Below are 71,900 nucleotides of genomic sequence, written 5' to 3' on the forward strand. Positions count from 1 at the left end.
ACTGTGTGTAGCAGGGCTTCTCGGTTGCCTCGTAGTTGGATGCCTCAGCATTGTCAGATACAACTTTGGCTAGCTTGGTGTCGAATGGGTTCAATGCCACCTGGATGGTAGGCTCAGAGTCAGGCACAAGGAAGTTATCTGGGATGCTAGGCAGAGGCGGCTCACACTCTCTCAGGCTGACAGCACTCTTTCCAGGTCTCTTTTCCGACTCAGATTTGTCCTTAGTGGAGATGAACTCCTTTGACTTCTGCAACTCTTTTGCAGAATCGTCAGAAATGGGGGCACACTGTGGTGTGGATGATGCTTGTTTCAAACCAAACCGTGAAGAGATGCTCTCCCGAACTCTGGATGCCAGTGTCTGTGGTTCAGCGGTGGCTGGTTCCCTTTTCTTCAACCTGGCAGTGGCAATAGCATCAGATCGCCTTCTAGCCTCCTTGGAGATTCTCACAGCATCATAGAGAACCACTATTACGATGAAGCCATAGAAAACGAGCCCCAAAATCAGGTTCACCTTCACAAGTGGCTCGGAGTAAGAAGGATCAGTCAATATGTTGACTCTGGGTTTGATCTTCAGGGTGCTCTTCTGAGCTTTTGGAGCTGGAGCCTGAAGATTTTCTTTGAAGACGTTGTTGTCACCTTGCAATGCTTTTTGTTTGTAAGCCTGTAGATAAGGAATAAGTTTCTCCACAATCATCTGTGGGACTTTAGCTTTACCTGGGAAAGTATCATCTTTCATCCTCTGAAGTTGTTCCAGCATCTGGTCCACTTGCACCATTTTGGTCCATTTTGCAACATTGGGGATGTCCTGAACAGGGTGGTCCTTCACTGGCATCAAAGGCCTGTGCTCTGGAACAGAAATCAGGGGCTCTACAAGCTCTGAGGGCTCTTTAGAATTTTTTGAGGAATATCCTTTTGTCAACTGGCCCACGTTACCTGGAGAAGAATCGTCTTTCACCCGTAAACTCTCAAGTTGTTCCAGCAATGACTTAAAATTGGTCTCTTTTGTAGCATCAGGGTTGTTCTGAACAGAGTGGTCCTTCACTGGCATCAACGGCTTGTGCTCTGGAACAGAAATCAGGGGCTCTACAAAGTCCGGGGGGTCTTTGACATTTTTTGAGGAATATCCTTTTGTCAACTGGCCCACATTACCTGGAGAAGAATAGTCTTTCACCCGTAAACTATCAACTTGTTCTTTTGTAGCATCAGGGTTGTTCAGAATAGGGTGGTCCTTCACTGGCATCAAAGTCTTGTGCTCTGAAGACACCAACACATTTGCAGCAACAGGCGAAAGGAGACAGAAAATAACAACCAACAATAACATCTTCATGTTGCACAGCCCACCCTTCTGGGAGAGCTGTGCCATTTTGATTAAAGAAATCGTCTTTCAAAAGTAGGCAGTACAAATTACAAGTCAAACTACTAGTTGGCTAGCTGTGCTTTGTAAAAGTGAATTGGTTTACTGTTCACTGTCAAACATACACAAGATATGGACCCAACATGATGTAATAGAAGAATCTGATTATAACATCACGAGTTCCAGAATGTTGTAACCTGCTCCTCATTGTATTCATTAATTCAGATAATTCATTAATTTTTCTCTTTGGTTACATTTGGCAATTAGTTTGACGTGCAGTCCCTGTCCCTAAACTGCTTTCTCCTACGACTTTGGCAAATGCCCCCGTGACCTACAGCTCCTCATATACTACCAGGTCATGGTAGTATCTACACTGGTGCTGGTGCTTGCGATGACCCAGCTAATTATGAGCTTTCTGACCCAGGGAGTGAGACACTTTTTGGCCTTCCTCATGGCCCGCACTGCCCCCCTGGAAACCAAATGTTTAAAGACATGGCACTTTGGTGACTAAGAAAGTATGTTTTAAACCTCTCACTTTGGGCTGGATGCTTCAATGTCTAGTTCATACATGCATAATCTGAGGGAAGAATTACTTTTCAGAGAGAGAGAGAGAGAGAGAGAGAGAGAGAGAGAGAGAGATGACTTGTTGCACATACAGTGCCTTCAGAAAGTATTCACACCACTGACTTTTGCCACATTTTGGGCGGGTGTTAAGGAGCGCGGTTTGGTGGGTCACGTTTCGGAGGACACATTACTCGACCGTCGCCTCTCCCGAGCCCGTTGGGGAGTTGCAGCAATGAGACAAGATTGTAATTGGATCGCAATTGGATATCACGAAATTGGGGAGAAAAAGGGGGTAATTTTTTTTACAAATAAAATAAGAAATATGGCAAGACTTAAATGGTTGTCTAGCAATGATCAACAATCAATTTGACAGAGCATGAAGATTTTTTAAAATAATAATGTGCAAATATCATACAATCGAGGTGTGCAAAGCTCTTAGAGGCTTACCTAGAAAGACTCACATCTGTAATTGCTGCCAAAGGTGATTATATATAATAATATAATATAATATGCCATTTAGCAGACGCTTTTATCCAAAGCGACTTACAGTCGTGCGTGCATACATTTTTGTGTATGGGTGGTCCCGGGGATCGAACCCACTACCCTGGCGTTACAAGCGCAATGCTCTACCAGCTGAGCTACAGAAGACCACTATAACATGTATTGACTCAGGGGTGTGAATACTTATGCAAATTAGATATTTCTGTATGTTGTGTAGATGGGTGAGAAAAAATCTATTTAATCCATTTTGAATTCAGGCTGTAACACAACAAAATGTGGATTAAGTCAAGGGGTATGAATACATTCTGAAGGCACTGTATCTGCACATATGTGACGTAGTTGTCACACCCTGGTTCTGGGGACTCTATATGTTGAGCCAGGGTGTGTAGATTCTATGTGTTTTGTGTTCTATGTTAATTATCTAGTTGTTCTATTTCTATGTTGGCCAGAGTGGTTCTCAATCAGAGGCAACGAGTGTCAGCTGTTGCTGGTTGTCTCTGATTGGGAACCACATTTAGACAGGCTGTTTTCCCACAGTAGTTGTGGGATCTTGTTCCGTGTTGGTTGTGTTATATCTAGGACGTCACGTTATCGTTTGTTGTTTTGTTTATCGTGTTATCACTATTGATAATAAAGTATGTTTGCATTTCACACTGCACCTTGGTCCTCCTCCTTCGACGATCGTGACAGAAGATCCCACCATACCAGGACCAAGCAGCGTGTCCAGGAACACACGCAGGAGGTAACTCTAGTGGATGTCCTCCTCGGTTGGGGGCAGATTACGGAGGAGGAGGCCGTCCGGTATCGGAAGGCTATGAAGGGGGAGACCCAGGCAGGAGAGGAGCAACGGCGTCAACAGTGTTGTCGGCGGACGAACGAGAGGCAACCCCAAAATATTTTTAGGGGGGGGCACACGGCATGGGCGACGGGGCAGCAGGAGGCAGCTACAGGGCGTATTGGGAGGTTAGGTGAGGAGGCCACCAGGTTAAGGGGGCTATTGGTCCAGAGGGAGCAGGAGTTAGTGGTTCAGAGGGAGGAGCTACTGGAGGCGATAAGGGAGAAGGAGAAAGTAGAGGCACGGCGAGAGGAACTGTGTAGGCAGCTGAGGGAGCGGAGGGTTATGAAGAAACCCAGTCCCGCTCCTCACACCAAGCAAGTGGTGTGTGTCACCAGTCCGGTCCGGCCCGTTCCTGCTCCCCGCACTAAGTTGATGGTGCGCGTCGCCAGCCCGGCCCGGCCTGTTCCTGCCCCTCGCACCAAGCCTACGGTGCGCGTCGCCAGCCCGGCCCGGCCTGTTCCTGCTCCTCGCACCAAGCCTACGGTGCGCGTCGCCAGCCCGGCCCGGCCTGTTCCTGCCCCTCGCACCAAGCCTACGGTGCGCGTCGCCAGCCCGGCCCGGCCTGTTCCTGCCCCTCGCACCAAGCCTACGGTGCGCGTCGCCAGCCCGGCCCGGCCTGTTCCTGCTCCTCGCACCAAGCCTACGGTGCGCGTCGCCAGCCCGGCCCGGCCTGTTCCTGCCCCTCGCACCAAGCCTACGGTGCGCGTCGCCAGCCCGGCCCGGCCTGTTCCTGCCCCTCGCACCAAGCCTACGGTGCGCGTCGCCAGCCCGGCCCGGCCTGTTCCTGCTCCCCGCACCAAGCTAATGGTGCGCGTCTCCAGCCTGGTACGGCCTGTTCCTGCCCCTCGCACCAAGCCTACGGTGCGCGTCGCCAGCCCGGCCCGGCCTGTTCCTGCCCCTCGCACCAAGCCTACGGTGCGCGTCGCCAGCCCGGCCCGGCCTGTTCCTGCTCCCCACACCAAACTAATGGTGCGCGTCGCCAGCCCGGCCCGGCCTGTTCCTGCCCCTCGCACCAAGCCTACGGTGCGCGTCGCCAGCCCGGCCCAGCCTGTTCCTGCTCCCCGCACCAAGCTAATGGTGCGCGTCTCCAGCCTGGTACGGCCTGTTCCTGCCCCTCGCACCAAGCCTACGGTGCGCGTCGCCAGCCCGGCCCGGCCTGTTCCTGCCCCTCGCACCAAGCCTACGGTGCGCGTCGCCAGCCCGGCCCGGCCTGTTCCTGCCCCTCGCACCAAGCCTACGGTGCGCGTCGCCAGCCCGGCCCGGCCTGTTCCTGCTCCCCGCACCAAGCTAATGGTGCGCGTCTCCAGCCTGGTACGGCCTGTTCCTGCCCCTCGCACCAAGCCTACGGTGCGCGTCGCCAGCCCGGCCCGGCCTGTTCCTGCCCCTCGCACCAAGCCTACGGTGCGCGTCGCCAGCCCGGCCCGGCCTGTTCCTGCTCCCCACACCAAACTAATGGTGCGCGTCGCCAGCCCGGCCCGGCCTGTTCCTGCCCCTCGCACCAAGCCTACGGTGCGCGTCGCCAGCCCGGCCCGGCCTGTTCCTGCTCCCCGCACCAAGCTAATGGTGCGCGTCTCCAGCCTGGTACGGCCTGTTCCTGCCCCTCGCACCAAGCCTATGGTGCGCGTCGCCAGCCCGGCCCGGCCTGTTCCTGCCCCTCGCACCAAGCCTACGGTGCGCGTCGCCAGCCCGGCCTGTTCCTGCTCCCCGCACCAAGCTAATGGTGCGCGTCGCCAGCCCGGCCCGGCCTGTTCCTGCTCCCCGCACCAAGCTAATGGTGCGCGTCTCCAGCCTGGTACGGCCCGTTCCTGCCCCTCGCACTAAGACTACGGTGCGCGTCGCCAGCCCGGCCCGGCCTGTTCCTGCTCCTCGCACCAAGCCTACGGTGCGCGTCGCCAGCCCGGCCCGGCCTGTTCCTGCTCCCCGCACCAAGCTAATGGTGCGCGTCGCCAGCCCGACCCGGCCTGTTCCTGCCCCTCGCACCAAGCCCACGGTGCGCGTCGCCAGCCCGGCCCGTTCCTGCTCACCGCACCAAGCTAAGCTGGTCAGGTACCGGTCAGCTGCTCTACACCGGAGCCTAAGCAATCCGCTCCTACGATGTCCAGTCCAGCTCCAGCCAGCGGGGCCAGACCGGACCAGGGGCGCTACGGGGGGATTGTTGGAGGGTGGTGGTCAAGCCCGGAGCCGGAACCGCCTCCGAGGAGGAATGCCCACCCAGCCCTCCCCTGTTTTGTTTATTTTTAGGCGCGGTCGCAGTCCGCGCCTTTGGGGGGGGGGGTACTGTCACACCCTGGTTCTGGGGACTCTATATGTTGAGCCAGGGTGTGTAGATTCTATGTGTTTTGTGTTCTATGTTAATTATCTAGTTGTTCTATTTCTATGTTGGCCAGAGTGGTTCTCAATCAGAGGCAACGAGTGTCAGCTGTTGCTGGTTGTCTCTGATTGGGAACCACATTTAGACAGGCTGTTTTCCCACAGTAGTTGTGGGATCTTGTTCCGTGTTGGTTGTGTTATACCTAGGACGTCACGTTATCGTTTGTTGTTTTGTTTATCGTGTTATCACTATTGATAATAAAGTATGTTTGCATGTCACGCTGCACCTTGGTCCTCCTCCTTCGACGATCGTGACAGTCGTACGCAAATCTCGGGGAACACTTTTGGCTCGTGAGTGCTACTTTCAGAACTACTGGCAAAAAGTATAAAAAAGTACAGAAGAATCTCTTTAATGTTTAACTATTTTTTTTCTCTGAAAAATATATTATTTTATCAATTAAATAATGTTGCATATTGCATTTACAACACAACAGTACAACAACAAATCAAAATACCCCAAAAATAACTTGAAACATATGTTTTAAATGCAATATATTTTTATTACTATTCTAAAGACATTAAATTACAAACAGAAAATGGAAGTCTTCAAAGGTGGCAGTCTCCATGTGTTCTCATTTGGAGATTTAATATCTGCAGCTTTTATTCAATATCACTTGGTTTAAGAAGTAGTCCTCAGTCTTAATTGACGCAAACCTCAGTGAGCCCAGACTGTGTGTAGCAGGGCTTCTCGGTTGCCTCGTAGTTGGATGCCTCAGCATTTTCAGATACAACTTTCGCTAGCTTAGTTTCGAATGGGTTCAATGCCACCTGGATGGCAGGCTCAGAGTCAGGCACAAGGAAGTTATCTGGGATGCTAGGCAGAGGCGGCTCACACTCTCTCAGGCTGACAGCACTCTTTCCAGGTCTCTTTTCCGACTCAGATTTGTCCTTAGTGGAGATGAACTCCTTTGACTTCTGCAACTCTTTTGCAGAATCGTCAGAAATGGGGGCACACTGTGGTGTGGATGATGCTTGTTTCAAACCAAACCGTGAAGAGATGCTCTCCCGAACTCTGGATGCCAGTGTCTGTGGTTCAGCGGTGGCTGGTTCCCTCTTCTTCAACCTGGCAGTGGCAATAGCATCAGATCGCCTTCTAGCCTCCTTGGAGATTCTCACAGCATCATAGAGAACCACTATTACGATGAAGCCATAGAAAACGAGCCCCAAAATCAGGTTCACCTTCACAAGTGGCTCGGAGTAAGAAGGGTCAGTCAATATGTTGACTCTGGGTTTGATCTTCAGGGTGCTCTTCTGAGCTTTTGGAGCTGGAGCCTGAAGATTTTCTTTGAAGACGTTGTTGTCACCTTGCAATGCTTTTTGCTTGTAAGCCTGTAGATAAGGAATACGTTTCTCCACAATCATCTGTGGGACTTTAGCTTTACCTGGGAAAGTATCATCTTTCATCCTCTGAAGTTGTTCCAGCATCTGGTCCACTTGCACCATTTTGGTCCATTTTGCAACATTGGGGATGTCCTGAACAGGGTGGTCCTTCACTGGCATCAAAGGCTTGTGCTCTGGAACAGAAATCAGGGGCTCTACAAGCTCCGAGGGCTCTTTGACATTTTTTGAGGAATATCCTTTTGTCAACTGGCCCACGTTACCTGGAGAAGAATCGTCTTTCACCCGTAAACTCTCAAGTTGTTCCAGCAATTACTTAAAATTGGTCTCTTTTGTAGCATCATGGTTGTTCTGAACAGAGTGGTCTTTCACTGGCATCAACGGCTTGTGCTCTGGAACATAAATCAGGGGCAGGGACTCTACAAAGTCCGGGGGGTCTTTGACATTATTTGAGGAATATCCTTTTGTCGACTGGCCCACGTTACCTGGAGAAGAATCGTCTTTCACTCGTAAACTCTCAAGTTGTTCCAGCAATGACTTAAAATTGGTCTCTTTTGTAGCATCAGGGTTGTTCTGAACAGAGTGGTCCTTCACTGGCATCAACGGCTTGTGCTCTGGAACAGAAATCAGGGGCTCTTCAAAGTCCGGGGGGTCTTTGACATTTTTTGAGGAATATCCTTTTGTCAACTGGCCCACATTACCTGGAGAAGAATCGTCTTTCACCCGTAAACTATCAACTTGTTCTTTTGTAGCATCAGGGTTGTTCAGAATAGGGTGGTCCTTCACTGGCATCAAAGTCTTGTGCTCTGAAGACACCAACACATTTGCAGCAACAGGCGAAAGGAGACAGAAAATAACAGCCAACAATAACATCTTCATGTTGCACAGCCCACCCTTCTGGGAGAGCTGTGCCATTTTGATTAAAGAAATTGTCTTTCAAAAGTAGGCAGTACAAATTACAAGTCAAACTACTAGTTGGCTAGCTGTGCTTTGTAAAAGTGAATTGGGTTTACTGTTTACTGTCAAACATACACAAGATATGGACCCAACATGATGTAATAGAAGAATTTGATTATAACATCACGAGTTCCTGAATGATGTAACCTGCTCCTCATTGTATTCATTAATTCAGATAATTCATTAATTCATCTCTTTGGATACATTTGGCAATTAGTTTGACGTGCAGTCCCTGTCCCTAAACTGCTTTCTCCTACGACTTTGGCAAATGCCCCCGTGACCTACAGCTCCTCATATACTACCAGGTCATGGTAGTATCTACACTGGTGCTGGTGCTTGCGATGACCCAGCTAATTATGAGCTTTCTGACCCAGGGAGTGAGACACTTTTTGGCCTTCCTCATGGCCCGCACTGCCCCCCTGGAAACCAAATGTTTAAAGACATGGTACTTTGGTGACTAAGAAAGTATGTTTTAAACCTCTCACTTTGGGCTGGATGCTTCAATGTCTAGTTCATACATGCATAATCTGAGGGAAGAATCACTGTTCAGAGAGAGAGAGAGAGAGAGAGAGAGAGAGAGAGAGAGAGAGAGAGAGAGAGAGAGAGAGAGAGAGAGAGAGAGAGAGAGAGAGAGAGAGAGAGAGAGAGAGAGAGAGAGAGAGAGAGAGAGAGAGAGAGAGAGAGAGAGAGAGAGAGAGAGAGAGAGAGAGAGAGAGAGATGACTTGTTGCACATACAGTGCCTTCAGAAAGTATTCACACCACTGACTTTTGCCACATTTTTTTGTGTTAAACCCTGAATTTAAAATTGATTAAATTGAGATTTTGTGTCACTGGCCTACACACAATACCTCATAATGTCAAAGTGGAATGATGTTTTTCAAATTTTTTACAAATTAATAACAAATGAAAAGTTGAAATGTCTTGAGTCACTAAGTATTCAACCCCTTTGTTATGGCAAGCCTAAATAAGTTCAGGAGTAAACGTTTGCTTAACAAGCCACATAATAAGTTGTATGGACTCTGTGTGCAATAATAGTGTTTAACATGATTTTTGAATTACTACCTCATCCCTGTACCCAACACATACAATTATCAGTAAGGTCCCTCAGTCGAGCAGTGAATTTCAAACACAGATTCAACCACAAAGACCAGGGAGGTTTTCCAATGCCTCGCAATGAAGGGAACCTATTGGTAGATGGGTAAAAATTGAAAAAGCAGACATTGAATATCCTTTTGAGCGTGGTGAAGTTATCAATGACACTTTGGATGGTGTATCAATACACCCAGTCACTACAAAGATACAGGCGTCCTTCCTAACTCAGTTGCTGGAGAGGAAGGAAACCGCTCAGGGATTTTACCATGAGGCCAATGGTGACTTTAAAACAGTTACAGAGTTTAATGGCTGTGATGGAGGATGGATCAACAACATTGTAGTTACTCCACAATACTAACCTAATTGACAGATTGAAAAGAAGGAAGCCTGTACAGAATAAAAAATATTCCAAAACATACATCCTGTTTGCAACAAGGCACTAAAGTAATACTGCAAAAAATGTGGCAAAGCAATTCACTTTTTGTCCTGAATACAAAGCGTTATATTTGGGGGAAATCCAATACAACAAATTACTGAGTACCACTCTTCATATTTTCAAGCATAGTGGTGGCTGCATCATGTTATGTGTATGCTTGTAATCGTTAAGGACTGGGGAGTTTTGCAGGATAAAAAAGAAAGGGAATGGAGCTAAGCACAGGCAAGATCCTAGACAAAAACCTGGTTCAGTCTGCTTTCCACCAGACACTGGGAGATTAATTCACCTTTCAGCAGGACAATAACCTACAACACAAGGCCAAATCTACACTGGAGTTTCTTACCAAGAAGACAGTGAATGTTCCTGAGTGGCCGAGTTACAGTTTTGACTTAAATCTGCTTGAAAATCTATGGCAAGGAACAGTGTTTCCTCCGACACATTGAGGCGGCTGGCTTTCGGGTTAAGTGGGCGGGTGTTAAGGAGCACGGTTTGGTGGGTCACGTTTCGGAGGACACATTCCTCGACCGTCGCCTCTCCCGAGCCCGTTGGGGAGTTGCAGCAATGACACAAGATTGTAATTGGATCGCAATTGGATATCACGAAATTGGGGAGAAAAAGGGGGTAATTTTTTTTACAAATAAGAAATATGGCATGACTTAAATGGTTGTCTAGCAATGATCAACAATCAATTTGACAGAGCTTTTTTTAAATAATAATGTGCAAATATCGTACAATCGAGGTGTGCAAAGCTCTTAGAGGCTTACCTAGAAAGACTCACACCTGTAATTGCTGCCAAAGGTGATTATAACATGTATTGACTCAGGGGTGTGAATACTTATGCAAATTAGATATTTCTGTATGTTGTGTAGATGGGTGAGAAAAAATCTATTTAATCCATTTTGAATTCAGGCTGTAACACAACAAAATGTGGATTAAGTCAAGGGGTATGAATACATTCTGAAGGCACTGTATCTGCACATATGTGACGTAGTACGCAATTCTCGGGGAACACTTTTGGCTCGTGAGTGCTACTTTCAGAACTACTGGCAAAAAAGTATACAAAAGTACAGAAGAATCTCTTTAATGTTTAACTATTTTTTTTCTCTGAAAAATATATTATTTTATCAATTAAATAATGTTGCCTATTGCATTTACAACACAACAGTACAACAACAAATCAAAATACCCCCAAAATAACTTGAAACATATGTTTTAAATGCAATGTATTTTTATTACTATTCTGAAGACATTCAATTACAAACAGACAATGGAAGTCTTCAAAGGTGGCAGTCTCCATGTGATCTCATTTGGAGATTTAATATCTGCAGCTTTTATTCAATATCACTTGGTTTAAGAAGTAGTCCTCAGTCTTAATTGACGCAAACCTCAGTGAGCCAAGACTGTGTGTAGCAGGGCTTCTCGGTTGCCTCGTAGTTGGATGCCTCAGCGGTGGCTGGTTCCCTTTTCTTCAACCTGGCAGTGGCAATAGCATCAGATCGCCTTCTAGCCTCCTTGGAGATTCTCACAGCCTCATAGAGAACCACTAGTACGATGAAGCTATAGAAAACGGGCCCCAAAATCAGGTTTTGTTTTGTTGCATCAGGGTTGTTCTGAACAGAGTGGTCCTTCACTGGCATCAACGGCTTGTGCTCTGGAACATAATTCAGGGGCAGGGACTCTACAAAGTCCGGGGGGTCTTTGACATTTTTTGAGGAATATCCTTTTGTCAACTGGCCCACGTTACTTGGAGAATACTCGTCTTTCTCCCATAAACTCTCAAGTTCTTCCAGCAATGTCTTAAAATTGGTCTCTTCTGTAGCATCAGGGTTGTTCTGAACAGAGAGGTCCTTCACTGGCATCAACGGCTTGTGCTCTGTAACATAATTCAGGGGCAGGGACTCTACAAAGTCCGGGGGGTCTTTGACATTTTTTGAGGAATATCCTTTTATCAACTGGCCCACGTTACTTGGAGAATACTCGTCTTTCTCCCATAAACTCTCAAGTTCTTCCAGCAATGTCTTAAAATTGGTCTCTTCTGTAGCATCAGGGTTGTTCTGAACAGAGAGGTCCTTCACTGGCATCAACGGCTTGTGCTCTGTAACATAATTCAGGGGCAGGGACTCTACAAAGTCCGGGGGGTCTTTGACATTTTTTGAGGAATATCCTTTTGTCAACTGGCCCACGTTACCTGGAGAAGAATCGTCTTTCACCCGTAAACTCACAAGTTGTTCCAGCAATGACTTAAAATTGGTCTCTTTTGTAGCATCAGGGTTGTTCAGAATAGGGTGGTCCTTCACTGGCATCAAAGTCTTGTGCTCTGAAGACACCAACACATTTGCAGCAACAAACGATAGGAGACAGAAAATAACAGCCAACAATAACATCTTCATGATGCACAGCCCACCCTTCTGGGAGAGCTGTGCCATTTTGATTAAAGAAATCGTCTTTCAAAAGTAGGCAGTACAAATTACAAGTCAAACTACTAGTTGGCTAGCTGTGCTTTGTAAAAGTGAATTGGGTTTACTGTTCACTGTCAAACATACACAAGATATGGACCCAACATGATGTAATAGAAGAATCGATTATGACATCACAACTACCAGAATGTTGATCGTGGGACTGTCATGAAACATAATATTATATGGACCCAGTATGTTACAAGAGTTCTAGAATGTTGACAGTGGACAATCAACAACTCTGTAACCCGCTCTTCATTTTATTCATTAATTCATTATAATTTATTTATTTATTTATTTCTATGGATACATTTGGCAATATGTTTGATGCGCAGTCCCTGTCCCTTAACTGGGGCGGGTCTCACGTCCGACATGCTTTTTCAGACAACTTTGGCAAACGCCCCCGTGACCTACAGCTCCTCATATACTACCAGGTCATGGTAGTATCTACACTGGTGCTGGTGCTTGCGATGACCTAGCTCATTATGAGCTTTCTGACCCGGGGAGTGAGACACTTTTGGGCATTGCTCGTGGCCCGCACCGCCCCCCTCAGGGAGAGGTTCTGCAGGCTTCTCTACCGCCTCACCGGCCGAAAGAGGAGAGGGAAAATGATGTGGGCTCCACAACTGTTTAGCAAAAAAATTAAATAATAATAATTGAGTTAATAAAGCCGCATACAAACATGGTCTCTTTTTTGCTTTCTTGAGTAAGGCAGCTCCAAAATGCAGGTGTTTCAGCCTAGCTCAGTGCTTTCTGTGGTGGTGGGGCAGCCAACGGAAAATATGGAGCGTAGGGGTTGGTAATGTTTTCTAGTTGTGCCTTGATTGACTCAGTGTTCTGTCACTCATGGGGACACTACGTCACCGCAAACTCTACGGAGAGACCTCGAAAATTCAAGCCCCTTGGGTGCTGCCATAGAGTTACATTAGAAGTGCCCATCCAGGCCTCCCGAGGAGCGCAGTGGTTTAAGGCACTGCATCGCAGTGCTAGCTGTGCCACTAGAGATCCTGGTTTGAGTCCAGGCTCTGTCGCAGCCGGCCGCGACCGGGAGACCCATGGGGTGGCGCACAATTGGCCCAGCGTCGTCCAGGTTAGGGGAGGGTTTGGCCGGCAGGGGTATTCATGTCCCATCGCACACTAGCGACTCCTGTGGCGGGCCGGGCGCAGTGCATGCTGACACGGTCGCCAGGTGTATGGTGTTCCCTCCGACACATTGGTGCGACTGGCTTCCAGCTTCCTGAGGACGCACGGCTCTCGAACTTCGCCTCTCCCGAGTGCGTACGGGAGAGGCGAAGGGACAATTGGATACCACAAAAAAGGGGTAAAATAATAAAATAAAATAAAAAGAAGATAAATTGGACAGATAAAATCACGTTATATCTACCGTAGCTTTGATTGGACTGATCATGTCAACATCATACTTTCAAAATCTTAGCTAGCAGTCATCATCATGAATCTACTGGCAAATCCTTTTCGATCCTTGTAATATGAAGATCAATTATGAACAGAAATGATAGACAAAACATTATTGGACATAAACAGTACACAACAAGTTGGAAATCACAGTTATAGTCCAATGAATGTATTGTTTAGAGTTGTGTTGTGTAGTGGTTTTGCTGGCATGCAACAAATATTTTCTATTTATTTTTTCCCACCAAGATTAACATGCTAAAATCGCCACTGCATAAATAACCATACCGGTTTACATTCACATTAGCCAGGAGAAATCACAGATGCTTCCAATGCTTCACCAGGCCAATGCTTCACCAGGCCAGAGATCATTCAGGAGATGGACATGGACAGTCGACCCGCCTGAAGAACACCCTGATGCTGTTGCTGCTGTGAATACCACTCAGGCCAAAGTGAACAGCACCAAAGGCCAGTAAATAGAGAGCCGGCACCGCAAGTACAGGCACTGCTGAGGCCTGATAGTCAGTCAGGGGTGTGGATTGCTCTAAATGAGGACACATCGTTGAGCAACATGACATTATATATTATTGGGTAATCACAATTATGATTTTGCACTTGAGCAATACAAAATGTTTTACCTGTCATTGCAGTTTCCGTCGTTCTATTGAATTGAACGTTTAAAAATATCCAGATGATACAGTTTACAGCTGATAAGACGTCATGTTACAAGGCCCTACTCTGGGAAGTACTGGTAAATATAAAGGTAAATGGTGAACGACGATCAAGATACGGTGGCGCTCCACATAAGTGCTACTTACAGTACTACTACTACTAGCGTAGTAGGTGCATAAACGCTATTTGCAACACTGAGAGTACACAGTGCTTGTAAAAGCACTGTTTGTAAAATATAATGTGTTCTCAATGATTCACCTTTAAATAAATACCCTCCACTACATCCCTAGTCCTACAGTCATACAGTATAGAGGTAATTCACACTGAACACAGGAAAGAGGAACTTTGAAACAGGGACACTTCATTTCCAGTTGGACAACATCATGGAAGACATGGGGTCGCTCCCCACTCAATAATGGCTGGCTATTGTGAGGATAGACTTGTGCGGTCATAGCAAATATCTTGAATTATAAATGAGGGATAGAATTGGCTTAGGGGGTAGATTAATGGAGCCTTGCATGACCCTCTTTGGCGTGGTGTGTGTGTGTGTGTGTGTGTGTGTGTGTTCTAGCATTCTAGGAATGGGTTACTAAACAGTCTGAGGTCTATCAGTGAAAGTGAGTGAGTATGGAGGAGATGGATGCGTTTCCCATGGGGATGAGGCGGAGAAGCATCTAGGCCATTGATTTTCAATGTTCCCTGTGTTTTTAATGGGCACCACGACCAGGAGTAGATCAAGCCAACCAGACACACACACACACACCGACTACATAGCGCTTTTGAGTTTCATTTATCATTCTGTTGCTTTTAACTCTACCTACTCTCACTCACTTTTAGACTTGAGCATGAACCCAAGCTAGGTGTCCTTCTCTCTCATCTCATCTGGGCAGGCTTTCAAGAAGCCAACATCTGATAGAGGTCATAAAATCTCCTCATGAATTAATGAGAGCCTGTTGTGGCAATACCAGAGTGGGACTCCATTTCAATCTGAGAGAAATGCAACAGGGAGCATGGAGGTGGAGATCTACAGTCTAAACTGTGTGGTTGTGAGAGAGAGAGAGCGAGAGAGAGAGAGAGAGAGAGAGAGAGAGAGAGAGAGAGAGAGAGAGAGAGAGAGAGAGAGAGAGAGAGAGAGAGAGAGAGAGAGAGAGAGAGAATAAAATCAGGTCTCTAGAGAGGTTTCACTGAGCTGAGTGCTGAGATCAAACCTGTGCCAATGTCTTCCTGAGCAGGAACTTGCCTGAGGGACAGACTCCCTGTCGAGTTCCTTCCTGGTGTTACGCTGTTTTGTGTGTGTATGACACTGCAGGTTGAGCAGGTTTCTATGGACTCTTACCTTTCACACGGTTGACTTTGAGGCAGGCAAGTTGTTTGATGCATTAGGTTTGGCCTAGAGCAGACTTATACAGGCCTGAAGCTCCACAGCACTGCTACTATTTTTCATATTTTTCATATTTCCATCTACAGGGACGGATTCAGACCTGGGACAGTCCGGTTAGTGTACTCTCTGGTTATTTAATGGCATTAACCAATACATTAACTACCAGATCTTGACGGTCAGATTTGAATACCCTGGCCTTAATTGAGAACAGCTGAAAGCTAGAGCTAACACTTTTAGGAAAAGAGAATTGTAAGCATTGCGCTAGTACATGCTTTACCTCTTCTGATACTTAACTTAATTACTTATTCTGGTATTGTATACTGTTATTTTGGGGCATCTGATGAGAGACAAACTGATGATTGAATTCTATGTGCTGCTTTTGAAATACAACCAAACACTAGAGTGTAACAGATTTAGGAGAAAATCCCAGAGCCTCCCTCCCAAAACAACAACAACACATACACACAAATTCTATCTCTCTCCCTTCCAAATCCCCCCACTCATTCGGCAGTTCATCCGCCTGTGTTTTTTTATGTGTTGCTCTTTTGTCACACTGCATAAACAGATTATGTTGAGCCTTATATGGCTGATGTGCCGTGATAGAGAGAGTGTGGATCAGCTATCTCTGCTATCTATACCGCTGTGAGGATAGAGGATCAAGAGGGGAGAGGGGTTAGCAGAGATGCTAGGCTAATCAAGCGCAATGATCATAAGAGGCATTAGCGCAACAGAGTGGGAGTCCTGACCTTGTTTTGACTGAGCGAGAGGAGAGAGAGGGGGATAAAAAGAGAGAGAGAGGGGGATAAAAAGAGAGAGAGAAAGATAGAGAGACCAATCAGGAGGTGGAGAAAAGAGTAGGATGAAGGGAGAGAGTGCATGAGTGCAATCAAAAGAGGAGAGAGAGGGAGAGAGGGAGAAGGTGATGAAAAAGAGGGTGGGTGGTAGTGAGAGAGAGAGAGAGAGAGAGAGAGAGAGAGAGAGAGAGAGAGAGAGAGAGAGAGAGAGAGAGAGAGAGAGAGAGAGAGAGAGAGAGTGAGAGTGAGTGTGAGTGAAAGAGACAGGGGGCAAGTGTTTGGTCATTGAGCGAGCGTGGGGATAAGTGTATGGTTAATTACTGCCACTGTTTCTGTCAGCAAGCAGGCGACTAGCTCGGGCTCCAGTGGAGTGGCTGGCCACTCTAGCCTCCCCTCCTTGTGTCAGTCTCCTTCACTTCCCAACCCCTAGTCTCTCTGCTTGACTTCTCCTCTCCTCTCATCTCTGTCTTTACTTAGTCTCCCTCCTCCTCTCCACTCCTCCACTCTTCTCCTCTCTACTTCTCTGCTACTCCTCCACTGAATTCTCTTCCGCGATTCCTCCTCCTCTCCTCGGTCTTCACGCCACTACTCCTCCTCTTTCTCCTCTACTCTATTCCTCAACTCCACTAGTCCCCGCCCTATCAGCTACACCCAGCCCGCAGCTGCCTCTCTGGCTAATGAGCTATGAGAGGGATAGGGGGGGAGAGAGTGAAAGAGACAACGAGAGAGAGCGAGAGCAGGACAGGGGAGCTATCCTCATTCATTAATTCTCGACCTCAGTCATTGTTAACACTCACTGCTTTTGTTCATCTGCTCACCTGCTGCCATGCAAAGCTAACACATTAGCGTGACAGGCTAGCACATCTATCCACTTCCATTCACATTTGCCTGGCTGGCTGTCTCTCACACATGCCTGTGTGTGAGCACACACACACAAAACAAAGAATCTATTGCTAACAAACAGTGCAGGGATAGAAATAAACACTCCTGGGTATTGCAGGTAGGATGTCTATACCTCACATGGTCACACACACAAACATGATCTCACAAATCCTGTTTATCTTTCAAATCCTATTGTTATGATACCTAACAATACACACACAAAGAGGCAAAGCGCTTCCTAGCAGAAAATAGCAGAAACAATGTTCCACACACACACACATGCACACACACACACACTGCCCTGTCTACATGCGCCGAGTCGCTAACCCTCATTTAGCCAGTTAGCAACAAAAGACAGGTGCCAGGGGACTGATGCTATTGTAGTGTGAGTGGGAGCAAATACACCTGTCCAATGAGATATACCCAGATTAGGACCTGCCTCTTCCGAACAACAAACAATTTATACAACTAATTGGAGGCTAGGTAGGGTCAGAGGTGGGTCATATAGTACCTTCCTTCTGTATAGGTGGGAGAAATCCACTTAGCCACATCTGCTTTCACTTTCACCAAGTCGGCCTCTCATCTGTTTCCCATTGATTTGTTTTGTATAGGCGGCTCCCTAGGGCCCCCAAAGAAATGTCTGGAGTTGCCAGGGCCATCTTCTGAAGTTGTGATTTAAACCAATTGAGGCCATTTTCTTTTAGGCTTGGGGCAAGTATAGTTCAGTATAGGATCACTGGTAGGAGAAAACATTGAGACAGTTGTCTGAGATAACTTGTTATCCACAACAGTGTTTTAAAAGCCAGCCGAATAGCACCTGGGTGGTTGAAATGGTTGTTGTTGAAATGCAGTTAGACATTTCAGCAACACCCATTTCAGTGAGTTCTCTAACTGCATTTTAACAACAACCATTACCACCAAGCAGTATCTAAACAAGCACACAAGCTTCTTGGTCTTAAGGCTTTAGCTGGTCTGTCTGTCTTCATTGTCAACGTCTTGTCACTCTAGTGAGTGTGAAAACATGTTTAGAGGCGTTGTTGTTACATAAGAGGAAAAAGATGGGACAGTCACAGGGACTAGTGCCACATTCAGGTGCTAGTCGGAACTTCCTATTTCACAGTTGTGATGTTGGAAATACAACTTCCCTTCATTCATGTGCTTTTTGGTCGGAACAATTCTTCAACCAATAAGATTTTAGCTAGCTTGATAAAGCTTGCTAACATTGCTAATAATAAAGTTAGATAGCTTGCTTAACATTGACAATATGGTCAGACTAGCTACATTATCCATATTGATGAGGTTGTAATTGTCAAAAACAGATTTGTTGTCATCTTTTGGTTGAAAAGGTCAGTGGTGAAACTTCACAATGTGGGTAACAAAATGTTATCTGATCTGACTTGGAGGATCATCCCAGCTAACTATTCTATGGAGAGAGAACGTTTTTGTAATGTTACCCGTCTTTCAATGAGAAACTCATTTTAATGAAATCAGACAAGTGTGTAACTGTTGCCAAATAATGACATTAAAACATATTGCTAAGAATGGGACAGTAGGGTAACTGCTCTAGCGGGTCTCGAACCCAGGCCACTAGCACCAATGACAAACAACCTAACCACTGTCCCAATAAGGGATATCTCTACAGTATGTTCTTATTGGACCAGTATAGTTAGGCCCTGTCCAGAAGAAACCCTAACCCCTCCTCCCTAGGCACTTGTGTAGATCTGAAACAACTTGATAGGTGTAAGCAATAGAGTGAATGCACTTTGAAGTAAATCTCAGCTCTGTTAAAAGTACACTCAAGAAAATTCACTGAACAAAAATATAAATGCAACATATAAAGTGATGGTTCCATGTTTCATGAGCTGGAGAAAAAATAAACAGAAATGTTCCATACACACAAAAAGCTTATTTCTCTCAAATGTTGTGCACTCATTTGTTTACATCCTTGTTAGTGAGCATTTCTCCTTTGCCAAGATAATCCATCCACCTGACAGGTGTGACAAATCAAGAAGCTGATTAAACAGCATGATCATTACACAGGTGCACCTTGCGCTGTGGACAATAAAAGGCCACTTTAAAATGTGCAGTTGTTTCACACAACACAATGCCACAGATGTCTCAAGTTGTGAGGGGGTGTGCAATTGGCATGCTGACTGCAAGAATGTCCATCAGAGCTGTTGCCAGATAATTTAATGTTCATTTCTCTATCATAAGCCGCCTCCAACGTAGTTTTAGAGAATTTGGCAGTACGTCCAACCGGCCTCACAACCGCAGACCACGTGTAACCACGCCAGCCCAGGACCTCCACATCCGGCTTCTTCACCTGCAGGATCGTCTGAGGAGGGGTGAGGGTGCTGATGAGTATTTATGTCTGTAATAAAGCTATTTTGTGGGGGAAAACTAATTCTGATTCGCTGGGGCTGGCTCCCCAGTGGGTGGGCCTATGCCCAACCATGGCTGCACCCCTGCCCAGTCATGTGAAATCCATTGATTACGGCCTAATGAATTTCTTTCAATTGACTGATTTCCTTATATGAACTGTAACTCAGTAAAATCTTTGAAATTGTTGCATGTTGCGTTTATATTTTTGCTCTGTATATTTTATTGATCATAGTGATTCAGGACTATCATTAAAACAGGTTAATTTGCCCCACCAACATTGGACAACTATACAGAAAGCCATTAAATTGCTGAAATAAGTAAATAAAATCAATGATAGAATAGTCATATTAATTACTGATACCTTACACAGACATGTTGGCGTAACATGAATATCAGAATATCATGAACCGAGAGGTTGTGAGTCCAAATCCCAGGTGAGGTCATGTTGAATAATAGTTACTACAAAACTGGACAAATTAATTTTCTTGAAACGCTCCCATAAAACATGTCTATGACATTAATATCTTATTTTCTGAGAACATGGTAACCATGTTCTGTGTATGTTTGGTAGGACGTTAATGGAATATTCTCCTAACCCACAGAAAACTGGACACATTGATGTTCTTGCAACGTTCGCATGAAACGTGTCTAGAACATTAATACCTTCAGTTCTGAGAACATGGTTACCCGTTCTGGGTAAATTCTATTTTACATTAAGGGAATGGTCTCTTGGAAAAATTCCTTGCACATCACGGGAACATTCCTATGAAAACGTTAGTTAATGACCTAATGAGACTCTTAAGGGAACGTTCTCTAAAGTTGTGGGGACGTTTGTTGTTAGCTGGGATTCAAGTGAAATTTCCCACTGGGAACTAGGCTTTCTGATAACTCCGATTGCACGTGAAAGCGGCAATCCCGCAAAAAGACAAATTGGTGCAATAAAATACCAGGTCAACTGTGCAGGAGGCCTAAAGGCTAGACATTCAATATGTACTCAACTGTCAAAGGAAGTAACAAAAAATGTCCAAGAAAGGTAGCCTCCCTCGAAAATATGTAATTTGTCTGCATAGTTTTGTGGGCAAAAACCACAAATTGCTGTGCGTAATTTGTTGGGAAAATCCAGAATTATAATCCGAATAAATATAATTAATTTGAACGTGCCTGGATTTTGCTGAATGCTAAAAACTGTCCCATCTTTGCCAATTTCTGCACCTTGAACGGAGCCTCCCAGACTAAAAGAGACTTGGCTCACTGCCCACATTACTTGGGCAAGTTGTGACATCTTCGAGTCCAAGTGTCAACATTTATTTATTAAATTAGTCCCGCTTGAAGCCACAGTCCTTACCTGATGTGTCCCACATGTTCAGCTCAATCCTCTGTTTCTCGATCTCGAAACTGGCCGTGTAGTTCTCGAAGACAGTAGGAACATAATTCTGAAAAGAAACATTTCAAATGGCACAATGAAAACCTATATCTGCCCAATGATTCAAAATGATACCATGTTCCATTCCTACTCATCTCGGCGGATAAAGTCTGGTCTAGACCTATTCCTCTATCACATATCACATGTAGGCTATGTGCATATGGCATGCATCAGATTAATTCTGAGCCAATTCTAAAGCACACATGACCAGCTAGAATGTATAGGGCTAAGGCAAAATTTGTGTCATTAATTAAAAAGATGTGCCATAGATTGAGGCTATTGATCCTAGGCTATAGACAGGATCTCAAGCCTAAAAACTTTAGAATCCTTTAATTGTTATAACATCATTTATGGAGAAGGCTGATGAGCGCATGGCGCGTAGGCTACACAAATATTTTTTAAAATTAAAATAATGACTTATTTATTACAATCGTACAAACTTCGTAATACAACCGCCATAACTTACCTCTGGGTACGAGTCTTTGGCGAAGACATGAAGTAATGCCGTTTTGCCACATCGCGTGTCGCCGACCACCACGATTTTACAGCGGCTGCCCTTGCTCTCCATAGTGCGGTCTATGTGGTTATGATACGTCGCCTCCTTTTCATTTAGCTACACTCCAGAATAGTCCCAAAGTCAAAGTGTAGAAAGCAGATACCGGTGAGGTGAGATTTTCCTCCCTGTTTTCAGTTGTATTCCTCCGTGTGTATGCCTTCCGGAAGCTTTGACTGTCAGACTCAGAATTTTAATAACTCTTTAGCGCGGCTGCATAACCTACTCCACAATGTGCCTGCTTGCCACGGCTGGATGCTGACAGAGTTTGAGTTTGTGTTTTCACTTTCCTCTTTAGATCCGCCCATCAGCCACTAACACCCAATGGGAAGGACTGAGGAGCTAATGTTTATTTGCATGCCAACTGTTTGGGATTATGTCATAATCATCCATCAACAACACCTTCGATCAAATCTGTAGAATAGTTTTTTCCCCCCTGTTTGTGAAATAAATCCCCCCTTTACAAGAACACATACCCCTATGCTATTCTCGCTCTCTCTCTCAGACACACACACTCTCTTTCTCAGACACACACACTTATCTCTCTCACCTCTCTCTCTCATACTGTAATCTCCTGGCGATTTCTCTTTTTAAGAGTTGACTAAACCTTACCGTACTTGGCAGTAGTGGTTGGTGCTCGTTGTGGTTAACACAAATGCCATGCCGTGAAAAAGGAGTGGCATACTGAATCCAGTAGAGGTTTAGTATTCTGTGATTATAAAATTAATATCTACACAATTATCTTCATCAGTGCTCCCTTCATGACACCTCTGGTCTACAGGGCAATCTCTCCAAACATCTGCAGAGATTTAGTTCCGTGTTCTGAGATCATGGTCAGACGCAACACGTCTGCACTGGTCTTGCATTGATACAATGACCAGGTTTCTATCGCCATCTTCTGGTGAGAGAGGGCATACAAGAATATTGAGCGTCCAACTCAAATCCTACTTTGTATTATATTATATAGACAAGTTTACGCGCTGTATCCCGGGTGGCGCCATAACTCTACACAAATGCATTTCATTTCCGCCGGAAGTTGTTTGCACAACGTCTGCCGGTGTAAACACAGCGATGTCGACGCTAGTTTGGGAACACGGTTCTACTACTTTGACAGCGAGCACAGCTAGAAAGGTGCCCATTCGCTCAACCACGGCGCCTGACAAGTTTTTGTCAGAACACTTACACCCATCCTTCCGTGGCAATGCCGCAACCCGTCAAGGAGCGGATGGGGAGGAACTTGCAAGGGACTATTTGGAAACTCTGGGCAACAGCATTGAAACCAAAGGCTTAGTGGTGTGCGAAAAGGAACCGTGGCTTGCAGCATCTCCCGATGGAGTGATAAACAACGACATTCTGTTGGAGATCAAATCACCTGTGATGGGAAACAAGTCACTTGCAGAATTTTTGGCAACAAATAACTGCGAAATCACAACTGTGGCAAACGGAGATAGATTACCATATTGCCTGCAATGGTCCAAAAGGCTACTACATGCAGGTACAAATTGGGATGCACTGCACAGGGCTTCAGCACTCCAAGTTGGTGATCTGGAACAAAACTGAGCACCTAGAAATCGGAAGTACCCTACGACCAAGGCTTTGTCCAGGGGCATATCATAAGGCTGCGCACATTCTACTTTGCCCACATGCTCCCGAAAATTGTTGATGATTTTGTTGAGGGAAGGTTACAGTTCTGCAGTACATATCTCAGCATTTTAAAACCAAAATAAACGGCCTTATTTAGGTCATGCCCACAGGAGCCAACAGATGTCCATTGTTTACATGATCTCTTTATGCTGTGCAATATATCAGTGTGCCTACTGTTTGAGTGAAAATAAAGTTTGATGTAATTTCAATCCTTAGAGTGCTACAATTTATTTTAACACGGTTCATAATTCATAGTAAGCTCATACTGTACATAAATAACACTGGATTAATTAATTGTTTTGAGGAAACTAAACAAATGGCTTCAACAAGAAAGATTGCGTGTTTAATCTTAACAGGTATTAAAAAGTAAAATACAAAAGCAGCCCACACAATTACATCACTATGAAAATATTCATATATAATATTAAAAAATACAATGCATGCAGTATTTGTTGTGTTTATCTGTATTTAATGAACAACATGGCTGGGTGTTGGTAGACAGGGACACAGGGCAAGATTCTAAACCTCACTGATCAGTGGACTCTTCAGGTTAACTAGGCCAGCACAGATGGTTAAGATGTTGTCCAGTTTCGGGGCCATGCTGATGGGAACATTCTGGGATAAAATCTTAAACACCTTCAGTCTCTGGATTGCTCTTTCCACATGTATGCGGACATTGGCTACTCGCCTGGTGCGTGTCGTCTCCTCATTGGTCAACTGATTGCGCCTGTAGGTGAAAGCAGGGATGTTCAAACTGACCCTTCTCTCATCAAGCAAGTCTCGAATGGTGAACCCACGGTCCGCCATGACCTCATCACCAGCCCTCAGATAGTCTAGGAACCCACTGTCCATGGTGATAAACTTATCGCTGCTTCTGCTAGCATAGGCATCAGATATAAACATGATTAGCCCATTAGGGGCCACAGCGACGAGATATTTCACAGTGTTGCGTGATTTATACTGGCTGAAAGTGTCACTCCTTGAGTCGTGGTTTGTGGCTCTCTGCATGGCACTTTCGGCACAGTCAATGATGCAGGTGGTTCAAGGGTAGTTCCTCTGAAACTACAAGGGCATGGTGGCACGAATGGTCTCTCTTGGAAGCCAGGGGATCAGGACTTTGAACTGTTCACCCATCACGTCAATCCAGTGACTAATCACAATGCTTGCCATGGATGTAGACACATTGAAGCGATGAGCAATATCTCCTAATATTAGGTTTAGTTTTTAGTTTCATCAACGTCATAATTATTTGGTCAACAACAGGAAGGGTAATTGATGGCTTACTGAAAGGCAACAACACCGTCACCAGGGTGAAGAATTGAACCATAAGCACTCCTGTATACAGCCGGGACCTAGCATCATCAATGACCGTGGTGCTGGTCACAGTAGGACCCATTTCTGCCTCGCACTGTGTGGCCTTGTCTACTTTAACAGACTGTGTTGTTGAACAGTAAATGTGATCAATATGTGACGGATCCTCCCATTGGGTCTGGGCATCTCGAAATTTTGGTGTAGCAGGCTCGGCCTCACAGACAGGCTGACAGGTTTCTGGAGCATCTAAAAAGGGGAAGAGAAAACATGGATGGAGCAAAATTAATGCAGGCATAGAGTCCTCTCACAACAAACATCACAATGGAAAAATGTGTACTACAACATTGCACTCACACGCACACACACAATCATCATCACAACAGCCTGCCACCTTGCATTGTATTTATGATGTAGACTAAGGCACACGCAGGCAGGCACACACACACACACACAATTAATGATGTAGCTATCGTGGGCATTGTTTGTCCCATCTCCAAAACAATCAACTGCCTTAGCAAAATACCGGTAGCAATGTTAATGTATGACAACTTCTTCATAATTAACAGTATTGTCAGCTTCATAGCTAAAGTTGCTGAACTTACCCTCAGATTCAAGTCTGCGTTTCTTTATCTGGGGGGAGGCAGTGGTCCGCTGGGTGAGTTGAAGCCTCTTTGGCTGGGGAGGGCGATTGTATCCCAACCACAACTCTGGGAAAGGATTATCCTTGGTAGGTTTTTGGTCAACAAAGTGATAGGAACAAACAAAAACGTTGAGGGGTGGTTTCTTTAGATTCAATGCTTTCAGCCAGGTCCTTGATTCCGAGTCGGTATCAGGCTTGCGAAAAAATGTAAACAATGGAGCGCATGGACATTGCCTCTTCGTAGCTGGTTTGTGGTCGTAGCACTCTCTATCTAACCACTCGTTCAGGTGCTTTCTCGAGTTTTTGCAACCAACTACCGCACACGTCGTTCCCGAACCACTTTTCTTCATGTTGTAATTGTAATTTTTATATCCTCTTTGTCACTGCGATATCAGTGCTTTGTCGGCACAACGGAGCTAGCTAGCAAAACAAACCCAGCCCGGCAGAACGGAAGTGGATTGCATCGACGGGAGGGGTTCAGGAAGTAGAGCGGAAACGGCTCAAAAACTTGTCTATATGCCATTTAGCAGACGGTTTCATCCAAAGCGATTTACAGTAGTACGTGCATACATTTTCATATGGGCCTATTACAGAACAAGCCTGGACTGTCAGACTTGGACTGTCAGACTTGGGTCCCACATTGTAGTTTACACCATAGAGGCCAGGACATACATGAGTTAAATGTGTTTTGAGAAAAGGGATAAGAATACTTTCCATCTCGTGTAGACAGACATTGTAATATCACACTCGAGGAGAGGCGATAAGCTACATGGAGCTATTTTCTTCCAAAGGCCATTCTTTCCATTGACTTGTTGGTGCGCATCCTGCACAAAGAGAATGCCATGACATCCATTCAGCTGCAGGTGGCAGCACAAGACAATGCACAAAGCAATGTACACAATATTCACTACATGTATTCATCACTCCAGAGAACTCATTTCCAATGGCGTCGAGCTTTACAGCACTCCAGCCAACGCTTGGCATGGTGATCTTAGGCTTGTGTGCGGCTGCTCGGCCATGGAAACCCATTTCATGAAGCTCCAGAGGAACAGTTCTTGTTCTGATGTTGCTTCCAGAGGCAGTTTGGAACTCGGTAGTGAGTGTTGCAACCGAGGACAATTTCTGCGCTTCAGCACTCAGCGGTCGTGTTCTGTGAGCTTGTGTGGCCTACCACTTCACTGCTGAGCCTTTGTTGCCCCTAGACATTTCCACTTCACAATTACAGCACTTACAGTTGACCGGGGCAGCTCTAGCAGGGCAGAAATTTGCCGAACTGACTTGTTGGTAAGGTGGCATCCTATGACGGTGCCACGTTGAAAGTCGCTGAGCTGTTCAGTAAGGCCATTCTACTGTCAATGTTTGTCTATGGAGATTGCATGGCTGTGTGCTCGATTTTATACACCTGTCAGCAACGGGTGTGGCTGAAATAGCCGAAGCCACGACTTTGAAGGGGTGTCCACATACTTATTTATATATAGTGTATGTTGTCGTCAATAAATAAATTCAATAAATCCGATTTTATTTGCTAAAGTGCCAAACATCTGCATTCTGACATGTCACTCGTCATATTTTTCAGACATCTAGGAATATTTTTACCCACAGGCGGTGGACACGGAGCTACAGCAGCACGCGGTGATTAACCTCTCCAAAAAAGAGCTCACTGACGCACAAGTCTCAGTCTTATCTATGGGCCTCTCTTTTGTACCTATATGTACAGACAAACCCTTTGATACGAAAGTAGATCTGTTTAAATTATTTCGCAAAATTAAACTTAAACATGTGTTTTCCCAAAATACTGTTTCTGGCTTAGAAACCCAACAAAGAACTGTTACTAATTTTAAGCCCAAAAGCAAGCTTAATAATAAAGAGAAGTGATACTAGCAAGAGCAGTGTGAGGTTTTCTTATTTCTTCTCTCATGTTATTCAATTGTTACCATGCACCTGCAACAAAGACAGCGAGTGCCTTTTGAATTTTGACCCACTTAATCCCAAAACGTCTCCCAAGTTTTCACCATCATTGCAAACCCCCTAGTTATGTTCTTGCTTTGACAAAGTCATTTCTGAAGATTATTGTTTATTTCGTGTGATTAATGATTAATTTATGTCTGTCCCTCATTTTAAGGTCAACCCTGTTATGTGAACTGAACTCTCGTTTTAATATGGTGAAACTATTCCTTTTTAAAATATATTTTCAAAATGAACATTGAACATATAATAGTCAAACCATAGTGTAAAAGCAGGTGAGCTGGTTCAACTCTTTTTGGCAATGTTCTGGTGTTTTGTGGTGGATATTTTGCCCCTCAATCAGACCCCTACAAACCAGAGGAGATGGAAGTGAAAGATGGCAGCTCTCTATTAACTCAGGCATTTCCTGCCATGCCCCCTTGGCCACATCTTTATCACCCATATAGTGACTTCCTGTTTCACAGACTGGGACAACACAACAACTTTCCTGACTACGGGTTTCATTATGTCAATGGTTCCACACTGGTTCTAATTGTCTTTTTACACAATGTCATTGAAAATGTGCCTGTTTCTGCAGTAGGCCTCTTGTTGTTTCCAGAGAACCGAATGTCTTGAGATCAATAATAGATTGCAAAAGTAGACCAAAATGTTTAAGCTTGTTGAAAATTGGTCTTCTTGTTCTATCTCTAGGCTATATTTTGGTCATCATCCTTTCTATATCACTGTTGACATAGGCCTGTGAGCCCCATGCACCTTGATGGCAACGCCACCTGTTGCTAAGCGAGCTTCGACGACCTCTTTCTTTCGCTCCCCTCCTCTGACAAAAAATCCACTTTCCGGCATTTAACAGTGGCCACATCCCGTCTGACTGCACACTGCTCTAATTGCGAAGTAGAGGTCTGTCACTTTCCTGGCTAGGGTGTACGCACGAAAATCACCTCCTGGTTTAACCTGTTGTAATAGGCTATCTATATTTTTACAGTGGAATTGTGCACTGCAATAGGCTAGTTTACGAAAATTATATAATTGTACTGCAACTTCTTCTGTAAGGTATTTTTTTAGGCTATCAGGTAAACCTTAGAAACAGAACTATAAAAAAAGAAAAGCGCATTGAGAAAAATAGGCTATTTTCGTGATCCAGATCATGTCTGGCGAAGAGGCACCGGTACAACAGCAGCAAGAACCCACAGAGGAGAAGACAGAGAACCCACCTACTGAGGAACCTCCATCGGAGGCAGCCCAAGAGGGTGAGCCATCCCCCGCGGAAGAGCCAGTAGACGAGCCTGCGGCGGCGACCCCGGACAAAGCGCCTGTGGCTCCCGAGGAGGAAGTTTTCACCTATCGTGCTTTGTTCCTAACGGGCTATGGAGGCTATGACAAAGTGAAGCTCCAGATGAAAAAGGGAAAGCCTGAAGAGCGCAGAGGTGCTGGTGCGGGTCAAGGCGTGTGGTCTGAACTTCGCCGAGTTGTTGGGGAGACAGGGGTTGTATGAGCTGCTGCCGTCGCCGCCCGTCACGCCCGGGATGGAATGCTCGGGCGTGATTGAAGCCTTAGGGGAAGAGGTGACGGATAGAAACGTGAGTCTAAAAACATAACATCTTGTTTCTTTCAAGAAAAAAATTCTCAATTTGTCCGTCATAGTTGACGTGTACCTATGATGAAAATTACAGGCCTCTCTCATCTTTTTAAGTGGGAGAACTTGCACAATTGGTGGCTGACTAAATACTTTTTTTCCCCACTGTACATCCTGTGGCAAAGCAATTCACTTTTTGTCCTGAATACAAAGCGTTATATTTGGGGGAAATCCAATACAACAAATTACTGAGTACCACTCTTCATATTTTCAAGCATAGTGAAGCGTTATATTTGGGGGAAATCCAATACAACAAATTACTGAGTACCACTCTTCATATTTTCAAGCATAGTGGTGGCTGCATCACGTTATGTGTATGCTTGTAATCGTTAAGGACTGGGGAGTTTTGCAGGATAAAAAAGAAAGGGAATGGAGCTAAGCACAGGCAAGATCCTAGACAAAAACCTGGTTCAGTCTGCTTTCCACCAGACACTGGGAGATTAATTCACCTTTCAGCAGGACAATAACCTACAACACAAAGCCAAATCTACACTGGAGTTTCTTACCAAGAAGACAGTGAATGTTCCTGAGTGGCCGAGTTACAGTTTTGACTTGAATCTGCTTGAAAACCTATGGCAAGGAACGGTGTTTCCTCCGACACATTGGTGCGGCTGGCTTCCGGGTTAAGTGGGCGGGTGTTAGGAGCGCGGTTTGGTGGGTCACGTTTCGGAGGACACATTACTCAACCGTCGCCTCTCCCGACCCCGTTGGGGAGTTGCAGCAATGAGACAAGATTGTAATTGGATCGCAATTGGATATCACGAAATTGGGGAGAAAAAGGGGTTAATTTTTTTTACAAATAAAATAAGAAATATGGCAAGACTTAAATGGTTGTCTAGCAATGATCAACAATCAATTTGACAGAGCTTGAAGATTTTTTAAAATAATAATGCGCAAATTTCGTACAATCGAGGTGTGCAAAGCTCTTAGAGCAGGGGTGTCAAACTCGTTTTAGCTCAGGGGCCACATGGAGGAAAATCTATTCCCGAGTGGGCCGGACCGGAAAAATCATGGTATATATAACTTAAAAACAACAACGTCAGATTGTTTTATTTGTTTTAATACGATCAACATACAACATAAAGCTGGAGCCTGAGGACAGTGTGTCCAAAATAGTACAAGCACAACATCACTATTAATCATAAAACACGTCAAGTTTATTTGAAAATTCTAAAGAAAAAGAACACACAAACACACAATGCCTCAGTGATTAACAGAACTGTTTCACAGATCACAGAACTATATCAGGGTGTCATTTCTCAGGCAGAAATGTAGATAAAAATAATGAAATCCTGTTCCCCAAACAAGTGCAAGAACCACAGAGTCAAGAATAGGTTAAATATACAAATAAAATAAAATCAATTAAAAACAATAGCACATCAACATAAAAACATATAAACATAAATCTGAAAGCGTTGCTCAAACTCCCGTAACAGTCCCGTTATTTTATCTTTGAACCGCTTCATGTCTGCCACATGTTGGGTCGCGCACACATTTTTCAGACAGGGGAAGTGAGCTGCATCACCACCGGCAAGTTGCGTCTCCCACAATGACAGCTTCAACTTGAAAGAACGTATGCTGTCATAATACTGCGTGACAACTTTGTTGCGCCCTTGCAGCTGTTTGATCAAGTTATTCAGGTGCTCTGTAACATCCACCATAAATGCAAGGTCCTGCATCCATTCTGCGGAATGAAATTCTATCACTGGTTTGCCCTTTTCTTCCATGAACTGTTCAATTTCTTCTCGTAAATCAAAGAAACGCCTCAGCACAGCACCTCGGCTTAACCATCTTACCTCAGTGTGGTATGGCAGGCCATAGATGTGGTCTTGATGTGGTCTTTCTCTCTGAGAAGGCTGTCAAACTGACGGTGATTCAGGCTTCTGGATCGGATGAAATTAACAGTTTGGATGACCACCTTCATGACGTTATCCATCTTTAATGACTTGCAACACAAAGCCTCCTGGTGCAAAATACAGTGAAAAGTAAAAAAATCCCGTCCTCCATTTGCAGATTGCACTTTCTCTCTGAACTTTGTCACAACGCCTGCTTTTTTCCCGATCATTGAGGGCGCACCATCTGTAGCCAGGCTGACAGCGCGGGACCAGTCCCCTCCGACCCTGTCCAGCGCGCCGACGAGTGCGGTAAAAATATCAGCTGCTGTCGTTGTATCTGTCATCGGCACCAACTCCACGAACTCCTCGGTGACGGTCAATGTGTCATCAACTCCGCGGATGAAAATGGCCAGTTGTGCAACATCTGTAATGTCCGTGCTTTCATCAATTGCAACCGAAAACGCAATAAATGACTTTACTTTTTGCTTCAACTGGCTGTCCAAATCCACTGAAAGATCGGAAATCCTGTCTGCAACTGTGTTTCTTGTCAGGCTGATATTTGCAAAAGCCTGCCGCTTTTCAGGGCACACAATCTCCGCTGCCTTCATCATGCATGTTTTTACAAATTCACCCTCACTAAATGGTTTTGAAGCCACTGCGATTTCATTAGCAATGAGGTAGCTAGCTTTCACTGCAGCATCACTGATGTCTCGGCTGTGAGTAAACACAGACTGCTGTTTCTTCAGACCCGCCAACAGTTCATTCACCTTCTCTCATCTCCGCTGTCCTTGAAAGTTGTCATATTTGTCGGCATGAAGACTCACATAGTGGCGACAAAGGTTATATTCTTTCAGCACTGCAACATGCTCTGAACACACCAAACATACAGCTTTCCCATTCAATTCTGTGAATAAATAGGATGACCATTTTTCTTGGAACACTCTGCACTCTGCGTCCACTTTTCTCTTTTTTGACAGAGATATATGGGCAATGAGGGTGCCAAAGCACATAATGTTAAAAGTAGAAGCCGTAATAAATATCGCGGGCAAAACAAAGTAGCTCATTGGCTGCACGTGCTTGACCTACTTGCTCTGCCCCGGTATAAACAGTTTGCTTGCTTAACACAATTGCTATTGCGCCATCCAGTGGACGCAATTGGAACAGCAGTTTATTTTATTGAAAAATTGCAGCGCATTTTTATACTTTACAAAATTATTATTATTATTATTATTATTTTTATTTTTTATCATCTCGCGGGCCGGATTAAACCCGTTTGCGGGCCTGATGCGGCCCGCGGGCCGGACGTTTGACACCCCTGAAATATAGCAATGTGTCATAGGACACATTGTCATACCAAAAATATACAACATAGTACAATATGTTTATTCAAAAAGTCAAGAGAGATGCAATTAAATTTGGCCCAAAAAGCATACTTTATTCATAACAAATATCACAATGAAGTTAATTAATCAAATTGATCATCAACAGTTACACAGAAGTTTCAAATTATATGCATGATCAGGGTTCAGGATATCAGCTCATGAAATACACCAAACAATCTCAGAACCATAGTACATGTGCAGGTTACACCAATTAATCACATCATTGCAGATTTATCTTCTTTTGACAATGTACAATGGTGAACACCTTATTTCAAGGTGTTCACCATTATACTCATTGAATCTGATCTACAGTGCCTTCAGAAAGTATTCAAACTGCTTTATGTTTTCCACGTTTTGTTGTGTTACAGCCTACATTTAAAAGTGATTAAATTGAGATTATGTGCCACTGATCTACACACAATACTCCATAATGTCAAAGTGGAATTTTGTTTGTATTTTATTTTATTTTGTATTAATACAAAATGAAAAGCTGAAATGTCTTGAACCAATAAGTATTCAACCCCTTTTTTATGGCAAGCCTAAATAATTTGCTTAACAAATTGTATAAAAAGTTGCAATAATAGTGGTTAACATGATTTTTAAATGACTACACCATCTCTGTACCCTACACATATTGGACAGTAGAGAGAAAAACGTGCTACCCGTCTCTGCTAAAGTCCTCAATCGAATATTGAATTTCAAGCACAGATTCAACCACAAAGACCAGGGACGTTTTTCAATGCCTCGCAAAGAAGGGCACTGATTGGTAGATGGGTAAAAAATAAAAAAAGCAGAAACAGAATATACTGCACCTTTGAGCATGGTGAAGTTATTAATTAGGCTTTGGATGGTGTATTAATACACACAGTCACTACAAAGATATAGGTGTCCTTCCATCTCAGATGCAGGAGAGGAAGGAAACTGCTCAGGGATTTCACCATGAGGCCAATGGTGAACAGTTACATAGTTTAATTGTTGTGATATGAGAAAACTGAGGATGGATCAACAATAATAATATAATAATAATATGCCATTTAGCAGACGCTTTTATCCAAAACGACTTACAGTCGTGTGTGCATACATTTTTGTGTATGGGTGGTCCCGGGGATCGAACCCACTACCTTGGCGTTACAAGCGCCGTGCTCTACCAGCTGAGCTACAGAGGACCACAACATTGTAGTTACTCTACAATACTAACCTAAATGACACAGTGAAAAGAAGGAAGCCTGTACAGAATAAAATATTTCAAAACATGCATCCTGTTTGCAACAAGGCACTTAAGTAATTCTGCAAGAAATGTGGCAAAGAAATGAACTTTTGGTCCTGAATACAAAGTCTTATGTTTGGGACAAATCCAACACAACACATCACTGAGTACCACACTTCATATTTTCAAGCATGGTGGTGGCTGCATCATGTTATGGGTATGCTTGTCATCAGCTAGGGATATTTGGGGGGGATAAAAATAAACTGAATACAGCTATAAGCACAGGCAAAATCCTAGAGGAAAACCTGGTTCAGTCTGCTTTCCAACAGACACTGGGAATTTTATTTTCTGAAAGGAATCGTTTTCAAATTCACCTTTCAGCAAGACAACAACCTAAAACACAAGGCCAAATCTACACTGGAGTTGCATAATGTTCCTGGATGGCCTAGTTACAGTTTTGACCTAAATCGGCTAGAAAATACAGTGGGGGAAAAAAGTATTTAGTCAGCCACCAATTGTGCAAGTTCTCCCACTTAAAAAGATGAGAGAGGCCTGTAATTTTCATCATAGGTACATGTCAACTATGACAGACAAAATGAGAAAAAAATTTCCAGAAAATCACATTGTAGGATTTTTTATGAATTTATTTGCAAATTATGGTGGAAAATAAGTATTTGGTCAATAACAAAAGTTTCTCAATACTTTTGTTATATACCCTTTGTTGGCAATGACACATGTCAAACGTTTTCTGTAAGTCTTCACAAGGTTTTCACACACTGTTGCTGGTATTTTGGCCCATTCCTCCATGCAGATCTCCTCTCGAGCAGTGATGTTTTGGGGCTGTCGCTGGGCAACACGGACTTTCAACTCCCTCCAAAAATGTTCTATGGGGTTGAGATCTGGAGACTGGCTAGGCCACTCCAGGACCTTGAAATGCTTCTTACGAAGCCACTCCTTCGTTGCCCGGGCGGTGTGTTTGGGATCATTGTCATGCTGAAAGACCCAGTCACGTTTCATCTTCAATGCCCTTGCTGATGGAAGGAGGTTTTCACTCAAAATCTCACGATACATGGCCCCATTCATTCTTTCCTTTACACGGATCAGTCGTCCTGGTCCCTTTGCAGAAAAACAGCCCCAAAGCATGATGTTTCCACCCCCATGCTTCACAGTAGGTATGGTGTTCTTTGGATGCAACTCAGCATTCTTTGTCCTCCAAACACGACGAGTTGAGTTTTTACCAAAAAGTTATATTTTGGTTTCATATGACATTCTCCCAATCATCTTCTGGATCATCCAAATGCACTCTAGCAAACTTCAGATGGGCCTGGACATGTACTGGCTTAAGCAGGGGGACACGTCTGCACTGCAGGATTTGAGTCCCTGGTGGCGTAGTGTGTTACTGATGGTAGGCTTTGTTACTTTGGTCCCAGCTCTCTGCAGGTCATTCACTAGGTCCCCCCGTGTGGTTCTGGTATTTTTGCTCGCCGTTCTTGTGATCATTTTGACCCCACGGGGTGAGATCTTGCGTGGAGCCCCAGATCGAGGGAGATTATCAGTGGTCTTGTATGTCTTCCATTTCCTAATAATTGCTCCCACAGTTGATTTCTTAAAACCAAGCTGCTTAACTATTGCAGATTCAGTCTTCCCAGCCTGGTGCAGGTCTACAATTTTGTTTCTGGTGTCCTTTGACAGCTCTTTGGTCTTGGCCATAGTGGAGTTTGGAGTGTGACTGTTTGAGGTTGTGGACAGGTGTATTTTATACTGATAACAAGTTCAAACAGGTGCCATTAATACAGGTAACGAGTGGAGGACAGAGGAGCCTCTTAAAGAAGAAGTTACAGGTCTGTGAGAGCCATAAATCTTGCTTGTTTTAGGTGACCAAATACTTATTTTCCACCATAATTTGCAAATAAATTCATAAAAAATCCTACAATGTGATTTTCTGGAAAAAAAATTCTCAATTTGTCTGTCATAGTTGACGTGTACCTATGATGAAAATTACAGGCCTCTCTCATCTTTTTAAGTGGGAGAACTTGCACAATTGGTGGCTGACTAAATACTTTCTTTCCCCACTGTATATGGCAAGATTTGAAAACGTCTGTCTAGCAATATCAACAATCAACTTGACAGAGCTTGAAGAATTCTAAAAATAATATTTGGCAAATATTGTACAATCCAGGTGTTCAAAGCTCTTAGAGACTTACTCAAAAAGACGCCGCCAATGGTGCTTCTACAAAGTATTGACTCAGGAGTGTGAATACTTACAGTACCAGTCAAAGGTTTGGACACACCTACTCATTCAAGGGATTTTCTTTATTTTTACATTGTAGAATAATAGTGAAGACATCAAAACTATGAAATAACACATTATGTAGTAACCAAAGAAGTGTTAAACAAATCAAAATATATTTTATATTTGAGATTCTTCAAATAGTCACCCTTTGCCTTGATGACAGCTTTGCACACTCTTGGCATTCTCTCAACCAGCTTCACCTGGAATGCTTTTCCAACAGTCTTGTAGGAGTTCCCACATATGCTGAGCACTTGTTGGCTGCTTTTCCTTCACTCTGCCGTCCGACTCATCCCAAACCATCTCAATTGGGTTGAGGTCGGGGATTGTGGAGGCCAGGTCATCTGATGCAGCACTCCATCACTCTCCTTCTTGGTCAAATAGCCCTTACACAGCCTGGAGGTGTGTTGGGTCATTGTCCTGTTGAAAAACAAATGATAGTCCCACTAAGCCCAAACCAGATGGGATGGCGTAGCTCTGCAGAATGCCGTGTTAGCCATGCTGGTTAAGTGTGCCTTGAATTCTAAATAAATCACAGACAGTGACACCAGCAAAGCACCCCCACACCATAACGCCTCCTCCTCCATGCTTTACGGTGGGAACTACACATGCGGAGATCATCCGTTCACCCACACCGCATCTCACAAAGACACAGCGGTTTGAACCAAAAATCTCAAATTTGGACTCCAGACCAAAGGACACATTTCCACCGATCTAATGTCCATTGGTCGTGTTCCTTGGCCAAAGCAGGTCTCTTCTTCATATTGGTGTCCTTTAGTAGTGGTTTCTTTGCAGCAATTCGACCATGAAGACCTGATTCACACAGTCCCCTCTGAACAGTTGATGTTGAGATGTGTCTGTTACTTGAACTCTGTGAAGCATTTATTTGGCCTGCAATTTCTGAGGCTGATGACTCTAATGAACTTGTCCTCTGCAGCAGAGGTAACTCTGGGTCTTCCATTCCTGTGGCGGTCCTCATGAGAGCCAGTTTCATCATAGCGCTTGATGGTTTTTGCGACTGCATATTGACTGACCTTCATGTCTTAAAGTAATGATGGACTGTCGTTTCTCTTTGCTTATTTGAGCTGTTCTTGCCATAATATGGACTTGGTCTTTTACCAAATAGGGCTATCTTCTGTATACCCCCCTACCTTGTCACAACACAACTGATTGGCTCAAACGCATTAAGAAGGAAATAAATTCCACAAATTAACTTTTAAGAAGGCACACCTGTTAATTGAAAAGCATTCCAGGTGACTACCTCATGAAGCTGGTTGAGAGAATGCCAAGAGTGTGCAAAGCTGTCATCAAGTCAAAGGGTGGCTATTTGAAGAATCTCAAATTTAAAATATATTTTGATTTGTTTAACAAGTTTTTGGTTACTACATGATTCCATGTGTGTTATTTAATAGTTTTGATGTTTTTACTATTATTCTACAATGTAAAAAATAGTAAAAATAAAGAAAAACCCTTGAATGAGTAAGTATGTCAAAACTTTTGACTGGTAGATATTTCTGTATTTCATTTTCAATACATTTACAAAAATGTATAAAAATATGTTTCCATTTTTTCATTATGGGGTATTGTGTGTAGATGGGTGAATTTTTTATTTATTTAATCCATTTTGAATTCAGGCTGTAACACAACAAAATGTTGAATAAGTCAAGGGGTATGAATACCTTCTGAAGGCACTGTAGTGTCCAGGCACCTCACTTTAAGTTGTTTGAACACAGTAAAAGTCCAGCAACACTTCTTATGACCTAGCTTTTTGTTCAAACATATCTGTTTTGTATTCTAGGGACTCAAGTGAGTAGACTGGACACAGGTTTTATATACACACAATGGATTGTTTTTCCTGTACAGTGCTATATTTGTACCATATAGTGTCCAGGCACCCATTTTTAAGCTGTTTGACCAGGCCAGCAACACTCCATATTATTCAGAGCCCCATGAAATGACACCATATATAGATTCTACAGACCTTACCGAGTACACTCCAGCCCACTTTTACATTGGCACAAATAATAGTTTTTTCTCTATAAGCCAATATGTAATGGCAATACAGCAGTGGAGGCTGCTGAGGGGAGGACGGCTCATAATAATGGCTGGAACGGAGTGTTCTTTCCAGACAGAACACTCTGTTCCAGCCTATATTATGAGCAGTCCTCCCGCCAGCAGCCTCCACTGATATACAGTGATTTGCATTGGGGGCATTTATTTGACCTCGGAACATGTTTTAAAACCAAACATTTATGCAAATGTCACCTAAATATGAAAAAATATGAATAATTGTTCATGTTTAGACAATTATTTTTCATACATCATTAATAAATACAGGTTAATGACTTTTATTAGGAAAATGTATGACATAATGTGACCCAGAAGTACATCTTAAGTGTTGTTGACAAGTAACTGATAGCCCAGTAAGGCTGTTGGCATGAAGTAGGAATAAATAGTGGAGTATGGTAGTTATTATTATTATTATAGTTATTTCTTCTTTTTTTTAGTGTAGTGTTAGATGGTATGGTATTTAAAATAAAAAAAATTAAGCAAAGTATAAGGGAGTTATACTCCAGTCTAGTAGGTGGCGGTAATGCAACATTTATTGGATGCCAACCGCCGTAAAACCTAATCGAAGAGGAAAGCGCTGTTTCTCAGGTCAACTAACTAGCTGCTCTGGTAGTGATTAGAAACAAAAGGGAGAAAGTAAGTACAACATTCTGGTACTTCAGTATTTGATACGTCAATGCAATTAGCTGGAGGTTTACAAGCTAACGTTAGCTGTGAGACATTATTTAAGTTGTTTACTGTGGATAGCTAATATTGATTTGGGTAACACCAACAAGCTAGCTAGGTAGCTAACGACTATCTTTAACGTTCCTTATCAGAGAAGTACACCCGTGTTGGTGACCTAGCCAGTTAGAAAGCTAGTTTGTCTTGATCTGCATTCCTCGTTTTTGTCTGTTAGCGAGCTACCGTTACTGTACTGTAGGTCACTACACTCACTGTCGCGCATTACTTAGACTGCTTGGCAAGTGCCAACCTGCCAAACTTTGCAATGTATGGGCATGCCTTTATTTGTTAAGTCCAGGATTCGAGATATGTTAGACCAGGGGTACTTAAGTACTATTTTAGAAGGCCCGGTCACTCTTATCCTAGCTAAGTGGTAGCCCAAAGGCCGGCAGATATCGAGACGTTTAATCTAACCGTCCAAAGGGAATAGATGCAGCCGGCTATACACTCACATCCCCCGTGTACCGGTTTTCGTTCTCCATAGAGACTGCAAATGCGTCGACTTCCTCCTTAACTCGATTTAATGGCAAGAATGCGGGAAATATGCGTATTTTCTTTGCTAAACACGATTTTCCACCACCATGCTAAATCCTGATTTTGCGCCCCACATTCAGCCTGGGGTAAACAGGTTCCTGCAACCTGATTGGCTGAACGTAATAGCAACATCCGGTACTAGCATTCCTAGGCATAACCCATTATCCATGGTGGTGGAATGGTAGGCTTATTTCCCGCTTTTTTTCTGCCTTCTCGCCATTAACGAGGAAATCGTCGGATTTGCAGCCTGAATGGAGAATGCTTTTTCAATACGAACCGGTCCACGTTGATACATGTATAGCTAGCTGCATGCATTCTCTGTGGACGGTAAGATGAAACGACTCAATGTGGCCATCTGCCGGCCTTTGGGTTAGCTAGATGGCAAAGGTCCAGATGGATATTTTAATTTATCAGTGTAGTAAGAAACCCCCACCTCGCAACAATGCGACCCCAAACTGTTCACTATTAACACATCTTGTTGGCTGATTTTATTTTGATGCAGTTTCAAAACTAATTTCCAGCAGTTTCACATTTTGCCATGGGGCTGAGAGAACATTTAGCAACTTTAAAGCACATTTCCTGCCATGTCTTGTGTATTGATATACTTGAGTAACCCCCCCCCAAAAAAAACATTTTGTTCCTTTTTTTTTATCTGGACCCGCGGTCCGTTCTGGGTCAGAATACGGACCGCGATCCACCTATCAGAGTATGTGAGCGAAGCTGGAGCGGAGCGTGCCCAATTTCACTGTAGCACGGAGCGAGATTCCCAAAGGCTGGAACGTCGGTCTTCTCACCCTTTCCAATTTCGCTCCAGTAGCGCTCACTTCATGGCTCAGGGCATGCCCGGCCCAGCATGCATTTGTAGTCTACTTGTGTGCTGCTATAGCCCCTTGCTTTAGCTACTGTCATGGAGTTCGCTAAATGTTTTCATAAAGAAACTGATAAAACACACAGGTGCAAAATCAAGGTGACTTACAAAGATGAGGACCAAGAGAGGTAGTGCAGTGATCTAGTGTCCACAACTAAAAAATCATTGTGGAATGTGAAAAGACATGTATCCCAAAAGCATGATGGTGTACTTACTACATGCACATGCTAAAATAAAGGAATGAGGTGGGTAGATAACTAAGTGTGTCATTGTAGCAAATTATTTATAGACAAATTAATCAGAGCTCTTAACGTTTCATTCATTTTTGTTCTATCTATACAATAGGCCATCATTGATTTTGGCCCAATTGGCCTGGCATATTCCCACGTTCAAGGAGCTTTCTGTTTTGATTGGGTTATTTAGCCTAAAAACCTTTTAGGCCTACCTAAAAATAAAAAAACAACTCTACATCTCTGCCCAGCCTGGCAATAGTGGCCAAAAGGGTGTTTAGCATTCCCAGTGGCTCTGCAAGTGTGGCGAGGATATTCTCCGCTGCGGGCCTGCTCTCAAGGCACCATTGCATGAGCCTGAAGCCACAGACTGGCCAAACTCGTGTTTCTAAAAATGAATTCATAAGTCATTTTTAGTTTAATTTCTATTTAATTCTAACGGCAACTGGTTTGATACATTCACCTCTGAAGGTAAATAATGTACTTACATTCAGCAATCTTGCTCTGATTTGTCATCCTAAGGGTCCCAGAGATTATCATTATTATATGCCATTTAGCAGACGCTTTTATCCAAAGCGACTTACAGTCATGCGTGCATACATTTTTGTGTATGGGTGGTCCCGGGGATCGAACCCACTACCTTGGCGTTACAAGCACCGTGCTCTACCAGCTGAGCTACAGAGGACCACCAGAGATAAAATGTAGCATAGTTTTGTTGGATAAAATCAATTTTTATATTCAAATGTAGGAACTGGGTTGTACAGTTGAACCCCTGCTGTCTCTGGTTCCCCACCCACCCTGCACGGCCATCTAGATGTGTGAAAGTTAGTGTATAAGCTAATGATCCATCATGTATGACATTCCTGGTAGTGTGTAAACGTACATTTTCTATTACCATATCACTTTTCTATGTTCTCTATAGTTGTGTACATGAATGTATAATTTGACCAATTCTGCACATTTTGGCAGACTTGATACAAAATAGTCCAGTATTGCAATGGTTCACTGAATCAATCTGAAACTTTGCACACACACTGCTGCCATCTAGTGGCCAAAATCTAAATTCCGCCTAAACTGCAATATTATATTGTGGCCTTTCTCTTGCATTTCAAAGATGACGGAACAAAAAAATAAATAGAAAACACTTTTTTCTTTTACCAGATCTAATGTGTTATATTCTCCTACATTAGTTTCACATTTCCACAAACTTCAAAGTGTTTCCTTTCAAATGGTATCAAGAATATGGATATCCTTGCTTCAGGTCCTGAGCTACAGGCAGTTAGATTTGGGTATGTCATTTTAGGCAAATTGAAAAAGAAAAGGGTCAGATCCATAAGAGGTTAAAAACAGTTTTGATGGCAACAATTAAAAAGGGCTAGGCCTACTATTTATTTCTCAACTGGTAATTGAAGTGTGCTTCCCATTCAAGTGTATGTAATAGTCATATTAGCAACCCACGCTAGTTGTTGCATCTTTAGATCTCCCCTCTTTCAAAATTTCTAACGGATATTTTCATCTCTGTCACATGAAACCGCTTGCAGTGCGGTGCGCTTTTGACAATGTGTTGGTGCGCTTTTGCCCGGTGTTTTCCCGCCAATTGTATTATGGAACAAACAGTTGCACGTAGCCTACTGCCTGTGCTCATTGATGCGCTTATAACGTGAATAAATAAATTTATCAACATTTTAAGCTAATCGTTCTGATCTATTGCATCAGCCTTATTGCTTTTATCGTCCCACAACTGTCCCAGAGTCTGTTTGGAATAGGCCATTTCTTTCTCGCACAAAACGACAAGCTGACCAATAGAATGTCAACTTTTCTACTATAGGGGATATTAGATTGACATAGGCTAGTGATTTTGCTGTTCGTTACTCGTCTTGTTGGCTGAGGAAAAGTAAATGTGGCAGTTATTCTATCGTCAAAGTGCGCATCGGAATTCGGTAAGAAGGACACACACCGTTGCATCCTTGAGTTGCATGTTCTGTTAAGATGAATAACCATAATGTAAATGTGATTTCTGTCATTCTGAGCACCGTGGGTGCGACCCTAATTGGGTTATGGGTCCAGTAAATTCCTCAAATGCCCATTAAATTAAAATGCTGCCGGAAACCCTGATATGATATATAAATACTAGGGCTGCCTAGTGTAATTGCAACATTTACAATGAGTAGGCTATACATACAGCTGCACGGACTCCGCTTCATGTAGACATGAGTTATATTAGCTATGATTTCATAACTCCAAAGACTACGCTTATTATTTAAAATCGATGCCTTTGTTTCATTGCAGAAAAGAAAGTTGCTAGTTACTAGTAATGGTGTGGGTGAACATATGGTTTATTAAATTAGTCAATATATATTTCATACCAGTGACCTATTTATCTTTTAGTTAATTTCATGTCTATTTTGCCATTTCAGAGATGCAGTCGCAGGTAAATCACAACTTCCACCCAGAGAGTGAGGTGAACATCAACAAGCTGGTGAACATCAAGCTGACTGCATCCTACACATACCTCTCCCTGGTATGATCTATATAATATGTATATACAAAATATTAAGAACACCTGCTCTTTCCATGACAGACTGACCAGGTGAATCCAGGTGAAAGCGATGATCCCTTATTGATGTCACTGGCTATTTTCTCCTCTGTGCTCCTGCATGTTATAAAAACATGTGATCTGTTGATGTTACTGACCTGTTTTTATCCAATGTGTATTTCATGTTTTATTTCTCTGTTCTCTCCTAGGGGATGTATTTCGACAGGGACGACGTGGCTTTGCCCAACTTCTCTAGTTTTTTCCTGGAGTGCTCTGTGAAGGAGAGGGTGCAAGCAGAGAAATTGCTGGAATACCAGAATATGAGAGGTGGTCGCGTTCTCCTTCAGACCATCGCTGTAAGTCACTATTTCTCCCCGGTTAACTACAAAACATGCTCACTCCTATTTTGCTTTTAAGGCCTTTGTACCTGAGACTGGCAGCTGAATTTACTGTCCTGGAATTGCCCTCTCCCTCACTATCATAATTTACCCATGTATAGGGCCCTAAAAAATCAGTTAAATGTTTGGCCTGATTCAGTTTTTTCCCAAATTCCGCTTTTCTCCATTTTTGTTTTCCCAGGACCATTTTTTCAATTTTTGTTTTCAAGTTTGATCTCAAAATCAAAAAATGTTTTATAGAACATCCAGTTTTGTTGTTTTTCTAAGTCTACAACAATGCTTAAATCACATCAAGAGACCACTTTTGAGATCTGAGAAAAATGTAAGAAATGTAGTTACCCAGGTAGGCATTGGCCTTGCTCTGGCACCCCAATGGTGGAACAAGCTCCCTCACGACGCTAGGACAGCGGAGTCACTCACCACCTTCCGGAGACACTTGAAACCCCACCTCTTTAAGGAATACCTGGGATAGGATAAAGTAATCCTTCTACCCCCCCCCCCCAAAAAAATCACAAAAAAAAAACATTTTGTAAAGTGGTTATCCCACTGGCTATAAGGTGAATGCACCAATTTGTAAGTCGCTCTGGATAAGAGCGTCTGCTAAATGACGTAAATGCAATGCCCACCAGCCAGAGACCATTGTTTGGTTACCAGTGTTTCTGTAGTGCTCATGTGATTGCAGGGTTTGCAGAACAAATGGCCACGGGATTAATGAAAATAATCATGATATCCTTCTGCCAGGTAGGCATTGGCAACTTTGTAGTTAACATTTAATTGATAAGGTTTTTGGGAAAGCCTTTCCATCCACCAGCAGACAATTAGCGTTATCGCTAATGGCTATGAAAAGCGTAGACTAGGCATATGCTCGCACCGCACACAACACACAGAATCACATGCTTTCTGTTCATGTCTTATTAACCAAATGAGTCCCACCGTGACACTGGCACGATTTTGACTTCTAACCCCTTTTAAACATCTTCTGCATCCATTGGTACCAACCATTAGTTCGTGTAAATAACGGGGGCTGAGCTAGAGCGGTGTTTGTAAAACAAGGGTGGATCCCGAAGGGGCCCAGGGCCAGGTATTTTTACAAAAACGTCTACAGAGTCCGAATGGTTTATTCTTTTAGTAGTTTGTAGCTATCTATGAAAAACTGAGACTGTCACAAACACGCACATGTAACATGTTTTGCTCTGACGTTCACAAGCTACACAAGAAACGTTAGAAGATCATAGGAAATCCAAGGACATAGTGTCTATAATACTGTAATAAGCTCACTTAGTTGCTGTCACAAACTCCACACAGTTGTCACTGACTAGTTGGATATTCATTTTCCAGTGAGCAAACAATTTCAATACATACAGCACTCAAATAAATTCATTTTTTTCGTGTTTTTGCTTTGGCGGACCTTGTTTTTTTAAATTGACATTTGTCAATTAAAACTCATGAATGCAAATGTTTGTCATTGTTTTGTGTTCTACTTGTAGCCCAGGTTGTCCTGAAAATAAATGTTAAAACACTTCATTGTGAGGCTCCCGAGTGGCGCAGTGGTCTAAGGCACTGCATCTCGGTGCTTGAGGCGTCACTACAGACCCCCTGGTTCGATTCCAGGCTGTATCACAACCGGCCGTGATTGGGAGTCCCATAGGGCGGCGCACAATTGGCCAGCGTCGTCCGGGTTTGGCCGGTGTAGGCCGTCATTGTAAATAATACTTTTTTCTTAACTGACTTGCCTAGTTAAATAAAGGTAAAATAAAAAATATATAAGGGCTGGACATGCAAATAAATGAAAGTCAGATAAATCAAAAGCCAATTTTGCTGCGGTCTAGGGACTGATAGGGTTAACTTGGGCAAATTTCATGATTTATTATATATACATTTAGTTGATTTCCTACTAAGTTCAATACATTTTTGAATATTGTCGAGATCCCTCAATGCAAATTTCACGCTCTAATGTTCCAAGCCCTCTTCTTATCAGGGGAGCCATTTCCAGTGCGTTGTCAGGCATTGCCAACAGGGAGATCTCGTTAAATATGGATAGAATTCGTTAAAATTACTAAATGGCATTCACAGAATTTAAACGCTACAGCAATGCTCTTGTGAAAATTTAGAAATTTTAAAACTAGTGTTTCAGCATATATTATAACCACTACAAAGATGATGCTAGATAGCTAGCTTCTTCAAAAGACTTGACTGGTTAGCTAGCTAGCAGCAGAGCCTTCTGGCTAATATCATAGACTTTGTCTAACATTGTTTTACAAAGAAATAGGTCTATGTACTTGTCATGTTAGTTGAAGCTAACATTAGTTTACAAAATGATTGTTTGCTAAGGTGTATATTTGGTTGGCTTTGCTATCTAGCAAGCTGAGATCTTATTGCTCAAGTTGGTAATCCCGTTGTTTTGAAAACCGCTTGCTAGCCCTCGTCCAGTACATAACATGCAAATATCTAATGTTATCCTAGCTAGCTTAGTGTTACTTCTCTGTAGGGCTTTCCCTGACCCAAAAATATATTGGTTGTACGAAAGTAGTCTGTTCTTTCGACCAATCGATTGGTCTACATTTTAAAACGTGTATTTTTCCATTTACAGTGCATTCGGAAAGTATTCAGACCCCTTCCCTTTTTCCACATTTTGTTACGTTAAAGCCTTATTCTAAAATGGATTCAATCAAAATGTCCTCAATCTACACACAATACCCCATAATGACAAAGCCAAAACCGTTTTTTAGAAATGTGTGCAAATGTATAAAAATAAATAAATACCTTATTAACATAATTATTCAGACCCTTTGCTATGAGACTCGAAATGTAGTTCAGGTGCATCCTGTTTCCAATTATCATCCTTGAGATGTTTCTACAACTTGAAGTCCACCTGTGGTAAATTAAATTGATTGGACATGATTTGGAAAGGCACACACCTGTCTATATCAGGTCCCACAGTTGACAGTACATGTCAGAACAAAAACCAAACCATGAGGTCGAAGGAATTGTCCGTAGAGCTCCGAGACAGGATTTTGTCGAGGCACAGATCTGGGGAAGGGTTTCAAAACATTTCTGCAGCATTGAAGGTCCCCAAGAACACAGTGGCCTCCATCATTCTTAAATGGAAGAAGTTTGAACCACCAAGACTCTTCCTATAGCTGTCCGCCCGGCCAAACTGAGCAATCGGGGGAGAAGGGCCTTGGTCAGGGAGGTGACCAAGAACCCGATGGTCACTGACAGAGCTCCAGGGTTCCTCTGTGGCGATGGGAGAATCTTTCAAAAGGACAACCATCTTTGCAGCATTTTACCAATCAGGCCTTTATGGTAGATTGGCCAGACGGAAGCCACTCCTCAGTAAAAGGCACATGACAGCCCACTTGGAGTTTGCCAAAAGGCAGCTAAAGGACTCTCAGACCATGAGAAACAAGATTCTTTGGTCTGATGAAACCAAGATTGAACTCTTTGGCCTGAATGCAAAGCGTCACATCTGGAGGAAACCTGGCACCATCCCTACGGTGAAGCATGGTGGTGGCAGAATCATGTTGTGGGGATGTTTTTCAGCAGCAGGGACTGGGAGACTAGTCAGGATCTAGGGAAAGATTAACCGAGCAAAGTACAGAGAGATCCTTGATGAAAACCTGCTCAAGAGCGCTCAGGACCTCAGACTGGGGCAAAGGTTCACCTTCTAACAGGACAATGACCCTAAGCACACAGCCAAGACAACACAGGAGTGGCTTCGGGACAAGTCTCTGAATGTCCTTGAGTGGCCCAGCCAGAGCCCGGACTTGAACCTGATCGAACATCTCTGGAGAGACCTGAAAATAGCTGTGCAGCGACTGGATTTCTGCATGTATGTCAATACCACAGGAGTCCTCTTACATTTTGGGAACTTTAGTCCTGTTGATCAGTGCATCCCAAATGGAGGCAGCAAACAAGGTACCAGGCCAGCTGGGATTTACAACCTGATAGCAATATTTTTGGGACTATCAAGAAATGTATTGAGCTGCATCCATCTATTCTGCCAACAATGCCTTAATGTATGTAATGGAATGTTGAGTCAAATATAACCTATTTTTAAAACCTCTTATGAAGTGGAATGGAATGTGGAAGGTGCTAGAATGCATTGACTGTATTCTGTTTTAATGTTTGGATTCCGTTATTTCGTCAGCGTGTTCCTCAACGCGGATTTGTCAGGGCCCTACATGCAATTGTGATACCCAAGTCACTGTGCCTGTTTGACTACATTGCAGGAGAACTGTGAAGAATCACTAATATACAAATAACTTTGCTTGATGCATCCCAAATAACTACTCTGTGATCTAGATTAGCGGTTCTGGGCCTTGCCTTGCTCAAACTGATTCCTTGAAATGCGCTGTCTGTCTCTCTGTTTCAGAAACCCAGCAGGGAGGACTGGCGAAGTGGCCTGGCGGCCATCACCTTCTCCCTGGAGTTTCAGAAAACCCTCAACACGTCCCTCCTCGAGGTGCACCGTGGTGCCAATACTCACACTGACCCCCATGTAAGTCCATGATAATTATCCCATTGTGATTAACTGCTGTGCATATTTTAATGGATGTTTACAGTGTTATTAGATCAGATGTATATGATAGCTATGTATAACTGAAGCTCATAACAGCTATGTTGGTCTGTTAGTGATTTGAACAGATCAAATATGGAGAAGGAGGAACAGATCGAATGTTGAAGGAATACCTGCAGGATGCATCTACCAGTATGATATCAATGCTGTGCTGTGTCTGTTGCAACCGGGCATTACAATACAATCTTACTTTTAATTTACTTCCTCATTAGCTGTCTGACTTCCTAGAGCAGCACTTCCTGTCCGACAGCCACGACACCATCAAGAAGCTGGGCGACCATCTGGGCAGCCTGACCCGCCTCACTTCCTCTGAGACCCATGGCTCCATGGGAGAATACCTGTTTGACAAACACACCCTGTAAGACCCACAGCAAGAAGAGAGCACAGCTTTCAAACAGGGACTGGAGTCTGGAGAGTTGTGCTGGGCAGAACGTCCTAACTGTGCATGCATTTCCGTTACAAGTAGCACTAAAGTGTGATTTAGCAACAGAACCACATACCTCTTTTACAATACGTACAGAGAACAATGCAAGATAATGGAACAGTTGAATACCTCAATAACACCCATTTACCACTTCTGATGTGAACAGTGGTTACCACTGACAAAAGGTGTAATGGGTTCGCACTCAAATCTTTTTCACATAAAGCTTACTATTTGATGTTCTAAATTATTTTCACTGCATCAGGGATAGCGTACACAGACGTTTCGGCTTTACATCCTTCAGTGTGTAGGTACAGTTTTCTTTTAATTCAAAACAGCATTTTTAAAGAACAAACGATGAGCAGCAGGTGCTTCTAATCAGGGTTGCCACTCATCTGCCAATCAGGGATGTGTCTTTTCTGGCCTACTTGTATACAAATGAGTCACAAAGAAATACAGAATTATAGGGTATGGGAGCGGGCATGAAGGGCAACTCACAAATCAACCGCCCCAGGTGTCTGTTCACCTAAACAACCCTGGTGCTATAAGTCAACTTGGTTTCTGCCGTAGTTGATCAAGCATTCCAGCAATATATATGCTTCATTGTGTTGTGCATTCCTACATATTTATGAATCAATGCTGTGTTACACCTAGTTTCATTTTTAAAAAGCAGCATATCATTAAATATGTTCTGAAGGATTTAATCTAGTTGAATTTGAATAAAAGTAACACTACTGGTATAGATGGCGTTGTCTTATTTTGGGGGGGTCCTGGTATTCCTGGGTCACTGTCGAGCGAAGGTTTGTTTTACTTGCGACTGCCATACAGCCTGTGGTAGATTGTTATAAAAAAATGTTTAAGTATAACCGCAAAGAAAATATACACTACCAGTCAAAAGTTTGGACACACTTACTCATTCAAGGGTTTTTCTTTATTTTAAATTTTTTTGACATTATAGAATAATAGTGAAGACATCAAAACTATGAAATAACACATGGAATCATGTAGTAACCAAAAAAGTGTTAAACAAATCAAAATATATTTGAGATTCTTCAAATAGCCACCCTTTGCCTTGATGACAGCTTTGCACACTCTTGGCATTCTCTCAACCAGCTTCATGAGGTAGTCACCTGGAATGCATTTCAATTAACAGGTGTGTCTTCTTAAAAGTTAATTTGTGGAATTTCTTTCCTTAATGCGTTTGAGCCAATCAGTTGTGTTGTGACAAGGTAGGGGTGGTATACAGAAGATAGCCCTATTTGGTAAAAGACCAAGTCCATATTAGGGCAAGAACAGCTCAAATAAGCAAAGAGAAACGTCCATCATTACTTTAAGACATGAAGGGCAGTCAATATGGAACATTTCAATTTCAGTCACAAAAACCATCAAGCGCTATGATGAAACTGGCTGTCATGAGGACCGCCACAGGAATGGAAGACCGAGAGTTACCTCTGCTGCAGAGGATAAGTTCATTAGAGTTACCAGCCTCAGAAATCGCAGCCCAAATAAATGCTTCACAGATTTCAAGTAACAGACACATCTCAACATCAACTGTTCAGAGGAGACTGTGTGAATCAGGCCTTCATGGTCGAGTTGCTGCAAAGAAACCACTACTAAAGGACACCAATAATAGGAAAATACTTGCTTGGGCCAAGAAACACGAGCAATGGACATTAGACCGGTGGAGAGATTTTTGGTTCCAACCGCCGTGTCTTTGTGAGACGTGGTGTGGGTGAACGGATGATCTCTGCATGTGTATTTCCTATCGTGAAGCATGGAGGAGGTGGTGTTATGGTGTGGGGGTGCTTTGCTGGTGACACTGTGATTCATTTAGAATTCAAGGCACACTTAACCAGCATGGCTACCACAGCATTCTGCAGTGATACGCCATCCCATCTGGTTTGGGCTTAGTGGGACTATCATTTGTTTTTCAACAGGACATTGACCCAACACACCTCCAGGCTGTGTAAGGGCTAGTGTAAGGGCTATTTTACCAAGAAGGAGAGTGATGGAGTGCTGCATCAGATGACCTGGCCTGCACAATCCCCCGACCTCTATCCCAATTGAGATGGTTTGGGATGAGTCGGAACGCAGAGTGAAGGAAAAGCAGCCAACAAGTGCTAATATATGTGGGAACTCCTTCAAGACTGTTGGAAAAGCATTCCAAGTGAAGCTGGTTAAGAGAATGGCAAGAGTGCCAACACTTTTTTGGTTACGACATGATTCCATATGTGTTATTTCATAGTTTTGATGTCTTCACTATTATTCTACAATGTAGAAAATAGTAAAAATAAAGAAAAACCCTGGAATGAATAGGTTTGTCCAAACATTTGACTGGTACTGTAGGTCTGGAAAATTGTGAGTCAAAACCTATTCGGCACAATTTTTGACAAGAAGATCACCTTAAGTTCCAACTATGCACTAATCTCGTTCCCAGCTAATTCTGCCCAAATGCCCGAAAGGTCTGGTGGACCAACGTGTCAAACTTGGCCTTCGTTAGCCAATAAAAAAGATTGTGAGGATCTACCCGACGCATAGGCAGTGAGGGGATTCTATTAATGCCCCCGGTGAACAGAGTTAGCGTTGATTGTATTCTATTTCGAACCGGGCTGCCTCCCGGGCGTGAGTCAGGTGCCTGTTCTGGCTGACAGCAGTCGTCCCAAAACAAAAGTGACGTAGGAATCTGTGTTTTCACATGCAAAAGTGATCGCTTTCTGCCTCCCTAATGAAAACTATTTTGAAAATTCAAACATGTTTTATGGAAAAGAGATGTTTCTGAATGATGCACCATGCTGCATTGTTGACGATGGTCTTGTCCCATGCATCAACCAATGGTTGCGTGCCACATAATCCACATTGCTATAACATGTTGTTAGCTGATACGTAAAATACAAATCCAAACGTTGTAACATCTGGCATGCGTCAGCAACGTCTGAGCAGGGGAACACGACCAATATGAACGAGCGGCGCTCATTACAGTTCGATTTGAGCAGGGCGCGCCTCCCTCATTGACTTCGCCTGGTCACGTGACAGGCCATAGCCCGGTTCAACCCAGGGCAGCTTAATAGAATTCCCTCATTGGCTTAATCTACCAACCAATCATCTCCCACAACACCTTCCCCCTAAAACCCAAATTACACGGGGAGGAGACATCAGTGTGAAATGTGCGTATGAGCGTTAATTTACATACACTGCATTTCGTATGCCAGTTTAATACGCCATGCAAGTGACTCGGCAAGTAGCCTTGTAGTTTAACTTTTGTAGGCTTTTAATGGCAAAAACGTAATAAAAGGCATCTGGCAGAAGTAAATTCAAACACAAACATAATTGTGTATATCTTATGAGGGCATTTTCATGAATTTGAAATAATCTTGAAGCCCATCCAAAAGACCAGGAACATAAACACTGAAATATGACGTAGGAGCGTGTAACTTGCCATATGGTGCTTTCAAGACAACTCGGAACATCTGAGTTAAAATGTACATACGTTTTTTGCATAGAGCTTCCTATTGGTAATTTCTGATATTTTCCAAGTGGGCAACTGAGCTCATTTTCCTACAACGAGTTTTCAAGTCGGAAATGACCCTCCCCGTACATGTCTTGTGCACCTCTGTTTACGTTCCTCCTGTATGCCCGTTGTGAGGGAGCACCTCGTCTGTCGTATTTTCGGCACAGTATTGGCTCTCTCCCGAAATAAACTCCCAAGTCTCGCCACTACTTTTGTAGTGCCTTGTTAAAAGTGTGCAACACTTTTCACAGACTGATTTAGCGAGATCATCCACCTCAGCGATGGGACCAGTTATCTCCTTTAGTGCCCTATAGTATAATCGTATCAGGCCGACGTCTTGGCAACAATAAAGAGATGGCGTTTGTACTTCTTATGGGATAGTTTTCACCAAAAGGGCGACACACATCGACCACAGATTTTACAGGTGTATCAGGCTTTTTTCTTCTCGGGAAGCCATTAGCTAGCTGGAAGGTATTGTTTTTTTCTCCCTTTGAGGTCAGGAAGAATGTTTTTGCTAGCACACAACAAGTTCTTGCCCGGGTCCTGCCTCCATTTGGAGCCACGCCTCTCATTCGTGTGATTTGCTCAAATTAAATGATGGCCAATAGGGCTCCGACGGGCCGCGCCCATCTTCCCACAGTTATGGTTCCGTAACTGACACCCCACTCAGTTTTAGCATACACATTTCTGCAACATGCTGGTAGGGTCGATTTTTCTAGGAGGTATTTGTCTGTCTGAAAAACAGCACAGCTAACCAGACAGTCTGGCTGTTGACAAGGTCGTAACTTCAGGTTCAGGCTAGCTTGCGCGGTCGAGGAAGGTTGTGTTTGGAGAAGGTTACAAGAGTAGGTGGGATAAATCGTTGAAAAACAAACTAACTTTACTCTGTAGCGGTGGTTCGGCACGGCTGTGCTGTGAATGGGTCAGAGATGGTAGGATATAGTGATGGAGAAGAAAGTGAAGCAAGTATGGAACATAGCGGTACAAATAAAGGAGGGAGTAAGAAAGAGAAAAAGAAAGCGGGAGAGAACGGGAGTAGGGGTATGAAGGGGAGCGAGAGGTCTATGGAGGCAGAAAAGGATGTTTGAGGAGCGCAACTTAGCTTCCAACGCTAGCGGAAGTTCGGAGGTAGAATGTGCAGAGGAATGGCAAGATAAGATGCAAGGGGAGCATGGAGGTGAGGAGGAGCATAAAGTGATTCTGAAGTTTAGGGAGGAAGGTGGAGTTGGGGCGATGAGTCCGATTAGGTTGACGGCTGTGATAAAAGAGTTGATTGGGGAAGTTGTCAATGCTAAAGTGTTAAGAGATGGGAGCTTGTTGGTGTTCTGTAAGGACATGGCGCAGAGGGAAAAAGCTCTGAGTGAAGCAAATAGGGAAGTGTAAGGTCGAGCAGCTGGACTGATCAAGCAGGGAATCAGTGGATTAAAGGGGTGATAACAGGATGGTCTGTGAGTGTTAGCACTAAAGAGGTAAGGGACAATTTGAGAGGAGGCGTTCTAGTGAATGTACAAAGATTGCAAGCAACAAGAGGTGGAGTTAGGGTAGATAGCACGTCTATTCTGTTACATTTCAAGGACCGGGTACTGCCAAATAAAGTAACAATAGGATATATTAGTTATTATGTGAGGGCTTATGTACAGAAGCCTTTAAGATGTTATAAATGCCAGAGGTTTGGGCATGTGGCACCAGTCTGTAAAGAGAAAAAGAGGTGTGCCAGGTGTGGAGGGGAGCATGAGTATGGGAAGTGTGGAGATGGTGTACAACCAAAGTGCTTCAACTGTGGGGGTGCTCATAGTGTGGCATATAGTGTGTGTGAGGCTATGAAGCAGGCAGTGGAGGTGCAACAAGTGAGAGTGGAGAGAAGGGTGTCATATGCTGAGGCAGTGAGGGTGGTCCAGGTCCAGGGAGATACAGGTTCAAGGGAGAGATGGGTAGGAGCATCTAGACCGGGGATTACGGGGCAGGTGGGCAGCGATATGGTATAGAAAGAAAAGAGAAAGCTGGTGACGTTCAAAGCAGGAACTATCAGTAGCACTGATAAAGTAGTCTAAAACAGAGGATTAAGCTAATAGTGAAAGCTGCTGGGAGACATTAGAGTATGACAGGGTTGACATAGGAAGAGGTTCGTGATGACCTCAATCAGCCGATGGTGGAGTCATGTACAGTTGAAGTCGGAAGTTTACATACACCTTAGCCAAATACATTTAAACTAAGTTTTTCACAATTCCTGACATTTAATCCTAGTGAAAATACCCTGTTTTAGGTCAGTTAGGATCACCACTTTATTTTAAGAATGTGAAATGTCAGAATAATACTAGAGAGTGATTTATTTAAGCTTTTATTTATTTCATCACATTTCCAGTGGGTCAGAAGTTTACATACACTCAATTAGTATTTGGTAGCATTGCCTTTAAATTGTTTAACTTGGGTCAAACGTTTCGGGTAGCCTTCCACAAGCTTCCCACAATAAGTTGGGTGAATTTTGGCACATTCCTCCTGGCAGAGCTGGTGTAACTGAGTAAGGTTTGAAGGCCTCCTTGATCGCACACGCTTTTTCAGTTCTGCCCACAAATTTGCTATAGGATTGAGGTCAGGGCTTTGTGATGGCCACTCCAATACCTTGACATTGTTGTCCTTAAGCCATTTTGCCACAACATTGGAAGTATGCTTGGGGTCATTGTCCATTTGGAAGACCCATTTGCGACCAAGCTTTAACTTCCTGACTGATGTCTTGAGATGTTGCTTCATATATCCACATAATTTTCCTTCCTCATGATGCCATCTATTCTGTGAAGTGCACCAGTCCCTCCTGCAGCAAAGCACCCCCACAGCATGATGCTGCCACCCCCGTGTTTCACGGTTGGGATGGTGTTCTTCTGCTTGCAAGCAACCCCCTTTTTCCTCCAAACATAACGATGGTCATTATGGCAAACAGTTCTATTTTTGTTTCATCAGACCAGAGGACATTTCTCCAAAAAGTACGATCTTTGTCCCAATGTGCAGTTGCAAACCGTAGTCTGGCTTTTTTATGGCGGTTTTAAGGCAGTGGCTTCTTCCTTGCTGAGCGGCCTTTCAGGTTATGTCGATATAGGACTTGTTTTACTGTGGATATAGATACTTTAGTACCTGTTTCCTCCAGCATCTTCACAAGGTCCTTTGCTGTTGTTCTGAGATTGATTTGCACTTTTCGCACCAAAGTACGTTCATCTCTAGGAGACTGAACGCGTCTCCTTCCTGAGCGTATGACGGCTGCATGGTCCCATGGTGTTTATACTTGCATACTATTGTTTGTACAGATGAACGTGGTACCTTCAGGCATTTGGAAATTGCTCCCAAGGATGAACCAGACTTGGTTCTGAACCAGACTTGTGGAGGTCGACGGATAGTTCTCCTCACTATGGCCTGGGCCTGCTTATACTGAATCAGATGTTGGAAGTTATGTGTCCTTTTCAGTACTCTAAATGCCCTGTTCCTACTCCTCACCATTGCCCCACATTCCTCCATCCACCATGGGACTGCTTTCCTCCTCCTCCCTGAACTCTTAGGTATAGCCTCAGTAGCTGCCCCCACTAACGCTGTTCTCACCCAGTTATTCATACTATCCGCATCCCCTCTTATATCCACCCAAGCCATCACCTGCTCACTCAGCTCCTGAAACTGATCCCACTTTGCCCTTCCAAACACCCACCTGCCTACTCCATCCACTGACACCTCCTCCTCCCTCCAGCATACTGTGCATACTATGGGGTAATGATCACTCCCTACTTTCGACTCCTCTCATACCTCCCTCACACATTTCCTGCCATCGCACTAGATACCAAAGTGAGGTCCAGGGCAGACTCTTTCCCTGTGGCTACATCAATCCTGGTCCCTCTGCCATCATTCAGGCACACCAGATCTTTATTTTCTATCAAATTTTCCATCCCTTGGCCATTTCCATCCACCCATTTCCACCCCCAAAGCGTGTTGTGGACGTTAAAATACCCACACCACATTACCTTACTTCTTTCCTGGCCCTCCACCCTCTCCAGCACTTCCATGTCCAATATCTGACACGGATTATAGTAGTTCACAACAACTAGCACCCCTCCTCTCAGCCACACCTCCACTATCATATATTCCTGTTCAATACCTTTGCCTATCATCTTGTAGGGAATTCCTTGCTTCCTTGCTTCCTTGCTTTCCATCCTCTCTCACTTTCCATCCTTAACTAAATATACTTTCCTGCAACCCGCCTCACCCAATGTGGAACAGATTCTATTATTTCTTCATACCTTTTATCAAGAACCCACGGCTGAAACTAGCCAGCTAACTAGCTACTTGCTATTAGCTATTGCTATTAGCCACCGTTAGCGGTCTTCACCACTGTCCGTGGCCTGCACTACCTACCAGCCAGCTTTAGCCTGGACAATTATCGGCCAGTCTGCACAGCGTGCTATCGACCCAGAGCATTTAGGATTTTCTGCCGGAATCACTGAATCTAGAATCTCCAGTTGAAAATAGCTAGCCAGCTAACTAGATAACTAGCTACTTGCTATTAGCCACTGTTGGCGGTTTTCACCCAGAACATCGGATTTTCTGCCGGAATAACTGAATCACTGGACATCAACTAGCTCACCGGATCGCAACTAGCTAGCCGCAACCGAATGGATGTTGCTGTAGGCTAATCACCACTGCCCCCGAAGCAAGCACCAGTTAGCCTTGAGCTAGCCTCGAGCCAGGCCCATATCCCGGCTATCTACCTCTTTGTCTACCGGACGGGAGTAGCCAGCTAACTAGCTACTTGCTATTAGCTACCGTTAGCGGTTTTTCACCATTGTCCGTGGCCTGCACTACCTACCAGCCAGCTCTAGCCTGGACTATTATCGGCCAGTCTGCACTGTCTGCACAGCGCGTTATCGACCCAGAACATATCGGATTTTCTGCCGGAATCACTGAATCACTGGACCTTTAACACTGGATCATCGCAACTAGCTAGCTGCAACCAAATGGATGTTGTTGTTGGCTAATCAGCCTTGAGCTAGCCTCGAGTCAGGCACATCTCCCGGCTATCTACCTCTCTGTCAACCGGACGGGACCTCCTAGAGTCGACACGGAGCCCCGCGGATCCATCACGACTGGTCTGCCGACGTAATCGTCTGTGGTTTCAACAGGCTTCCCGTTGCGACGACCACGAAGATCCATCTGCTAGCCCCAGACCGCTAGCACACGCAAACAACAGCCGTACTTCCTGCTCGCTGTGCTGTAGCACCAATTCGAACTGCTCTCGGACTCACATATTGCTGTTCACTGGACCTTATGATCACTCAGCTGCACAGCTGATGCCTGCTGGACTGTTCCTTTACACGGTACCCTGTCCTGTTTATCTGTTTAGCCTCAGCCCAAACTTTCATCGCCATTACCAGTTGTTGTCTTAGCTCTCTCTAATCACACCTGTGATTGCTTTATGCCTCTCTCCTATGTCAATATGCCTTGCCTATTGCTGTTCCAGTTAGTTCTTATTATACAATTTCACTGTAGAACCCCAAGTCCCTCTCAAACTGCCTCAAATAGCTCCTTTGTTCCACCCCCCATACACACCGAGACCGGCTCAATCGGTGCCTCCAGTGATGCTATCTCTTTCAATGTTGCCCATCGCTTAGGTTTACCTCCACTGTACTCATATCCTTCCATATTATAAAAGCGTCTGCTAAATGGCTTATTATTATTATTATTATTATATCCCTGAATCTATTCTACAATGCCCGGAAATCTGCCCCCTTTATTCTCTGTACCCAACGCACTAGAAGACCAGTTCTTAAAGCCTTTAGCCGTATCCTTATTCTAGTCCTCCTCTGTTCCTCTGGTGATGTAGAGGCTAACCCAGGCCCTGCAGCCCCCAGTATCACTCCTACTCCCCAGGAGCTATCATTTGTTGACTTCTGTAACCGTAAAAGCCTTGGTTTTCTGAACGTTAACATCAGAAGCCTCCTTCCTAAGTTTTAGTTATTCACTGCGTTAGCACACTCCGCCAACCCTGATGTTCTAGCAGTGTCTGAATCCTGGCTTAGGAAGGCCACCAAAAATTCAGAAATGTCCATACCCAACTACAACTTTTTTCCGTCTAGATAGAACTGCCAAAGGGGGTGGAGTTGCAATCTACTGTAGAGAGCCTGCAGAGCTCTATCATACTATCCAGGTCTGTGCCCAAACAGTTTGAGCTCCTACTTCTAAAAATCCACCTTTCCAGAAATAAGTCTCTCACTGTTGCCGCTTGCTACAGCCCCCCCTCAGCCCCCAGCTGTGCCCTGGACACCATATGTGAATTGATTGCTCCCCATCTATCCTCAGATTTCGTACTGCTTGGTGACCTAAACTGGGATATGCTTAACACCCCGGCCATCCTACAATCCAAACTAGATGCCCTCAATCTCACACAAATTATCAAGGAACCTACCAGGTACAACCCTAAATCCGTAAACATGGGCACCCTCATAGATATCATCCTGACTAACATACCCTCTAAATACACCTCCGCTGTCTTCAACTAGGATCTCAGCGATCACTGCCTTATTGCCTGTGTCCGTAACGGGTCCGCGGTCAAACGACCACCCCTCATCACTGTCAAACGCTCCCTAAAACACTTTAGAGAGCAGGCCTTCCTAATTGACCTGGCCCAGGTATCCTGGATGGATATCGATCTCATTCCGTCAGTAGAGGATGCCTGGTTGTTCTTTAAAAGTGCTTTCCTCTCAATCTTAAATAAGCATGCCCCATTCAAAAAATGCAGAACTAAGAACAGATATAGCCCCTGGTTCTCCTCAGACTTGACTGCCCTTGACCAGCACAAAAACATCCTGTGGCGTACTGCATTAGCATCGAATAGCCCCCGCGATATGCAACTTTTCAGGGAAGTTAGGAACCAATTTACACAAGCAGTTAGGAAAGCAAAGGCTAGCTTTTTCAAACAGAAATGTGCATCCTGTAGCACTAACTCCAAAAAGTTTTGGGACACTGTAAAGTCCATGGAGAATAAGAGCACCTCCTCCCAGCTGCCCACTGCAATGAGGCTGGGAAACACTATCACCACCGATAAATCTACAATAATCAAGAATTTCAACAAGCATTTTGCTACGGCTGGCCATGCTTTCCACCTGGCTACCACTACCCCAGCCACCAGCTCTGCACCCTCCGCTGCAACTTGCCCATGCCCCCCCCCCCCGCTTCTCCTTCACACAAATTCAGACAGCTGATGTTCTGAAAGAGCTGCAAAATCTGGACCCCTACAAATCATCTGGGCTAGACAATCTGGACCCTTTCCTTCTAAAAATAGCCGCCGAAATTGTCGCAACCCCTATTACTAGCCTGTTCAACATCTCTTTCGGAACGTCTGAGATCCCCAGAGATTGGAAAGCTGCTGCGGTCATCCCCCTCTTCAAAGGGGGTGACACTCTAGATCCAAACTGTTACAAACCTATATCCATCCTGCACTGCCTTTCGAAAGTATTTGAAAGCCAAGTTAACCAACAGATCACTGACCATTTTGAATCACACCGTACCTTCTCCGCTATGCAATCCGGTTTCCGAGCTGGTCATGCGTGCACCTCAGCCACGCTCAAGGTCCTAAATGATATTATAACCGCGATCGATAAAAGACAGGACTGTGCAGCCGTCTTCATCGACCTGGCCAAGGCATTCGACTCTGTCAACCACCGCATTCTTATTGGCAGACTAAATAGCCTTGCTTTCTCAAATGACTGCTTCGCCTGGTTCACCAACTACTTCTCAGATAGAGTTCAATGTGTCAAATCGGAGGGCCTGTTGTCTGGACCTATGGCAGTCTCTATGGGGGTGCCACAGGGTTCAATTCTTGGGCCAACTCTTTTCTCCGTGTATATCAATGATGTCGCTCTTGCTGCTGGTGACTTTCAGATCCACCTCTACGCAGACGACACCATTTTGTATACATCTGGCCCTTCATTGGACACTGTGTTAACAAACCTCCAAACGAGTTTCAATGCCATACAACACTCCTTCCGTAGCCTCCAACTGCTCTTAAACACTAGTAAAGCTAAATGCATGCTCTTCAATCGAACGCTGCTGGCACCCGCCCACCCGACTAGAATCACTACTCTCCACGGGTCTGACCTAGAGTATGTGGACAACTACAAATACCTAGGTGTCTGGTTAGACTGTAAACTCTCCTTCCAGACTCACATTAAGCATCTCCAATCCAAAGTTAAATCTAGAATCTGCTTCCTATTTCGCAACAAAGCCTCCTTCACTCATGCTGCCAAACATGCCCTCGTAAAACTGACTATCCTACCGATCCTTGACTTCGGCGATGTCATTTACAAAATAGCCTCCAACACTCTACTCAGCAAATTGGATGTAGTCTATCACAGTGCCATCCGTTTTGTCACCAAAGCCCCATATACTACCCACCACTGTGACCTGTACGCTCTTGTTGGCTGGTCCTCACTACATATTCGTCGCCAAACCCACTGGCTCCAGGCCATCTATAAATCACTGCTAGGCAAATCCCCGCCTTATCTTAGCTCATTGGTCACCATAGCAACACCCACCCGTAGTATGCGCTCCAGCGGGTATATCTCACTGGTCATCCCCAAAGCCAACACCACCTTTGGCCGCCATTCCTTCCAGTTCTCTGCTGTCAATGACTGGAACGAACTGCAAAAATCTCTGAAGCTGGAGACTCTTATCTCCCTCACTAACTTTAAGTGTCAGTTGTCAGAGCACCTTACTGATCACTGCACCTGTACACAGCCCATCTGAAATTAGCCCACCCAACTACCTCATCCCCATATTGTTATTTGCTCATTTGCACCCCAGTATCTCTATTTGCACATCATCTCTTGCACATCTATCATTCCAGTGTTAATACTAATTGTAATTATTTTTTACTATGGCCTATTTATTGCCTTACCTCCATAACTTGCTACATTTGCACACACTGTATATTTATTTTCTGTTGTATTTTTGACTTTGTTTTGTTTTACCCCATATGTAACTCTGTGTTGTTTTTATCGCACTGCTTTGCTTTATCTTGGCCAGGTCGTAGTTGTAAATGAGAACTTGTTCTCAACTGGCTTACCTGGTTAAATAAAGGTGAAATAAAAAATAAATAAAAAGAAGAGAGGAGGCTATTTTTACAAGATTAAGGGTGGGACACAGCCAGTTGAATAAAACATTAAATGTGATAGGAAAGCATCCAACAGGAAAGTGTGATTATTGTCAGGAAACAGAGACCGTGGAGCATGTATTGCTACAGTGTGGGCAGTATCAGAGGGAAAGAGAGAGGATGAGATCGAGTATGAGGGAGAAGGGGATACAGGCAATTAGTTTAAAGAGTATATTGAGTAAAACGTCAAATATTTTGTTATTTTTTAAGAGAAACGGGGCTGGCAGGTAGGATTTAGTTTCTCCCTGTCTCTGGCCCACACTCCAGTACAGTAGGTGGCGGTAATGCACCATAACGTTGGATGCCAACCGCCGATAAACCTCACTGAAGACAAAGAAGAACACGCTGGTAATCGGAGGCTGCATCCCAATATGGCGACCGGGGTGTCGTAAGGAAAGTAGTAGGCGTGTGGAAAGGAGTGGGTGTGTCGAAAGCGCTCTGCTGTAGGTTAGGCAGTTTTTATTGAGTGGTGTTGTTTTTCTTCAATTTCTTACCTGGCAACTACCGTACATTGAGCTACCATACCGCGAGAGTTTGTACTTCTGTTTTTAAGCGAGAGGATGAATCTTGAGTCAAATTTCACTGTTAGTTTTACACAAATAATTGTACATTTTCTGTTATAAAACTGACGATTGTTTGTTTTGATTAAAAGTATTTATGATGGGTGTACTGTTGCTTCATGCGTTGTATGCGTATGCTTACTGTGACTGTCACCCTGATATTGGCTACTAGGTAGCTATTTCCCACGCCGTTGCCGGACAGTAGTGCTTGTCAAGCGTGAGCGAAGGGCACAGTGTCCTGGTGTTGTTGCCTTTCATGCCCTCCCCATTGAGTAGTAGACTGTATGGATCAAGGTGACTATCACCTTGGTTACCAATATTAGTTATTTATTGTGTAGGCTGCTATCCTACTTGAAATAAAATCATGTGAGAGAAAAATAAATGGCCACGTTAGCTACCGCCAGCGACACGACCCTGATACCCAGTAAGAAGCACTTCAAGTCGGCAGGCACGTCTATACAACACCAGTGCACTGGTCACCGGCTTATTTCGTCGTGCAGCCCAATCAGCCACGCCAAACTGTCTTGAGTGGCAACAAACCTGCCCAATTGTCTGATTCGCTTTCCATACACCCACTCCTTTCGACACACCCACTCGCCCATACTCCAGTTGCCATATTGGGCTGCAGCTACCCACTTGGAGAATCGTGGTTCCAAACATTGAATAGGTACAAAGATCTCCGGGGTGAACCATTCATTCAAAAGATTAGAAATGGATTTTAAAAAACTGTGAAAGATTTAAAAAGAGTCAAGGGTACAAGACTGTGGGCAAAAAAACTACTCATCCCATACAGCAGGGTTCTTCAATTCCGGTCCTGGAGGGCCGAAACACCTCTGTTTTTCATCCTCTCATTCTAATCAGGGGCTAATTCAGACCTGGGACACCAGGTGAGTGCAATTAACTACCAGGTAGAAATAAAAAACAGAAGTGTTTCGGCCCTCCAGGACCAGAATTGAAGAACCCTGCCGTACAGCATTGCAGTCTGTATTGTCCAATCACAGAGCAGATACAAGTCACGTAACCACTGGACTAGTTCCTTTGAAATTTTGAGAAACATGGTGGTTGGTGGTTAGGCGAGGTGTTGCATTTCCAATTTCTGTCAGCTAGCTAATTAAGTAATAATGCCTGAGAAGCCGGTGTTTGGAGGATATATTGCCACGGGTGTTGTTAGGCCCGAGACGAACAACACAGCCATGGTCCAGTATTTTGTCCCAGACTGTAACCACAGACATGTCACAGGGGCTATAAAGCTGAAGCATCCGTTTAGAACGTTTTCTCACCACAGAATATGGTAGTCGAGGGTAGTGGGAGAGGATGGAACTAGGTGAAACTGTGCCGACATTCTGCTAATTTTCTCAACAATGAAACATCTGATCTCAATATATGTTTCTGTTCCCAAAACTAGAATCTGTTACGAACACAGTGCATTATGTTTTATAGACTTGCTGCCTTGCCAAAGTAAAATAAAATACAAGAAAAACATTGTTTAGAAGGAGTGCAAGGTCGAATTGCGTTTCAGAGAGGAGGCGTTCCCTAACAGAAATATGCTACAACGTGCCAATAGGATATTGCTAGCTCATGCTTGGCTTTGCCCACCTCCATGCTTGTTAAGCCCACTATGCTTAATTTGCTCCCACTGTAAACGACACTGATTAACTATCTTGGGTTAGTTATAAATATCTTTGCTGTAACCATCGCTCCGGAGTCCATGACTGCACTGCATTTTACAGTTTTTACACGTTTAGTGTAGCCAATATCAGGGTGACACAGTAAGCACACGCATACAAGCAAATGTTCACCCAACATTATTAGTACTTAATTCCAAACTCTTGCGGTAGTTCCGTGTCATGGTAACTTGTCGCTTAGAACCGAACTAGAGAGGAAGAGGCAAAGCGAGAGGTTTTAGTCCACCCAAAATCTGTCCACGCCCAGCAAAAAATGTAATTGATAATTTGCTACGTGAGGCTTATTTGATCGAATAGAAGTTTTGTAATAGTTAGGTTGTTACAAATGAAGAAGAAGAAAATTGACTTCTTTAAAATGGAGATAGCCTCAATGGCGCTGCCTATGCGGTCACATACTCTTTAATGGAACAGATACAAAGATGAGTCCTCTATCTATGTCTATGGCCTGTTGTTCACACACTTATCTGCCCTCTCATTGGACCTGATCTCGCCTCCTCCCGCCTGCCTTCCATCTTTGAGGACATGTATTTCCATTGTTAGAGCGGCCACTCGAATATCTTGTCAATATAATAGACAATCTTTGACCGAACAGACCATAGACTGTAAAAATGGTCTGTTTCTGTGGCGGCAGAAACGCTAAGGCTCATGGTTAGTGTAGTTTTTGGTGCTCCTTGAAACCAGGAACATATGGTAAAAACAAGCAGTGGCGATTTTATCATGTAAATCTTGGTGGGGCAAACTCAAATCATTTTTTAAAATGCATGCCAGCAAAGCCACTATACAACACCTGATAACCAGGTAGCGAATCGCATCTCTGCATGTCTGGCAGACATATCAGTGTGGATGTCGGATCACCACCTCAAGCTGAACCTCGGCAAGACGGAGCTGCTCTTCCTCCCATGATCTCGCCATCACGGTTGACAACTCCATTGTGTCCTCCTCCCAGAGTGCAAAGAACCTTGGTGTGACCCTGGACAACACCCTGTCGTTCTCCGCTAACATCAAAGCGGTGACCCAATCCTGCAGGTTCATGCTCTAGAGGCTTACCTAGAAAGACTCACACCTGTAATTGCTGCCAAAGGTGATTATAACATGTATTGACTCAGGGGTGTGAATACTTATGCAAATTAGATATTTCTGTATGTTGTGTAGATGGGTGAGAAAAAATCTATTTAATCCATTTTGAATTCAGGCTGTAACACAACAAAATGTGGATTAAGTCAAGGGGTATGAATACATTCTGAAGGCACTGTATCTGCACATATGTGACGTAGTACGCAATTCTCGGGGAACACTTTTGGCTCGTGAGTGCTACTTTCAGAACTACTGGCAAAAAAGTATACAAAAGTACAGAAGAATCTCTAATGTTTAACTATTTTTTTTTCTCTGAAAAATATAGTATTTTATAAATTAAATAATGTTGCCTATTGCATTTACAACACAACAGTACAACAACAAATCAAAATACCCCCAAAATAACTTGAAACATATGTTTTAAATGCAATATATTTTTATTACTATTCTAAAGAAATTAAATTACAAACAGAAAATGGAAGTATTCAAAGGTGGCAGTCTCCATGTGATCTCATTTGGAGATGTAATATCTGCAGCTTTTATTCAATATCACTTGGTTTAAGAAGTAGTCCTCAGTCTTAATTGACGCAAACCTCAGTGAGCCCAGACTGTGTGTAGCAGGGCTTCTCGGTTGCCTCGTAGTTGGATGCCTCAGCATTGTCAGATACAACTTTGGCTAGCTTGGTGTCGAATGGGTTCAATGCCACCTGGATGGTAGGCTCAGAGTCAGGCACAAGGAAGTTATCTGGGATGCTAGGCAGAGGCGGCTCACACTCTCTCAGGCTGACAGCACTCTTTCCAGGTCTCTTTTCCGACTCAGATTTGTCCTTAGTGGAGATGAACTCCTTTGACTTCTGCAACTCTTTTGCAGAATCGTCAGAAATGGGGGCACACTGTGGTGTGGATGATGCTTGTTTCAAACCAAACCGTGAAGAGATGCTCTCCCGAACTCTGGATGCCAGTGTCTGTGGTTCAGCGGTGGCTGGTTCCCTTTTCTTCAACCTGGCAGTGGCAATAGCATCAGATCGCCTTCTAGCCTCCTTGGAGATTCTCACAGCATCATAGAGAACCACTATTACGATGAAGCCATAGAAAACGAGCCCCAAAATCAGGTTCACCTTCACAAGTGGCTCGGAGTAAGAAGGATCAGTCAATATGTTGACTCTGGGTTTGATCTTCAGGGTGCTCTTCTGAGCTTTTGGAGCTGGAGCCTGAAGATTTTCTTTGAAGACGTTGTTGTCACCTTGCAATGCTTTTTGCTTGTAAGCCTGTAGATAAGGAATACGTTTCTCCACAATCATCTGTGGGACTTTAGCTTTACCTGGGAAAGTATCATCTTTCATCCTCTGAAGTTGTTCCAGCATCTGGTCCACTTGCACCATTTTGGTCCATTTTGCAACATTGGGGATGTCCTGAACAGGGTGGTCCTTCACTGGCATCAAAGGCCTGTGCTCTGGAACAGAAATCAGGGGCTCTACAAGCTCTGAGGGCTCTTTAGAATTTTTTGAGGAATATCCTTTTGTCAACTGGCCCACGTTACCTGGAGAAGAATCGTCTTTCACCCGTAAACTCTCAAGATTCAACCACAAAGACCAGGGAGGTTTTCCAATGCCTCGCAAAGAAGGGCACCTATTGGTAGATGGGTAAAAATTGAAAAAGCAGACATTGAATATCCTTTTGAGCGTGGTGAAGTTATCAATGACACTTTGGATGGTGTATCAATACACCCAGTCACTACAAAGATACAGGCGTCCTTCCTAACTCAGTTGCTGGAGAGGAAGGAAACCGCTGAGGGATTTCACCATGAGGCCAATGGTGACTTAAAAACAGTTACAGAGTTTAACGGCTGTGATGGAGGATGGATCAACAACATTGTAGTTACTCCACAATACTAACCTAATTGACAGATTGAAAAGAAGGAAGCCTGTACAGAATAAAAAATATTCCAAAACATACATCCTGTTTGCAACAAGGCACTAAAGTAATACTGCAAAAAATATGGCAAAGCAATTCACTTTTTGTCCTGAATACAAAGCGTTATATTTGGGGGAAATCCAATACAACAAATTACTGAGTACCACTCTTCATATTTTCAAGCATAGTGAAGCGTTATATTTGGGGGAAATCCAATACAACAAATTACTGAGTACCACTCTTCATATTTTCAAGCATAGTGGTGGCTGCATCATGTTATGTGTATGCTTGTAATCGTTAAGGACTGGGGAGTTTTGCAGGATAAAAAAGAAAGGGAATGGAGCTAAGCACAGGCAAGATCCTAGACAAAAACCTGGTTCAGTCTGCTTTCCACCAGACACTGGGATATTAATTCACCTTTCAGCAGGACAATAACATTCTGAAGGCACTGTATCTGCACATATGTGACGTAGTTGTCACACCCTGGTTCTGGGGACTCTATATGTTGAGCCAGGGTGTGTAGATTCTATGTGTTTTGTGTTCTATGTTAATTATCTAGTTGTTCTATTTCTATGTTGGCCAGAGTGGTTCTCAATCAGAGGCAACGAGTGTCAGCTGTTGCTGGTTGTCTCTGATTGGGAACCACATTTAGACAGGCTGTTTTCCCACAGTAGTTGTGGGATCTTGTTCCGTGTTGGTTGTGTTATACCTAGGACGTCACGTTATCGTTTGTTGTTTTGTTTATCGTGTTATCACTATTGATAATAAAGTATGTTTGCATTTCACACTGCACCTTGGTCCTCCTCCTTCGACGATCGTGACAGAAGATCCCACCATACCAGGACCAAGCAGCGTGTCCAGGAACACACGCAGGAGGTAACTCTAGTGGATGTCCTCCTCGGTTGGGGAGAGATTACGGAGGAGGAGGCCGTCCGGTATCGGAAGGCTATGAAGGGGGAGACCCAGGCAGGAGAGGAGCAACGGCGTCAACAGTGTTGTCGGCGGACGGACGAGAGGCAACCCCAAAATATTTTTAGGAGGGGGCACACGGCATGGGCGACGGGGCAGCAGGAGGCAGCTACAGGGCGTATTGGGAGGTTAGGTGAGGAGGCCACCAGGTTAAGGGGGCTATTGGTCCAGAGGGAGCAGGAGTTAGTGGTTCAGAGGGAGGAGCTACTGGAGGCGATAAGGGAGAAGGAGAAAGTAGAGGCACGGCGAGAGGAACTGTGTAGGCAGCTGAGGGAGCGGAGGGTTATGAAGAAACGCAGTCCCGCTCCTCACAACAAGCAAGTGGTGTGTGTCACCAGTCCGGTCCGGCCCGTTCCTGCTCCCCGCACTAAGTTGATGGTGCGCGTCGCCAGCCCGGCCCGGCCTGTTCCTGCCCCTTGCACCAAGCCTACGGTGCGCGTCGCCAGCCCGGCCCGGCCTGTTCCTGCTCCTCGCACCAAGCCTACGGTGCGCGTCGCCAGCCCGGCCCGGCCTGTTCCTGCCCCTCGCACCAAGCCTACGGTGCGCGTCGCCAGCCCGGCCCGGCCTGTTCCTGCCCCTCGCACCAAGCCTACGGTGCGCGTCGCCAGCCCGGCCCGGCCTGTTCCTGCTCCCCGCACCAAACTAATGGTGCGCGTCGCCAGCCCGGCCCAGCCTGTTCCTGCCCCTCGCACCAAGTCTACGGTGCGCGTCGCCAGCCCGGCCCAGCCTGTTCCTGCTCCCCGCACCAAGCTAATGGTGCGCGTCGCCAGCCCGGCCCGGCCTGTTCCTGCCCCTCGCACCAAGCCTACGGTGCGCGTCGCCAGCCCGGCCCGGCCTGTTCCTGCTCCCCGCACCAAGCTAATGGTGCGCGTCTCCAGCCTGGTACGGCCCGTTCCTGCCCGTCGCACCAAGCCTACGGTGCACGTCGCCAGCCCGGCCCGGCCTGTTCCTGCTCCCCGCACCAAGCTAATGGTGCGCGTCGCCAGCCCGGCCCGGCCTGTTCCTGCCCCTCGCACCAAGCCTACGGTGCGCGTCGCCAGCCCGGCCTGTTCCTGCTCCCCGCACCAAGCTAATGGTGCGCTTCGCCAGCCCGGCCCGGCCTGTTCCAGCCCCTCGCACCAAGCCTACGGTGCGCGTCGCCAGCCCGGCCCGGCCTGTTCCTGCTCCCCGCACCAAGCTAATGGTGCGCGTCTCCAGCCTGGTACGGCCCGTTCCTGCCCCTCGCACTAAGACTACGGTGCGCGTCGCCAGCCCGGCCCGGCCTGTTCCTGCTCCTCGCACCAAGCCTACGGTGCGCGTCGCCAGCCCGGCCCGGCCTGTTCCTGCTCCCCGCACCAAGCTAATGGTGCGCGTCGCCAGCCCGACCCGGCCTGTTCCTGCCCCTCGCACCAAGCCTACGGTGCGCGTCGCCAGCCCGGCCCGTTCCTGCTCACCGCACCAAGCTAATGGTGCGCGTCGCCAGCCCGGCCCAGCCTGTTCCTGCCCCTCGCACCAAGTCTACGGTGCGCGTCGCCAGCCCGGCCCAGCCTGTTCCTGCTCCCCGCACCAAGCTAATGGTGCGCGTCGCCAGCCCGGCCCGGCCTGTTCCTGCCCCTCGCACCAAGCCTACGGTGCGCGTCGCCAGCCCGGCCCGGCCTGTTCCTGCTCCCCGCACCAAGCTAATGGTGCGCGTCTCCAGCCTGGTACGGCCCGTTCCTGCCCGTCGCACCAAGCCTACGGTGCACGTCGCCAGCCCGGCCCGGCCTGTTCCTGCTCCCCGCACCAAGCTAATGGTGCGCGTCGCCAGCCCGGCCCGGCCTGTTCCTGCCCCTCGCACCAAGCCTACGGTGCGCGTCGCCAGCCCGGCCTGTTCCTGCTCCCCGCACCAAGCTAATGGTGCGCTTCGCCAGCCCGGCCCGGCCTGTTCCAGCCCCTCGCACCAAGCCTACGGTGCGCGTCGCCAGCCCGGCCCGGCCTGTTCCTGCTCCCCGCACCAAGCTAATGGTGCGCGTCTCCAGCCTGGTACGGCCCGTTCCTGCCCCTCGCACTAAGACTACGGTGCGCGTCGCCAGCCCGGCCCGGCCTGTTCCTGCTCCTCGCACCAAGCCTACGGTGCGCGTCGCCAGCCCGGCCCGGCCTGTTCCTGCTCCCCGCACCAAGCTAATGGTGCGCGTCGCCAGCCCGACCCGGCCTGTTCCTGCCCCTCGCACCAAGCCTACGGTGCGCGTCGCCAGCCCGGCCCGTTCCTGCTCACCGCACCAAGCTAATGGTGCGCGTCGCCAGCCCGGCCCGGCCTGTTCCTGCCCCTCGCACCAAGCCTACGGTGCGCGTCGCCGGCCCGGCCTGTTCCTGCTCCCCGCACCAAGCTAATGGTGCGCGTCGCCAGCCCGGCCCGGCCAGTTCCTGCTCCCCGCACCAAGCCTACGGTGCGCGTCGCCAGCCCGGCCCGGCCTGTTCCTGCCACTTGCACTAAGCCAGGGGTGCGAGTAGTCAGCCCGGTACGGCCTGTTCCTGCCACTCGCACTAAGCCAGGGGTGCGAGTCGTCAGCCCAGTACGGCCCGTTCCTGCTCCACGCACGAAGCCAGGGGTGCGCATCGTCAGCCCGGTACGGCCCGTTGCTGCTCCATGCACCAAGCCTGGGGTGCGCATCGTCAGCCCGGTCCGCCCCGTTCCTGCTCCACGCACCAAGCCAAGGGTGCGCGTCGTCAGTCCGGCACAACCCGTGCCTTGGTCACCGGTGCCTGGTCAGGTACCGGTCAGCTGCTCTACACCGGAGCCTAAGCAATCCGCTCCTACGATGTCCAGTCCAGCTCCAGCCAGCGGGGCCAGACCGGACCAGGGGCGCTACGGGGGGATTGTTGGAGGGTGGTGGTCAAGCCCGGAGCCGGAACCGCCTCCGAGGAGGAATGCCCACCCAGCCCTCCCCTGTTTTGTTTATTTTTAGGCGCGGTCGCAGTCCGCGCCTTTGGGGGGGGGGGTACTGTCACACCCTGGTTCTGGGGACTCTATATGTTGAGCCAGGGTGTGTAGATTCTATGTGTTTTGTGTTCTATGTTAATTATCTAGTTGTTCTATTTCTATGTTGGCCAGAGTGGTTCTCAATCAGAGGCAACGAGTGTCAGCTGTTGCTGGTTGTCTCTGATTGGGAACCACATTTAGACAGGCTGTTTTCCCACAGTAGTTGTGGGATCTTGTTCCGTGTTGGTTGTGTTATACCTAGGACGTCACGTTATCGTTTGTTGTTTTGTTTATCGTGTTATCACTATTGATAATAAAGTATGTTTGCATGTCACGCTGCACCTTGGTCCTCCTCCTTCGACGATCGTGACAGTCGTACGCAAATCTCGGGGAACACTTTTGGCTCGTGAGTGCTACTTTCAGAACTACTGGCAAAAAGTATAAAAAAGTACAGAAGAATCTCTTTAATGTTTAACTATTTTTTTTCTCTGAAAAATATATTATTTTATCAATTAAATAATGTTGCATATTGCATTTACAACACAACAGTACAACAACAAATCAAAATACCCCAAAAATAACTTGAAACATATGTTTTAAATGCAATATATTTTTATTACTATTCTAAAGACATTAAATTACAAACAGAAAATGGAAGTCTTCAAAGGTGGCAGTCTCCATGTGTTCTCATTTGGAGATTTAATATCTGCAGCTTTTATTCAATATCACTTGGTTTAAGAAGTAGTCCTCAGTCTTAATTGACGCAAACCTCAGTGAGCCCAGACTGTGTGTAGCAGGGCTTCTCGGTTGCCTCGTAGTTGGATGCCTCAGCATTTTCAGATACAACTTTCGCTAGCTTAGTTTCGAATGGGTTCAATGCCACCTGGATGGCAGGCTCAGAGTCAGGCACAAGGAAGTTATCTGGGATGCTAGGCAGAGGCGGCTCACACTCTCTCAGGCTGACAGCACTCTTTCCAGGTCTCTTTTCCGACTCAGATTTGTCCTTAGTGGAGATGAACTCCTTTGACTTCTGCAACTCTTTTGCAGAATCGTCAGAAATGGGGGCACACTGTGGTGTGGATGATGCTTGTTTCAAACCAAACCGTGAAGAGATGCTCTCCCGAACTCTGGATGCCAGTGTCTGTGGTTCAGCGGTGGCTGGTTCCCTCTTCTTCAACCTGGCAGTGGCAATAGCATCAGATCGCCTTCTAGCCTCCTTGGAGATTCTCACAGCATCATAGAGAACCACTATTACGATGAAGCCATAGAAAACGAGCCCCAAAATCAGGTTCACCTTCACAAGTGGCTCGGAGTAAGAAGGGTCAGTCAATATGTTGACTCTGGGTTTGATCTTCAGGGTGCTCTTCTGAGCTTTTGGAGCTGGAGCCTGAAGATTTTCTTTGAAGACGTTGTTGTCACCTTGCAATGCTTTTTGCTTGTAAGCCTGTAGATAAGGAATACGTTTCTCCACAATCATCTGTGGGACTTTAGCTTTACCTGGGAAAGTATCATCTTTCATCCTCTGAAGTTGTTCCAGCATCTGGTCCACTTGCACCATTTTGGTCCATTTTGCAACATTGGGGATGTCCTGAACAGGGTGGTCCTTCACTGGCATCAAAGGCTTGTGCTCTGGAACAGAAATCAGGGGCTCTACAAGCTCCGAGGGCTCTTTGACATTTTTTGAGGAATATCCTTTTGTCAACTGGCCCACGTTACCTGGAGAAGAATCGTCTTTCACCCGTAAACTCTCAAGTTGTTCCAGCAATTACTTAAAATTGGTCTCTTTTGTAGCATCATGGTTGTTCTGAACAGAGTGGTCTTTCACTGGCATCAACGGCTTGTGCTCTGGAACATAAATCAGGGGCAGGGACTCTACAAAGTCCGGGGGGTCTTTGACATTATTTGAGGAATATCCTTTTGTCGACTGGCCCACGTTACCTGGAGAAGAATCGTCTTTCACTCGTAAACTCTCAAGTTGTTCCAGCAATGACTTAAAATTGGTCTCTTTTGTAGCATCAGGGTTGTTCTGAACAGAGTGGTCCTTCACTGGCATCAACGGCTTGTGCTCTGGAACAGAAATCAGGGGCTCTTCAAAGTCCGGGGGGTCTTTGACATTTTTTGAGGAATATCCTTTTGTCAACTGGCCCACATTACCTGGAGAAGAATCGTCTTTCACCCGTAAACTATCAACTTGTTCTTTTGTAGCATCAGGGTTGTTCAGAATAGGGTGGTCCTTCACTGGCATCAAAGTCTTGTGCTCTGAAGACACCAACACATTTGCAGCAACAGGCGAAAGGAGACAGAAAATAACAGCCAACAATAACATCTTCATGTTGCACAGCCCACCCTTCTGGGAGAGCTGTGCCATTTTGATTAAAGAAATTGTCTTTCAAAAGTAGGC

General features: G+C 45.0%; 2 protein-coding genes across 2 annotated transcripts; one reads left to right on the forward strand and one right to left on the reverse strand.

Annotated features, from left to right (window-relative positions):
- Positions 1 to 18,508: 18,508 nt before the first annotated feature.
- Positions 18,509 to 22,205, reverse strand: LOC311126334 (rho-related GTP-binding protein RhoN-like). The gene is made up of 3 exons (XM_084200336.1): positions 21,318 to 22,205; positions 20,774 to 20,861; positions 18,509 to 19,381 (listed from the first exon to the last, which is right to left on the reverse strand). The coding sequence occupies exons 1-3, from the start codon at positions 21,417 to 21,419 to the stop codon at positions 19,278 to 19,280; spliced, it is 294 nt and encodes a 97-aa protein (XP_084056462.1). The 5' UTR covers positions 21,420 to 22,205; the 3' UTR covers positions 18,509 to 19,277.
- Positions 22,206 to 37,929: 15,724 nt separating this feature from the next.
- LOC311126324 (ferritin, lower subunit-like) lies at positions 37,930 to 48,410 on the forward strand. Its single transcript, XM_084200332.1, has 5 exons — positions 37,930 to 38,017; positions 42,154 to 42,257; positions 42,482 to 42,628; positions 47,046 to 47,171; positions 47,462 to 48,410. The coding sequence occupies exons 2-5, from the start codon at positions 42,156 to 42,158 to the stop codon at positions 47,609 to 47,611; spliced, it is 525 nt and encodes a 174-aa protein (XP_084056458.1). The 5' UTR covers positions 37,930 to 38,017; positions 42,154 to 42,155; the 3' UTR covers positions 47,612 to 48,410.
- Positions 48,411 to 71,900: the final 23,490 nt, after the last annotated feature.

The sequence above is a fragment of the Coregonus lavaretus genome (genome assembly GCF_964263955.1).
Source record: "Coregonus lavaretus genome assembly, contig: HAP1_SCAFFOLD_316, whole genome shotgun sequence".
In the NCBI taxonomy this organism is placed as follows: Eukaryota; Metazoa; Chordata; class Actinopteri; order Salmoniformes; family Salmonidae; genus Coregonus; species Coregonus lavaretus.

Bases quoted from the DNA above. Each gene is read 5' to 3' on its own strand.
- LOC311126334 (XM_084200336.1), bottom strand. From the start codon at position 21,419: ATGGAGAGCAAGGGCAGCCGCTGTAAAATCGTGGTGGTCGGCGACACG. The intron at 20,862-21,317 runs GTAAGTTATGGC...GTTTCTTTTCAG, and splicing joins CCAAAGACTCGTACCCAGAG to AATTATGTTCCTACTGTCTT. The intron at 19,382-20,773 runs GTAAGGACTGTG...ACCCCTCCTCAG, and splicing joins GAACATGTGGGACACATCAG to ACGATCCTGCAGGTGAAGAA.
- LOC311126324 (XM_084200332.1), top strand. From the start codon at position 42,156: ATGCAGTCGCAGGTAAATCACAACTTCCACCCAGAGAGTGAGGTGAAC. The intron at 42,629-47,045 runs GTAAGTCACTAT...TCTCTGTTTCAG, and splicing joins TTCTCCTTCAGACCATCGCT to AAACCCAGCAGGGAGGACTG. The intron at 47,172-47,461 runs GTAAGTCCATGA...CTTCCTCATTAG, and splicing joins ATACTCACACTGACCCCCAT to CTGTCTGACTTCCTAGAGCA.